This window comes from Phalacrocorax carbo, chromosome 5, assembly GCF_963921805.1.
Source record: "Phalacrocorax carbo chromosome 5, bPhaCar2.1, whole genome shotgun sequence".
In the NCBI taxonomy this organism is placed as follows: domain Eukaryota; kingdom Metazoa; phylum Chordata; class Aves; order Suliformes; family Phalacrocoracidae; genus Phalacrocorax; species Phalacrocorax carbo.
The window spans coordinates 19007447-19063566 of record NC_087517.1 but is presented as its reverse complement, the minus strand read 5'-3'; the positions used below and the strand labels follow the sequence as shown (position 1 = coordinate 19063566).

The 56120-nt window shown below is 40.3% G+C and overlaps 1 protein-coding gene across 2 annotated transcripts; it reads left to right on the top strand.

Annotated features, from left to right (window-relative positions):
• Nucleotides 1–8365: 8365 nt before the first annotated feature.
• Nucleotides 8366–54625, top strand: LY75 (lymphocyte antigen 75). 2 transcript variants are annotated; one of them, XM_064451440.1, is made up of 35 exons: nucleotides 8366–8584; nucleotides 10836–11210; nucleotides 12202–12375; nucleotides 12653–12817; nucleotides 13418–13528; nucleotides 15195–15335; nucleotides 17129–17317; nucleotides 17981–18138; nucleotides 19076–19186; nucleotides 20439–20527; nucleotides 20871–21043; nucleotides 21213–21409; nucleotides 22817–22959; nucleotides 28469–28550; nucleotides 29115–29186; nucleotides 30597–30720; nucleotides 31602–31637; nucleotides 31903–32078; nucleotides 33128–33192; nucleotides 34417–34493; nucleotides 35588–35724; nucleotides 36741–36846; nucleotides 38813–38973; nucleotides 39645–39774; nucleotides 42259–42485; nucleotides 44226–44394; nucleotides 45618–45779; nucleotides 46718–46840; nucleotides 47270–47464; nucleotides 47861–48081; nucleotides 49142–49316; nucleotides 49819–49986; nucleotides 51250–51372; nucleotides 51830–51997; nucleotides 53008–54625. In XM_064451440.1, the coding sequence occupies exons 1-35, from the start codon at nucleotides 8482–8484 to the stop codon at nucleotides 53190–53192; spliced, it is 5211 nt and encodes a 1736-aa protein (XP_064307510.1). In that variant the 5' UTR covers nucleotides 8366–8481; the 3' UTR covers nucleotides 53193–54625. The 2 variants fall into 2 exon arrangements, with proteins under 2 accessions (XP_064307510.1, XP_064307512.1); XM_064451442.1 differs by lacking the exon at nucleotides 8366–8584 and adding an exon at nucleotides 9028–9255.
• Nucleotides 54626–56120: the final 1495 nt, after the last annotated feature.

Genomic DNA, 56120 nt, shown 5'->3' with positions numbered 1-56120 from the left:
CAAGAAGTGATAATAGTACTGTTTAGTTATTTTAGCGATTATATAGTATTGCTATCTTTTTCCTTTTTTTTCCATTTAAAAATATAACTAGAGGTGCACATGCAGTGTGGTAAAGTCTTCCATAAGTATCATAAAGAGCAGGCTTACTCCTTGACAGCCTCAGCAAAGAAAAGAGAGTGGGCTCAAAATCAAAGCCAGGAACAGGTTCAGCTTGGACATGACTGACAATCTCTACAATGGGAGTACATCATACACAGAGGTAATCTCTGAAGTGGCCAAATCCTCAACGCTTTATAGCTTAAAATCTACTCTGAAGTTTTCTCTAGAAGCTTATTAATGGTTAGTGCATGTGTGGAGCACTGTAGATCTGAGTCATAAGGGATCTATGCTGTTCTGTACTATCTTCATCTTCCACATTCTCATATATTTTGTGTAAAGCACATAAAACCAGCTCAGCAGCAGTACTTGTGCAGTGATGAAGAGCTGATAGCAATGCTCTCATAGTCTCTCCCTGATTTACCCATGGTGTCAAGCACAGAGAGAAGTTCTATAAACTCATTTGTATGCACTGTCCACCCACAAACTTTATCTCAAGTTGTGTGAGTGTTGAGTCACAGGCAGGTAGTTCTTGTTCAAATCCCAGCTTCATGTAAGCTGTGGGTGATAACAAAAGCTATTTCAGTCTCACGCTCAGAACTAATGAGAGTAAGGTACAAATAATTTCTTTACAACAAAACCCCCTAAAATCAATAGAAAAATGTGAACAGCAAGTTCCCGTTAAGAGTGCCTGCTGTTTTGTTCACCCAGTAGGAGCTTTCATCCAGATCAAGAAATCACCAGTTGACCATATCAGCCAGATCACTCTTGTCCACATGCTTGCTGACCTCATAAAAAAACTATCTAGAGGCCTAGATGGTAAATACTACGTTTAGAGAAGGTGTGTTGGTGCTACCCAGAAAGATCATATTTATCCAGGTGTAGACTAATGCTATCCTTTATCACAGTTTTTACTGCCTTGCCTGGCACTGATGTTAGGCTTGCCCCCTTTTAGTGTCATCCATCCTGTCCCCTCATTTTCCCTGTGGAAGCTTTTTTAGAGATTGGTGTTGCATTGCCTCCCTCCAATCTCCAGGCACAGAACAAGCTTGAAGAGAAAGGTAGGTCCATTAGTAGTTCTGCTATTTCTTACCCGCACTGCTTTAGAAAGCTCAGGTGCCCATCAGACAGTCCTGCCAATTTGTTACTCTGCATATTTGGGATTACAGCCTTTCCAAAGTATGGGGATCATCTGCTTATTCCAGTGAACACATGCAAATATATCATTTACCTTCTCTGCAAATGTTTTGGCCTATCCTCATTTTACTTTGCAGTTTTAATTTGATCTGGCAGACTTGGGTGGACTTCAGGGTCTTGATGTGTCTAAAGAAGGATTTAATATCAGCTTGGCTTCCTTATGCTAGCTAGTGTTCGCACTTTTCTATTGCCATTTCACTGTGTTTTCCTTCAACATGCTGCTTTACGATCATTTCTGTGTTTTTAATTTGGAGATGACTTAAACTTCTTGTTTCTTATCATCTACCCGGTGGTGAGATTACCTGTGCCCACTTCTTTTTACCAGTTCTCAAGACTTTAGTAGATGGCATACGCCGATGCTGTGCTCTACATCCTTCAGGGAATTTGGCTCCACCTCTAAGAATTCACTGTTTCTAGCTGCTCTTCTTTGTTCCCCCTTTACAAGCTTTCTCACTTACATGTCTCTGTCCCTTTTGGAACTGGGTGCAGCCGCTGTGAATGCTTGGCCTTTGTCAAGCCTGTGGGAATGTTGAATATAACACAGGAAGAGCAACTGTAAGCTGAAGATGTGGACAAGATCTTGCACGCTAATGAGGACCAAATGAAGGGCTGTGTCTCTTCTGTGGCTTCCTGGTCCAACTGCCCTGTGAAGCAGAATTGGTGGAGTCTAGTGTAGTGTGTGTTATATTCCAATGCTGCAGTGTCCAGACAACACAGGGGTTGCCTGAAATACAGTTTTGGTTGTATTTCCTGCCCATCTGACCTCTCATGGCATACCCTCTCTCCTCTCTGCTTGGGCAGGCAGTCTGCAGACTCAGTACTACACATGCTTAAAGCTGGCGTTACGGTCCATACAGATTCTGTGTCACTTGCTGGATCTTTACTTTGTTCATTTGATTTGGTTACAAGCTCTCACTCATAAATTTCACTACCCCATTGCCAGCAGAGGTGACTCTCAGCTTTCAGTATATTTTATGTTCTGGACTATGGTGTCCTACATGTGTCTAGCGTGTCATAGTCTTTGCGTAAGACGAGGCATTTGATATCCCTCAATTTATTCACTGGATTTTTAGCATTTGTGTAAAAGTATGTATTGTTGCAGTATTTGTTTCCTTCTTCATCTCCCATTTGAAAGGCACTCTGTTTGTTTTCCATTCCTTATTTCTGCTCTCTGGCCTCTCCTGCACTCAAGAAGGCACAACTTCTAAACCTTTTGCTGGTGGCATACTGAACTGTGTGTTCCCCACACCTGCTGCGCTTCACTTCATATCTCAATCAATCACAGCCTTTAAATGCCAGCAGTTTAGCCCCCAATGACTCCACCCTTCCCACACAGACTCTTTTTATCCCAAGTGCGGATCAATCTGAAATTTTGGTCTTTATACCATCCTCTTAGCTGCACGTTGAAAGTTTGCCGCTTCCTGGTCACATGTAAGGCAGTGGGGGCATTTTGGAGAGTGCTGTTAGAGAGGGTCTTATTGTCATCTTCCCTTCAACAAGCTGAATTTTGCTTCCATCATGTGAGACTCAAAACCACAGGATCTTCCCCAGGACTTTCAGGGAACTGTTCTGCTTTGCATGTTTAAAGAAGAAAAAGAAAAGCTTTTTCATTTAATTTTAAAAGCTCTTCCACCTAAATTAGTTTTTATTTCCATAAAAACATGTCCCAAATTATAACTGATGTTCTTTTAAACCATTCCTCCAAACCAAATTTTTTGCAACAAATGTAATGTGGTAATATGATCTGAGTTGCCAGCTCCCACAGTCATAATTTGAGTAATAATCCCACACTGGCACAGTAATAACAGAAAACAGCTTTGGAGGAGATTGAGCATATTGACACTGCCAGTAGAACTACTACACTGAGGCACGATTCCCATTAAAATCGCACAGTGCAGGTGTCAGAGACCCTTTTTTAAAGTGCTGCAGAAGAGTATAATTTACCACTTGCTTTATGATTTAAGCGGTTCTCTCAATGTTGAAGTACTGCTTGCATTATTTTGTTGTTCCAGGAGCACGTAGAGATCCCAGCAGGAGTCAAAGCCAAACGAACACACAAAGACAGGCATTCCCTGCTATAAACAGACAAAGATGCAGAGTGGGTATGTCCACACTCCTTTCTTTGTCTTACTTCTCAAGCCTGTTTCTAGTATTTCAGTAGGCCTCATCTAATCTGAGTTTGATTACGCAGCAGGACAGAGCCAGAGGCAGCACTACAGAAATTGGTGCTGTCACGTTTGAGTAAAAAAGGAAGTTGGTATTAGAATAACTATAATAACATCTAGCCTATTTATTATGAATTATGGCACTTCAAGAGGGTCAAATGTGAGAATCCCTAACAATAATAAAACCTTCAAATGCAATGAAAATCTCAAAATCTTGGAACTCATGCCAAAGCTTCATACAGAGGGTGTTAGAGAGATGTCAGAAATACATGAAAATTCAGCTGAGAGAGCGTGTGATTTCATCTTAAGTTTACTGTGCAATATGAGAGTTTCATAATATGCTAAAAGGTTAGGCTGCTGCCACTGAAACAGGAAATCTAAAGCAACAACAGAGAGAAGCCATTTTTCCTTTGTGTTCCCTTTTTGCTAAAAGCAAAATATTGTTTAAAATAATGAAGTCCTCGACATCCAGTTAAAAAAGCAAGCCAGCCAATAAAGTGTCCATGAATAAAAGACCATCCAGGTGGAGTTAGTGCAAAACCAAGTCAAAGCTATTACTTAAAGAACTCTCTGGATATGATCTTGCTGTATCCAGCTCAGTTGCTGGATGCTTGTCCCCTCCCCTTTGAATTTTAACTTTTTTTCTTTTCTTGGCCATGTATGGGATTAACTCAATCAAACCAAACTTGTGTATATGTCATAAAAGGATCATGTTTACGCTTATGGTAAAAGTTGCAATTGTCCTTTTTGCTTTTCCATTAAACTACCTTTAAACATGTCGAGGACTGATATTTTAAATGGTTAGCAGGCACTTGACTCAAACCAGAGCCATGTTCTAATACTAAACTTAACAGCAGAGTCTAGGTAGGACTGAAATCTTTGCTGGCTGCTTTGTGGGCACCACGATTTTCTCAGAGAAAGTCCTCTAACTCAGGAAATAACTCCGCTCCTGCAACTCTCATAAACCCTTATTGTTTGGTAGGGTTTTTTTCTTGTCTGGTTGCTTAGTTTGGGTTGGGGGTTTTTTGGTGTTTTTTTTTTTTTTTCCTGTAAGGGCCTGGGTATTGCAAGCACCAATGTTGCAAGGTGGAAAAAGTAATAAACAACTAGTGTTCCCTGTTCAGATGTCACAGTTTCAAAGTCACTACTGGGAGGAGCAGAGAAAAGCAGAAATTACCATCTCCAGAGCCTCTTCCCACTCTTTGGAGGCGCTGGAAGTAGCAAATCCTTTTCCAGCATTCCCTTTGCGCTCACTGGCATGTGGATGCACTCAACCTAGCCAGAAAAACTGGATTACAAAGTGTTGACTGTAAAAGATGGAGGAAGGTTGCTGATGCAAAGTGTGTATTTCATGTGGTGAACAGAAGAGAGATGGGGTGGAGATTTATGGATAGACAGGTGTTGACACTTTCTGCAGCTAATGCTACTGTTATAAACATATGGGCATAAAAGCAAATAAATTATGTGTTGATGAGCAAGAAAGACTCCTGCTAGAAACACAAGGCTCTTAGTCATGGTGTTGGCACCTCGAAAGGCCTTTTCTTGACTGGGGAGGCAAAGTAATCTGCTTGGAAGCAAGAGAACAGGCTGCTGTGCATTACTGTCAGCTCTGTGCTTGGGTCCCTCCGGTATCTGAAATTCTGTATTTGGTTATGTCTGCAGGCATGGTTGAAGTTTGCTCTGCTCTTAGGGCTGCTTTGCAATGAGCTGTAGGTATTCATGGGGATGTGGTAACGCTTGTGATTTGCAATACAGAAATTGTTCACTGATGATGCTGTGAGTAACGCTGCTGTGCAGCTCGCATTAAATGCAGAAGCCTCACTGATAAAGCTAGGACAAATCCTTTGGGAAGTAGTTATGCAGAACTAGTACCAGAAACAGATACCAGTTGTATAAATGTTGACATGGACCAGCTCTTTAGTGAAATAGAAGCACGTGGACTCGACTCAGCTGAAGAGCTGGCAGCCTAGAAGTCACTGGTGGCAACTGGTAGTCTTGTAATGGACGTGGGGGCTAGCTTTTCTGCATGGATTTCTGGTTGAGCTCTTGGGATACGAGATATCAAAGGACATTTTCCAGTGCCCAGATCCTTCTAATTCCCCTGTGCGTCAGTGGTCCTACAGAGATCAGTGTTGTCACGGTGGGTTTTGGCCTGCACAGGCTGCCAGGGAGACTGACAGTCTTTTGCCTTCGTGGGGGAATGTGTGGCATCAGTGTGCAAAATTTGGTTAGCCACAGAGACACTGTGCAAGCCCACTGAAGGGTTAACAACCACAGTTTGCATATTAGCTTTTAATTGATCATTTCCACAGACCACGAAACATTGTACCGCAACTTATTTTACCTTAGTAGAAGACAAAATAAAAAAAAATCAAACAAAAGGAAAGAAACAACAAACCGAAAAAAAGTGTTTGTGTTCAGGCTTTTTTTTTAAGTGCTCTTGATATAAAAAACCCAGTAAAACTACTGTTTGCATGTGATTTTCAATAACTTCCTTTTTTTCAAACTTCTGTCATCAAAATGCTGGCTTCTTATTTTGTGCATAAAACACTTTAACCAAACAGTTGTACAGGTGTGAGTCTATACAGTCTTATCTGCCTGCTGCTTGGCTGGGGGCAGAGGGAAGGGATGTGTTTTGGTGGCTCACAAGGGCGGTACACTGTGTATCTCCTCCTACATTAACGTGTGACAGGGTTTAATTGCGGGGCACACACATGCACACAAAACTGAAACTAAGAAGCACCAGCACACGGAGCGATCTTTCCTATCCTCGGGCATTCTTCAATTTTTGAGCCAGGATCAGAGTGTGATCCTGTGTTATCTAGCATGGTATTTTATAAACAGATAGATGAAAAATGACCTCAAATTGGAGGTGCATATTGGGCAGCATATGCAATACACATTAGGAAACCTTAAAAGCGCCTCCCCTCCAGTAATATACATATTTGGTGATACATGTTGGGTGAAAAGGATGCTGTTAATTTCAGAGTTGCTGGTGTATGTTCAGTAAATATGCACCGCACGCTGTTAGTTTCAAAGTTAATCACTCTACTATTCTCCATACCAAAAGTGGGACAGTCAGTTATTACATCAAAAATAGCATGCATTCGGAAAGGTTCATGGGGATGCAGGGTTCACACCTACTGCTTCGTGTCGTGATGTTTTATTTAAAAAGAGACACACTATCCCACCATGTATTTAATTTTAGTTTCAATAGCTTGCTTTTGTATCAGGCTCACCAGTGGGGAATTTCTGCCTCCCACTCTCTGTGTGGATACTTTAAAGCTTTGCTCTTCCAGAAAACAAACGCTTTCCAGTAGCACAGCTTCGATTTTGCTGCAGCTATGGAACCCTCTCTGCCTGGACCCGACTTCTGATTTTTCAAATAGCTTCTGCTTTGGCAGCCAGGTCTTGCTCTGTGGTTTCCAGCAGGAGAGAACATTTGCTCACTTGCAGATGCCTGGTTTTGTTAACTGTCTTTCCGCTCAATTCCCAGCCCGGCACACCCTCAACTCCTGTGTTCCCGGGTGTCCAGATTCCTACATGATGGGCACATTCGAGACACATAAAACAGATTGCATGCTGCACTTCCCACCTCTATGAAAATCTACGTTTCTTTCCCTGAAGGACTTCTCCTCCAAGTCTAATCAAGATTTTTCCTAGCCAAAACTTTTTTCCTCGCGACTTTGCAAGCGCTTTCTTGCACAGCTGGGGTTCAAGCTATACAGCCTTTCCAGGTCAGCACTGAATCACCCAACGCACAGCTATAAACAGACAACGATTTTACTTTCCATACTTTCCATCAGTTTCCCTGCTTTCTCTTTTCCTCCTTCAGGCCAACTGGTTCTCTGCATCTCTCTGTTTTTACTTTTGGTTTCTGTAACTTCCTGTAGCCAGCATCATAATTTTCTCAGCAACAGTTATTTCAACTGCTCCCCATCCCATCCCCTCCTCCCTCTTCCCTGGCAGAAATAGATCAGACAATTGCAGTTTTAGCTGCTAGCTACCAGAAAACTCTTAGAAAGTATGACAAGGCCCTTGTCCCACTTCCGTTCCCTCTCCAGCTTCTGAAAGTCCAGCTAGCCCCTATGGGCAAATATGCAGAGGCAGCTCTGTAACAGGAGGGAGGGGAAGCCTTGGAGCATTGCCCGTGGGGGTCCCTGATGCTCCCCGTGGTGCTGAGGGCTGTGGCCCCCCGCCTTCTGTGTCATGAGGGACCCTGTGGTGACCCCCACATCCCCTTGGCTGCCTCCTGGCGGGGCAGCAACCCCCTGCCCATGCCCCATGGGGATGGCCACCTGCCCCATGGCCACCCACCCCACAGCCCCATGGACAGCGTCGAGGCCCCAACACCAGGCCCAGCCGGCACGCGGCCCCACAACCAGAGCAGGGTGAGGATTGCTGGGTAATACTTAGAAATTTATTGTTTGATCCATTTTTATGTATTTTACTTCAGTATCTGCTATTATTTTGGGTTTATATTCTCCTAACTTTTTGCCTTTTCTTCACTTTGAGCACTTATGCTTTCCCTTTCTTCGGCAATTAACCTCCTAAAAACTTTTTTTTTTAGTTTTAACTTTAACTACCACGTGATAATTAGGTCTGCTTTCCCATTTTTTTCTTAATTTCTCCTCCGGTTTTTCCTCTTTTCCCCCCCCTCCTCTTCTCTCCGTCTCCCCCGTGTTCTCCTCATCTTCACTTTCACACTTCCACTCGCGGTTCCCCTCTTCCGCGTCCCCCTCCCCTCCGCGGTAGCGCCGGGCCCGCCGGGGTCGGCCCTTCCCCGCCGCCCCGACCCCTCACGCCCGGCCACCGCCCCGGCCCCGCCCCGCCCCGCCCCCCGGCCCACGCCTCCCCGCAAACCCAGGACCGCTTTTCTCCTGGCAACAAGTGACGCTCCCCGGTGCGGGCCAATCCGCTCGCCCCGCTCGCCGTCCCGGCCAGCTGGCGGCGGCGGGCGCGTCGCTCCGGCAGAGCGAGCCCGGCAGCGCGCCCGCTCCGCGCAGCCTGCGCGCCGCGGAGGATGGCGCGGGCGGCGGGGCTCCGCCTGCCCGCCTGCGGCCTCGCCTCCCTCCTCCTCGTCGTCTTCCTCCTCCGCTGCTGCGCGGCCCGCCGGGACCCCTCAGGTAATCTGGGCGCCCACCTTGGGAGAGGGGGAGAGGCGCAGCGCGGGTGCGCAGCGGGCGCGGAAGGTCCCTTTCCGCCCCGGCGGGAGGCTGAGGGGGGAAGGCGGCGCGGCGGCGGGCCTTCCGTCCCGGCCGTCCCCCGCACCCCCGGGCGTTGCCCTGGGTGGGCAAAGTCCGGCTGCGTGGAAACAACGTGGGAAACTTACAAGGAGAAGCGAAAAAACCCCCAGACCCGAGACCGCCCTCCCGGAGCGTGCGCGTCGCCTGGGGCGTCGGGAAAGCCGCCGCTGTCCCGGCGGCCCCGGGCGCCGCCGTCCCGGTGCCTGCGGGGGCCGCCCGGGCCGGGGAGCCGCGGGCGGGCGGGAGGGAGGGAGGCCGTGGCCGGTCACGTCGCGGGGAGGGGTGACCCCAACTCGGGCAGGTCCCTGCGGGGCGCCCGGCCCCCGGCTCGCTCGCCGCTTGTGCGCAGCGGGAGAGGAGGGGGCTCACGCCGGCCCTCAGGCAGGGAGCAGGTGGGAAGGTTCCGTGCTGAGCGAATTCTCCGAAGGCGCGGCGCTGGCTGGGTGAGAGCCGCCGGGAAGCGCGGCGAGCTCCTCCCCGGGTAGCTGCACCTCACATGTCTGTATATCCTTTGCTGGAAACAGGCCCGGGTTTGTAGCTAAAGATGTCAGGTAAGAGCTTCATGGCCACAGCGTTGGACTGGAGTAATTAAGCACCGGTATTAATAAATTGCTGTACAGAGAGATCTGGTGAGAGAACTTCAGCGGTTTTTCTGGGGAAACTTTGAAAAGCCAGTTTTCTTCTCAAAGTCAGAATGAGGATTGTACGGGAAGAAGTGAAAGAGGAACGGGAACATCTGAGAAGAGGCCGACAATGCATTACAAGAAAGTGAAAAGTAAAAGAGGGGAGAATAAAAACCAAAGAGCAGACGTAGTGCTGAGAAAGCACAGGGTAAAAAGATACCACAAAAGCAGGTTTGGTTGTTAAAATGTTATTTAGTTAATGGTATGAAAGAGGCGGTTGGTTGAAGTGTGCTGTTTAGAAAAAGTCACTCCGGTAGGTGGCTGACTTAGAGATTCTTCTTTACAGTTTGACCAGCTCAGTACTATTTAGATACTATTTGGCACTTACACAGTGGAAAATTCACGAGTATACTGGGAAGTAGTGGTAAAATTCATTGGATAACATCACTGAATATTTTCCTTGCTGTTCAGCCAAACCTATTATTAAGTCATATTAAAAAAACACAGTAGGAATGTGATTGACAGTGCATTACTATTAAATACAAAACACTGCTCAGCAGATTCCTTATTTAAACAGGAGAGTAATAGCCTTGTGGGTCTGAGACAGCCAAGGTCCATTTCAGCCTGGTTACTGGAAGTTTTATGCTGTGGGGCCATTGTTATTGTGGCATAGAAATAGTTTCGGGGCATTTTTTTCTTGATTGGTTAGCTTAAACCTACTGCCACTTGTCAGAGGTGTTCTTATACTGGCAGAGGCGTCAGCTTGCCTCACTAGGGTGATCCATATCTTTTTTAAATTGTACACTACGCTGTGTCAGCTCTTTTTTTCCTTTTTAATGGCAAGCTACATCACAGCTGAAAAAGAAACTAGGGTTCCTTTATAATTTAAAAAATGATACTCCTAATCTTTGTGTGGCGTATTTGGTGGGATATTCATTCTAAAATTCTCTCCCAAAAGCAGTGCCAGTTAGTTTAGTAATACCGCAGTTGCACCCGCAAACCGGTTCATGTGTGAGCCTGTCATTCTATGTATCATCTATGGTACACAGTTTAAAAAGAAAAGTGCTTAGTAAATGAAAACTTATTAATTATATTTTATAGTACCTGCAGTGTGTAACTGCATTTGCAGATAGGCATGAGGACAAGATTCTTTACCCAGTAAGCTTACAAATTAATCAGGGGTTGATGCAATCAGCATGTGTTAAAATTAAAGGCAGCGTTCTCATCGATAGGATTAGACTTAGAAAACAGCCTCATTTTGTCTCCCTGCATTTTTTAATGACTTTGAAAGAGATCTTTTCTTTTCCCCCAGGAATAAAGAATACTCACTGAAGAGCAGGAAAATGTCCTTAATGTGGCTTATACAAAAGAGATAGTATAGTGCAGAAACAGCAGTTGGTGTACTTCTCTGGTAGCGTGTCTCAGAATGTGATTACACTTTTAAAAATGAACTTGCTGTGAAAGTGATACTGAATCATACCTATATGTGGTTGTTTGTTCTTATACAGGCAGTGATGCTTTTACCATTCGCCATGACACACTGAATAAGTGCATACAAGTTAAAAACTCACGGATAGTGATAGATGACTGCAGGGAGACAAGTGAAGCTTTATGGAAATGGGTATCCCAGAATCGCCTCTTTCATTTGGGGTCCAAGCAGTGCCTGGGACTTGATATATTCACCAAATCACTGTCTCGCCTGAAAATGGTTGATTGTAACTCAAGACTAATGCTGTGGTGGCGGTGTGCTGATGCTTCCATCCTTGGTGCCTCTCAGTACAAAGTGACTATCAAGAGTACCTATGTAACTGCAAGCATAAACGCAACAGACCAGTGGAGAAGCAACAGTTCCTCCCATGATATATGTCAGTATCCTTACCATGGTAAGTTTGCCCAGGGGGTTGGAGGATTTATTTTTCTTTTGTTAAGGGCTTGTTGCTGTATGCCTATGCCAATAAATTCTTAAAATTAATCATATGAAAAGACTGATCAGTAAAGCAATAGAATGTTTTGCTGTAGAGAGATATTGGTATTCAAGTATGGAACTTTAACTTTTTAATAAAAAATAAATATGCACATCTGCAGAAGTTGTGTTATCGAGTGGCTTTCTTGGCATGTTTACATCCCTCTCCCCATATTTTAGTGAAAGCCTATTTAATTATGAAGTATCAACCACCTTCTATCAGAACTGACACTGTCCCCTTCACAGTGATGGGAATTTTGCTGTTAGCTCGAACAAGAGCAGGATTTGAGGATATTTTCTTTGCTGGTAGGCTGTACAATCAAATTTGGTGCGTGCTGCTGGCTCGCAGCCTGTTGGACTGTCAGGAACCATCCATTTGCTTTGGTCTGGTAATCTGTCCAACTGCCCTGGAAGCCAGTCTCATCTGAAGCCTCATGCGTGCCAGAAGAAGTGGTGAAAACTTGCTTTATCATATTTAAGAGCAGGATTTTCTTTGTATATGTGGTGTTGGAAATGGCCCATTAGAAGAGCCCAGTAGGCTACAGTTTGAAATGTTTTCCCCTGGTGTGTGGTGATTCCTAGAGCTTTGTTCTGTAATAGTCTGTGCAAACCACCTGGACTTCAACGGGACAATGTATTTATCCCTAACTTACCAGGAAGGGGGAAAGAAGTTTCTGCTTGTTTGCCCACTCAGAAGAAAAAGTGCAGAAAAATATTTTCCTCTCATTTCTTTCAGTTCTGGCATTGCTGTATATTATCTGTAACAACAAGGTATGGTGTTTTAAGACCACAAGTGTGATTTGCATGCTTTTAAGTTAACTATGTCTGTACAAGGAGTTACACTGATTTGCTGTCCTTTCCTCCCCTAGACAACTTGTATCTACTTCTTTAATTTTTTTTTTTTCCTGCAGAGGTTTATACCAAAGATGGGAACTCCTACGGAAAACCCTGTGAGTTCCCCTTTCTGTATAATGACACGTGGCATCATGACTGCATTCAGGATGAAATGCATACGGGCGGGAAATGGTGTGCTACATCTGAAGATTATACTCGCGATGCAAAATGGGGAATCTGCTTACAACCAGGCATGTTGGGTTTCTAAATAGACATCCTAAAAGCATTCTCTCACTTCATGTATGTATGGCTCCACCTTGGCGTAGCACGCTGCTGTTAAGTTGGGTAAAAGCAGGTGCCTTTTCTATTGCAGCATTGACAGGATGATCAGCACACACTTACCCTGCAATATATGTGATTACCAATATAAAAATCAATAGACCTTCAGTATTATAATTTTTCTTTTGAAACCTTCCTGGTGTTTCAGTACAGTTATAGTTACAAGAACCTTCTGCTTCCTTTCAACAGAGGATGGTTGTCATGATATCTGGGAACGTGATCCGGGGTCTGAAAGTTGCTACCAGTTTAATACACAGTCTGCTCTTTCTTGGAAGGAAGCTTATCTTTCATGTCAACAGCAAGGGGCAGATCTACTTAGCATCCAAGATGCATCTGAATTAAGTTACATACAAGGTAGGCGTAATTATTTAAATACGAATATCAGGAAATCTTGACTAATTAACAAAGTGAAGACAGCATTTTAGTTTCTGTCTTAAAATTCTGGTTAAAACTTGATTGTACTTAAAATGCATTGGTGCTTTTATTTGTGTAGCAAAAATAAGCTGCTTATCTCACTTTAGAGGTTTGTCTTTTTTTTATTATTTTTTCAGTGCAGTTTCATTGCAGTGGTTAACTGTTGCTCATATTTATGAGGAATGTCCCCAAAATCTCAAATATGGGCCAGAGTGGCAGTTGGTGTTTTAGCAGCATGTTACTACTCACTTGTTGTTATGAAATCATCCTCTCTAATGTCCAGGATTGGCCTGGAGGAGCTATCAGTGTGCCTTTGGGAATATAAAACCAAAGGACAAACATCTGAAGCCATTGGGAGGGAAGACTTATGTGGGTGAATTCCTCTTCAGTTCAAGAAAGGTTGCATGTCTGATTATAGTAGCAGTCTATCTGTCCTCAAATGCGTGCCCTTTCAGATCACACTTTTAATTTAAAGCAGACCAGTAAAAGATGACCATTTTCTGTTAATAGTTTTCTTTAAAAAATTTAAATTATCTTCAGCTAAGGATGACATCGCTGAGATCTTCTGGATTGGCTTAAATCAACTGGACGTTTCTGGAGGTTGGCAGTGGTCAGATCACAAACCTTTGAATTTTCTTAACTGGCATCCAGGTAATGATGTTTCTGGTGTTATTAACAATATTCACAACACAAACTAGTATTTTGCTTAGCTTCCCCCCCCCCCCCCCCCCCCGCCCTTTGGAAGCATCTTGTCCTCCTAGCCAGTGAATCTTCCTGCACTCATTCTGTGCTTATGGATGATTAGGTTAATAAATCTCTAAAAAGGTAAAAACTAAATAGTATCTTTGAGATCCATTTCAGTAAAGAATCTACAGCTTCCCTAGCTGCTAAATTTCTCCTTCCACTGACAGAGTGGCATTGACTCTCAAATATTACAATTATTGATGTATGTGCAAGAACTGACATTAATTAGAAGCCTGACTTTTGCTTTTAAACCTCAAGTTTGGTTAAATTTGTTTTGAGGTGAAGATGAAAGAAGTATAAAACCTTTGAAAAACATTTTTTAATTACTCCCAAGTTCCTAGTAGAATTGGTGAGAGTTTTGTTTGTTTGGAATTTTCAGTGTGTATTTGTAATAGTCTCACAAATAGGCCATGGGTATGTATATATGAGAATCCTGGGGGAATAATAATCAGGAACACTGAAGCTAATACTGTTCTGTCATTCAAGCTGAATTTGACCTTTTTTTGTTTCAGTTTCTAGAATAGTGCTGTAACATGAATTCTGTGAAAAGATAAGAAGTGGTTTCTGTTATTTCTCTGAAAACTTTACTAAGAAGTTTCTGTGAGATTTTCCAAATGTGGTCTTTCTTTTGGAAAGTTTAAGGACTTTGCTGCTTGTACTACTGGCTGCACCTTCTTCTGAAGCTGTGATGACTGTGATGTAGGGCTGTAATGCAGAGCTAGAGACTAGGCTATCCTGAGTTACAGTGGCATAATTTAGTCTGCAGTCATGGAAGACATACTAATGTCTACCTTTCTTGTGAAAAATACTTACTGGTATCTAACAGGAATTTTGCTAGCTGCAAGCTGTGCCCATTACTTCTTGTCCTTTCACTGTATACCTCTGAAAAGAGCCTGGCCCTTTCTCTGTTGCACTTGCCCATGAAGAGCTAAGATGCACCCTGAGCCTTTTCTGTGTGAGACCGAATGAACCCAAGGCAGGGGGAGCTGGGGTGTTCTGTGTAGGACACAGCTCGGGTGTGCTTTGGGGCTTAAAGAAAAAGCCAAAAAGTACCATTGGAAGGGGCTCCAAGGGGAGATGGGGACTGCAAAAAAATTAGTTGTCCTCTCTGATATTTTTAATCTGGGGCCTCGTCTCAGGTTTCTGTTAAGGTAGGTTAGTGTTAGTGTTGAGAGAAAGAGTGCAGAGCTGTGTCTGGAGTGGGGCTGGAAAGGGACTGCCAAAGGAAACTGAGGGCTGCAGAAAGGGTTCTCCCCTGAGATATTTCTAGTCTGGGAAAGTGCTCAGCCAAGGGTTTGTTGTATTGTAAATAGAACATTCCTCCTGGTTCTATGATTAAACATTGGAAATGAAGTCCAGATTCCTTGATTCTGTAACTTTCTCTCTTATAAAAAATTTTCTGTGGCATCTATGGTAGGACAGGTGCCTTCATTCAAAGCAAGTTCTTAAAAAACAAGGTGCTGTACTATGCAAAGTATATTCTTGTATTGAAAAGCAGTAGAAAAAAGAAGCAGTCAGTACGTTACGGTTTGATAACTTGTGCTCTTCTATTTTTATTTGTTCCTGTCTATAGATATGCAGAGTTTGTCCCCACTGGATGGGACTAGCTGTGTGGTGATGAATGCTGCCTCAGGTCAGTGGCAGAGTTACCATTGTGGGACTCCACTTCCATATATCTGCAAGAAGTCACTCAAGGAAGTTTCAAGCCTCCCAGGTAGGACAACTTGCATTTTTGGTTTTGTATGTTAATATGAATGTAACGTTCACTTAGAGTCTTTTTTTCGCTCCCCAAGCCTTCTTGGACGTCTCTGCCAAAACACTTTCACAACAGCTTTGGGTTTTTTAGCAGAGCAGAAGCAAACTCTGTATCTTCAGGGTCAAGATGATGCCTCACAAACAGCTTTCATTTTTTGCAGCTTTCTCATTCATATGTAAAGCATTTCCCAGCACAGTCCTGCCCTTTTCATCACATTTTCCTCCATGGCTTGTGCCTTCTTACATGTGGTGCTGAAAGTCTGGAACAGGCAGTTGCACCTCAAACCTTTCCATCTCTGGTTTAAGCCCATTCCTTTCACTCTTGGTGTGTATTGGCATAAAATGGGACCTACCTGGGGCTTAGATCAAACTCTGAGTTCAAACAGAAGTAGTTAAATGACCTTACTATCCTTTGAAACCAGGCCCAGCACTGGAAATCAGAGTGCAAGAGTTGGTAGCTTGCCCAGTGTATAATCTTTATTGGATCCATAACAGCTCTTACAAGATGAAAGTAAATAATACAATAGGAAAACAAGAACAGTTTAAAGCTTGATTCTCTGCTCCCTACACACACACACACATATTCAGTCCTTCAGTTTTTACAGTGTCCAGCTGTGACATATTACTGCTTCCATGGTTTTGGCCATTTACCTACACCTGGGTGTCCAACCCTTCCCATGCCCATGGCCTGTTCTTCCATGTGTGCTTTGGCCTTACCCAGTTTCCAGGGCTCATGCTTCTGGGGCTGTCATGGGACAGCTTTTACTGGAAGATGATTGTCCTTGGTCAAGGGGGAGTACTAGGGGATAAGCGGGATGAAGCAGTGTCCTGGAGGTGGAAAGTGTCATGAAGTGTCACTGGCTAAGGCATGTTCTCTCTGGCTCCCCCAGGGGAGGTGTGACCCTTTGGGGAAAAAAAAAATAATGAGTAAGCAGTTTAAATTTAACTAAACTGGTTCAAATTTTTAAATGATCCCTTGAGAATTTGGTGTTAGTTAACCATCCTTATTTGTTCTCTGGCTCCTCAGTGGGGTCTAAGGAGTTATTACTGGTGTTTATAGAGTGCTTTATTAACTAAAAACCAAAACTCTTGTGATTGGAGTATTTTGTAGTGGATTTTGAGCCAGAAAGGCTATTAGTATATATCCTTTTCAGCATGCATTAAAACCAGTTTGAATTCTTTAATATGTCAGTTTTCAGAAGAAAGAAATATTTAAAACTAAGCCTTTGTTTCATTGTAAGCTATTCAAAACTGGTCTTACGCATGGTGCTGTATATAGGCAATAACGCCCTATAAAAGTGCAAACCCCTGCCAGAACAAAAGAAGAAACTCTTTGTGGAAGCTGCTGTCCTGCGATGAAGTAACCTGTTTTGCCTTTAATTGCGTTTGAAATCTAGTGTACTGTTACTTCTGAACCTTTCGCTTACACTAAAACCAGCTTAGCATAATGCATTCCAGCTTTTCACTTTCACTCTCACTGTTTTCTTCCTTCTGCCTGCCTCATGGCCCCAAAACTTTACTAATCCACATAACGCTGCTCAGTCAGGTCTATTTGCTTGACTAAATTGTGACCATTTTGTAAAGTATTAGGTCCAAAGAGATGTGAACACATTCTGATCGCTGCTTTTGGGCTGTTTTCAAGGTGCTGCCGGATATAAAACATGAAGAAAATGCCAACCCATTGCACTGTGTAATTTTGTTTACAGCCAGTGTAAAACAAAAGCCTCTCATTCCGTTTCTCTTCACTGTTAGAGTTTTGGAGACACTTGGATACTCGCTGTGACTTGGGCTGGTTTCCCCACAACGGTTTTTGCTACATGCTGATAAACAACCAGGCGCCTTGGAGTGCGGCAGATGAGTTGTGCAAAGCAAATAAGAGTAACCTCATCAGCATACACTCGTTAGCAGATGTAGAATTGGTTGTTACAAAGCTTCATAATGGTGAGTTGGGATACTTCTAAAGGTCAAGCACCAAGTGCTGTGCACCAGAAATTACAAACCGCTTTCCATGTTCTAGCATATGCTTGTCATAACCTCTGGCTACTAAATGAAGGTGCTAATGCTGAGCTTGAACCCAGGCTAGTGTTGAGTGTTGCTGTTCACGTCCAGTCCCTCTGTACTAGCTCTAGTTTTGGTTTGATCTATTTTATTTATTTATTATTGGGCTAACCTACTTCTGGTTGCCTAATACCTTGTGCTTGATTTTTCTTATTCAAAGAGAATCGTAGATAGTTGCGTCAATATTTGACTACTGGGCCACTGACCTAATAAATTTTATCTGTAGTCTGTGATCTTTTTGTGTACACTCTAAAAATTAAATTTGTTTGAGCTTTTTTTTTTGCTTGAGTGTTCATTATTACTGTTTTTTTTCCTGTTTGTTACCTCCTCTGTGAAACTTACATTCATGAATGTGTTGTGAAACCAGATAGTGAAAATCTACTGTACTTGTCTCAAATTCTCTTTCTCACTGTAAGAAAAAAAAAAAGTTCCATTTATGCAGTGCAGTATAGTGATAAAAGATTATTTTGTTGATTTCACATTCCTTTCCAACTAGTTTTGAGTATTATTTTGAAACTACAGTGTTGTCCTAATTTTAAATTACAGATGCTAAAGAAGAAATGTGGATGGGTCTCAGGAATGAAGATGTACCAACCTTGTTCAAATGGTCAGATCGCTCAGATGTGGTTTTTACATATTGGGATCAGAATGAACCAAAAGTTCCTTTTAACAGCACTCCTAACTGCGTGTCCTATTCAGGCGAGGTAGGAGTACAGTGTTGAGGATTTTTAGGTTTTTTCCATCATAGTAGAGGCAACACTGATGTATGTGAAAGTCACGGGGAGGGTAAAGCAGATAACTGATTTTATGTCTGGAATAATCTTTAAAATACAGATAATCATTTTTCTACAAGCAAATTTCTTAAAATTGTTTAGCCGACACTTTGTAGCTGTGTACTGCAAAGAATGGAAGAAATTGCTCGCAGCTCTGAGACTGCCTCTGCTGCTGGCCAGCCAGTTGTCCGTGTCACTCTGCATTTTGGGTTACCATATTCTTGCATGTCTGTGGCAGAGAGCTAGGAAGGACAAGGGCCAAACTATTGAAAGGAAGAGCTGGGTTCAGTCGTCTCCAGGACCAGTTTGGGGGACGCCATCTGAGGATGGGTAGTGAGATACCTCGGGAAGAGAAGAGGAGAGGAGAGGACAGACACTGGGGGGATACAGCACAGAAGAAGCAAGGGGTGAGCAGGGGAAGGAGGTTACAAAGATGACTGGAGAGGGAAGCAGGCTGTATCCCGTCTCCCATACTCAGTAGAAAACTGGGGAAAGCATCTGCCTGCTGTGCTGTCAGGGTGGCAGTGGAGCTCATGTGCCCAGCTGCTCCCAGCTGCCCCTTCCCCACCTCTGCAGAAAGCCGAACACACCCCCTGCACCCATTCCCTCCCTGATCAGAGGGAATTGGCACCACCATACCTTTTCTTACCTTTTCAGAGGTGACCGAGAATCCTCCCATCTCCACGTTTGCCAGCTTTCTCTCTTGCTTCCAAACATGCATCTATGCATATAATCCAGGGCATCCTGACCCCAGTATTTTTGCTAGAGGCATTTTGGCTTTCCCCCTTATGAAAACTCAGCCTCTGCACTATGGAAATTGAAAAATTTTAGAATTTCAAATAACGTTTTTTCCCTTTCCTTCTCACAGTTGGGACAGTGGAGAGTCAAGTCCTGTGAAGAAAAACTTAAATACGTGTGCAAGAAAAAGGGAGAGATTTTGAATGAAACAAAGTCAGATAAAAGTTGTTCACTGGAAGAGGTAATAGGAAGTCTGTATTTCTTTTGCTTCGTTCAGAAACCTGCATCAAATTACTTATTTCCTCTAATTCCTCTGTCCTCCTTGCCTCCTTGCCCTCACAGTAGAGTCTATGGAACGTTTTAGCTCAAAAAGGACATTATGTAGCACGAGCCAAATTTCAGATTCTCCTAAGCAGGCTTTAGATGTGTTACCACTCTGTTTATTGATGAAAGTATTATGAGCTTGGACCCAGGAGGTGTTGTGTTTTATTTACTTGTTTGAAAAACAAAACTTGTTTGAAAAACAAAAAAAATAGCTCTTACTATATGTGTTATCACTAATGCCATTTGTCCTGTGGTTTTTGCTTGAAGTGTTTTTTATAAATTAGGATAAGCGTGTAGCAACATAAAGACACGCAGAGGTTGATAAATGAGATTAGGTTTCTGTTACGCTTCACTTGTCTCTCATTTTGTTCTTTGACTTGAATAAAGGTGGGGGTGTTTTTGTTTTGTTTGTTTTTCTTTTTATGCTGTAACATGTTATACTAAAATAAGAGAAGTCTTTTCTGTTTTCAACAATCTTGGGATGGTATTACTAGCTATTGCAGAGTTCTGTGGTTCAGTATTGTGTGGCATATTGCCTGCAACAGGAAACATGTTTACCCCTTATCTTTCTGCACAACCTCGGGGTGTTTTTACTCTGTCTCTTCAGAGACTGCCAGCATGTAGAAGTTACACCTTTCTGTGTTGTTGAGACACCACTGGCATTGGTAGGCTAGCGAAGAGGTAACACATTAATGTTCCTTGAAATTTCAGTGTAAATATAAGGGAAAAGATTTGAATAATAGAGAAATTTTGTAAGTTCACACACTTCCAGTATAAATTATTTTTTTCAGAAGTAAAGAAACAGTGGTAATGCCCTCTTATTATTCCTCTGTTTGAATCCTGGCATTGGTGGAACAGCATGAAAACTCCTATTGTTTTGGATAGGACTAGGCTGTTGCCCTTGTGTTTCTCTAAATGCACATAGCAGTCAGAAGACTCTACACAGTCAAGCTGAAACAGTGGTGTATTTTATTCCTGTGGTTGCATTATTTCTTAGAATCTGAGAGTTGATGATACTGGACCTTGTACGTGATGCACTGAATTTCCTTCTTGTATATGCTGTGCTGGCTTGTGGGCACCAACCAATGTTAGCAATGATTTATTTTCTCCTGTAGATAATGGCTGAATTAGCCTGTTACGTATAAACCTGTTTTTTGTTCTCTAACCAGGGATTGGAGAGACATGGAAACTACTGTTACAAGATTTATAAAACAGAAGTTTCATTTGGAACACAGTGCAATCTTACAGTGATGAACAGGTGAAGCACATCTCTAATTCATGGGCATGTTTTACAGTGTGATCCTGGAGATACAGTCAGAGGTTAAAACCTCTGTATGCTAATTAGCGGTTATAAAGAAAAAATAGAGATAGAATTGCTTTTGCAGGGAAGTAGAAAACCATGTTTTCCATGGCATGGCAATGGTAAACCTACAATGTAAAACCTTGGAAGTATGTGAATTCCCAGCCTGCTGACCCCATGTTGAATATGGGACTGTCTGGACAACCACTTCAACTAACTCATGTATAATATGCCTCATTTTCAGATTGACTCAGTAAGATATCTTTCAAATATTGACACAAATTCATCTGTGAATTTTCAGATTTGAGCAAGAATTTATAAACAGTCTAATTAGAAAATACACCAAAGTTGAAAAAAAGTACTTCTGGACCGGTTTGCAGGATATTAGCCAGTCGGGAATATATTCCTGGGGTACAGTGGACGGGGAAAAAACTGAAGCTGTGACATACACTAACTGGAATTCCTTGCAACCAGGTAAATTTAACAAAAAAACCCCCCAACTATCATTTTACATTGACCAAGCATTGGAGTGCCATGTTACAGAACTCCAAGGATTAAATAAAATAGTAATTCAGAAATCTATGGATTTATTTGGAAAACCAGCTAATAGTGTTAAATATGTTTCTGGTGGTTTAAATCTTAGAGTTTTCAGGAGGATGTGTGGCCATGGCCAGTGGAAGCTCTCTTGGAAAGTGGGAAACTAAGGACTGTAAAACCACTAAAGCGTCTTCCATCTGCAAAACATATATCGGGCTGCCGAAGGAGCCTGAAGTGCTCCCAAAGCCAACTGATCCCTGTCCCCCTGGGTGGCACAATGGATCCGGCCTTGCCTGCTACAAGGTAAAATGTTATTCCTATTAGATGTTAATTGTTCTTTACTGTCTTGCAGCAAGTGTGTGATTAGCCATTTTGTGGCTTATAGGTGCTCTGAAGGGTATTTCAAAGATGTTTTACAGGAGGAATTCACGTTGATTCAGGTTGACTGCCTCCAGATGTTCTCATGCATCATCCTCTGCCAATTCCTGAAAGATGCAGTGTGCCTCTCCTTGCTCTTTCTGTGGCCAGCTCTGTACGTCAGAGCTGAGTGGGGCAGCAGCTTCTGCGCGTGCTGCTGCCGCAGGAGCCTGGTGCTGACGGAGGGTGCCGTGCCTGTATCCTAGCCCACCTGCCGTCATGTGGCATGCAGGGACACCTGAATAGGGAAGGAAAGTGCTTTGCATTGCTTTCCCTTGCCCTTTTCCTTTCTATACCCTGAGTATAGATAGGAGAGGTGGGACTTTCTCTGGTTTGTATATGGATATCAAACTTTATCAAAATAAAGCAGTATCAATTGTATTTTACTGATTTTTGAAGTAAATAGTGGAAGAAAGCAGCCGTGCTGTTAGTTAGAATGGCTTAAACAAGTTTGTGTTTAGGAATGCAGGGTTCCCCCTCCTGTTAACAATCAAATTGAGTGAAAACTGAGGCTGTTTATCAGATTGTTTATTCATTATTTCTGGACTCAGTGTCTGCAATGAACTCTGTCTTGTAAACAGCTCATGTAGCAAAGTGGGGAAACCCAGCTTGAACAACAAGGCTGTGGGCAAGGATCCCAAAGGGATGGGTCTAGCTGATGTGCAGCATAGCTGTCCCGTAGCTGATGGGATGTGACAACTGGCCCTGGCAGTTTCTTCAAAACTCTTGTTGACCAAGTGCAGCATGTCTGTGCAGAGATCCAGCTGATGGGAATCGGCTTGGCTGAAGTCAAGGGGATCAAGTGGACATGTTTGCTGAGGTGTGTGAGCCAAGTATGCAACACTGATACGTGCAGGTAGCAAAGGGCGTGCCAAAGAACTTTCTTCACCTGCAGCACCCAAGTGGGCCTGGTTTCAGTGAAAATTGGGCTTTGCAGTTCACCATAAACTTGAAAGAACATCATCCCTTAAAACCTATAATTTGGCTTACAGTTTTGGAGTGAGTTGAGTGTTGTTTTGTAAAATATTTATGGTAAAGAAAAACAGAGAAAGCCTGCCATATGGAGTATGTTGCATTTGAAACAAATTTCGTCAGCTAAACGTCAGAGTCTGGCTGTTGTCAAACAAACTGAAATAAAAATAAAATAATTGTTAAGAAACCAAGCTCTCTCCCTATAGAAATACCAATTATTCATGCCTACCTAGGGTGGCCGTATTTGGGTAGCACAGGAGTGTTTTAAAAAGAATCTGTCACTGATGTCATTTTCTACTCTGATATTTGGCTGTTATGAAGTTCTTCCACAGTGAAAGAGTGTTGCGAACCAGGACCTGGGAAGAGGCAGAAAGGTTCTGTGAAGCCCTCGGAGGCCATCTGCCTAGTTTTAGTCACTCAGAAGAAATCAAGGCGCTTCATTCTATCCTGAGAAAAATAATCAGGTAACAAACTAGCCATGGGCTAAAATTTTTATTTCAGTTGCTTTTTGCAGTAGATCACAAATGCTGCTGCTGACCCCAAATGGCAAGTATGAGCTAGTGTGTGGGGACTGTGTTTCCCACAGTGAAAATGGCTAGTTGTGGCATTTGAACCGCTGGTCATTCCACTGCCTTCCTGGAAAATGCCAGCGGAGTATGTCTTGGGCAAATGTTTCACATTGCTAGAGGGAGCACATGAAAAGAGAGATTTACTTTGAGCATCTTCCATTACATGAATTTAAGTCTGTGTTTTTATAAGTGTTTACGCTGAATTTTGGCACAACCGGGTGATAGTTGTTCCTATTCTTTACTGATACATTCTTTAGAGATGAGTTGTTATTTCAGTTTTTTCAGATAGGCCTTATCTTTATTCATGAAATGCTTCCTGACTAAACCGGGTGCTATCTTTTGGAAACGTGAATAACGTAGTGTCCAGCAATCTGGTTGGCACGGATCCCATTTGGCATAACTGCAATAACACTATGTGGGCATTAGATGGGTGTGTTGAGTTTTCTAGTATCAACAAATTAAATGCTACATAATTTATGAATCGACGGCTCTATTTTTAATCAAAGGAACTGTCACTGCAAAGCTTTATTAGGCACTGGTGTGATGTCAGACCCGTGTGTAATATGGTGTTTTCTTCTGATTGGCAGCCTGGTTTTTCAGAACTTTTGCCAGCTTAAACTCAAATGCTGCCAGCTATATGATCTAAATTTTTTCATCCACAAACTAAATTGGGATTATTTCAGAAGCTGCCAATGTACAACACTGTGATTAAATTTTAAAACTTGATGACTGAAGAGATGCCTTCTTGAAAACCTAGTGGACTTGTTTTAGAAGTGCACAGATCATGAAAATTACTCAGTATTTATGTTAATAAGAGACAAACCAAACTTGTATACTCTATATATAGAAGGTTTAGCTCGTATAAAAGCCACTTGTGACTCCTTTACTAAAGTGGCTAAAGTCCCTGAAATGAAAATTAGTGCACAAATTATTTTTAGCTATAGATCTGATTGTACTGTTTTGCAATTACCAATCTTATGTTAGTGTACCTAATCTACTATGAAACATTAATAAAGAAGCAACTTCTTTTATTTTCCTACAAATACTTGGAACTGCTTTTCAGCTTGCAGACTACCTGAGGTTTTAATTATTGTTAATGGCCATTTTTTATTAGCAGTTTAAGGGTGGAGACTTTTCCTGTCTTTCCAGAAAGTCAGGTGACACAGGATGCTACTGCAGTTCCCATATTTCAGAAAACTCCGACTTACCCTGGAAGACAGAAAGTCTCAGCACTTCAATATTATTCTACCAGAATTTAAATAAGGGGGAGTATATTGAGCCCGGTATGTAAATATGGAGTAATATATTGAGCCCAGTATAAATTGACTTTGCAGTCAGTGTTGCAGTAACTGCATGTATCAATTACAACCCGAAACACAGTATTTTCATCTGGGTTAACCCCTTTTCCAGCATTGCAGAACTTCCTGAACAGAAATAACTACATATTTGATATTGCCCGAAGCCTTTTACATAATATTTGTTCGTTTAGATAATGTAATGAAGTGTTTAAGTTGGTTATGCTTTTAAGTTACTCAGAGGTGGTGGTTATGTAAGGTATTTTGGGGATCAAGAGTGAAGGGTGGCTTGTCTGAAAATAAACTCGGTTCCTCTCTCCTTTCTCAAACAAGTGAATTATTTCACCAAGAACAAATGATTTAGGTAACTGGGAGAAATCATGCTAAGGTAATGTTAGATGTGATCAGCTGCCGGAGTGCGCTGGCATGCGGTTTGCCTGTGTTCCCTGCATTCACACAGTGCAAACTCTGACCTAAACTATTCATTCAGTGTGTTCATTTCAGCTTGGGGAAGGAGCCACACCTTGGCTTTTTTGGTTTCAGGTTTTTTTCCCCTTGCACAGTTCTCCGGTGACTCATTGAGAACTGTTTGTTTTCAAATGTTAGCGAAAGTCAGTTTGGTTCACCAGGAAGAGGGCAGCTTGCCTAGTCCATTCTGTTCTTTACTCGGATTCCACCTTAGAGGCAAATTAGAGTTAGAATTGCTCCAGCCAAGTTGGGTGATTGCCGTTGGAAAGGAAAATAAAATTTGCCTGCCAGCCTTCCCCTGTCCCCTGAAGGAAAAAGGAGATAAGCTCTTTTCACTTCGAGGGACATGATACAGGCAGAGCAGATCCGGTTCAGTTACTTCCATTCTTTTAGGATTGTTCTTGTGAGCATTCTGCAACTTACGGCTGGCAGCCATGCCGGACACAAGGAGCGTAACAGCTTGAATGTTAGAAATAACATTTCAATGAGGACACCTTATTGGAAAGAAGTCAGTTGCCTTTTATATGCATAGCTCTGCTGCTGTAATTGTTCTGAATCTAGAAAGCTTCATTAACACTTGAGTTTGCGACAAAGAAAATTATCTTATTCTCAACACGCTGGCCAAAGCAGCAATAAAGTTGAGATGCAATTTGTAGTAATTGCATTAATACAGGTTCTCTTCTCTTTCACTAAAGAGTAGGTGATTAGCAGGATGGGGATGCAGCTAGTGACAGTAGCCTGTGACAGAGGGAAGGGCAAGGGGTGAAATGGGCTTCATATACACTTTTAGGCCTTTTAATGCCTAAAATTCAATGCTGCCTTAAATTGCACCACTAGGGAGTTGGCCTAGATGTACATGTGTTATCTCTTGTCAAGAACTAAGTTGAACAAGCCACAGTACCTTCACTTAGGTTCTTAATCTTGTGTTGGAGTTGACATAAGGGACAGAAAAAAAATCCTTTTTCTCTTTCAGCAATTAGAATACGACAGTAGAAAAATTACTGGTTTATATTCCCTTCACTTTGATCTAAACTGAATTTATTACTCCTGCACAAGATTGAATTTTATGAAGTTTTAGTTCTGTGTGAGAGAAAAGCCACTGGTATTCTGGAGGGATTGCTGGAGATTAACAATGAAAGACCCTAAATCAGCATGGAGTCCATTCTAAAGCACAAATTGCACCTATTTTTTAGGTTACAGCTCAGGATAATCTAGGTTTTAGAGGTGGTTCCAGGAATGTAGATCAAAGACTACTCCGGCACTGATAAATCCATTTTGATACCAGTCCGTAAGATGAATTTTAAATGCTTTGCAAGGAGACTGATACCTAAAGCACAAGCAAATTCCTTGCTGCAAGCTTAGTTGCAATAGAGAGTCTTAATTCGTGTTTGTCTTAAATAGTTGGCGGAATTCTTTTCTGTTATGAGGTGATAGCATAATTTCAGAGGGCTATCAAAAGGCTTGACTTAAGCTTGATAGTGTAGCAGTTACCGAATTACTCACGGTCGTGTCTGAACAGTTCCAAAAGAAGCAAAAAATGTGCACTAATGTGTAAGTGCCCAGTCAGCTGGAAGACATTGTTATGGTTGCAGGCCAGTAATTGTAAATTGGGAGATAAGCTGGAGAAATTCTTGACCTGGCACACTTTTTTTTTATTTTTTATTTATAACATAAAAGCCAAATACAAGTTGAAAGACACTGACAAATTGCTCTAGTTCCTCGGGTAATTACTGCAGATCCTTTTGAAGTTAGTGTCTCAAATTCTCTTTTTAGTAGATATTCCTTTGTGATGATCAGTTGCTTAAACTGCACTAAGCCTGTAGGTGACTGTTAGGAGGGGAGGGTTAAGCAATGTCTGATTCATAATTGGAAAGAGCAGTCACAGAAAAATAAAATCCTAAAGGCAGATTGCCAAAAGCCACATAGCTGCTTGACAGCTGTGAATGTTTCGCTCACAGTTTTCCCTCTGGGGTGATGTGGGGTATTTAGGTTCTTCAGATGCTCCTTAGTGATATCATTAAAAGACTAAAGACAATTCAGTATGGTAAGATTGCACTAGTGTGATCACATTATCATGCCAATATGAGAAAGCTAATACTGGCATTGGGGGTGCGGGTAGGGGGTGGGTGGGGAAGAGATTTGTTGGTGGCTGGTGCTTTTCTTCCTCATGGGAACCCTACCAAATAAAATGTTATCGCCCTTCTTGGATTTCATGTACTTAGCTCACGTACTCTGGGCTAAGCTGCTGTTTCTTGGTGCTGCACTGTCAGCCGTTTCAGGCTCATCTTTATGGTGATATGTGCGGAAAGGTAGCGGCGCAGTCTTACCAAAGCATTTCTTAACATTGACCCGTCATTTCATAACATGGCTTATGCAGGTAAGCCTGGGTCTGAGTCCATCCCTCCATGTAATAGAGTTATTTTCAAAAACTTTCCAAGTTCTGTCTTAAAATCACTTTAAGTTTGTCAGCACAACTTTTTTGGGAGCCTTTTCCAAACTTTGACCTCTGCTGGTCAGGCATCTTTTTCCAATTTTGAGCCTAAAATTATTTCTGAGTTGTGGTTCCTTCCTTCCTTTTTGCTCAAATAGCTCCTTTTCTTGGGAGTTTGTTTCCTAATATATTGTTAAGAATAGTTATATCCTTTCCCTCTCTTCCTTTTGTCAAGACTAGTAAAGAAAATCCTTAATTCTTGTTAATAACCTAAACTCTCATTCCCTCAAATATCCTGTATTCCTTCTCTGTATTTGGTACAACATGAATTTATGGAATAGTACTCCTGATACAGTTTTACATGAGCCCTCTACTGTGGCATCAATACTTTACTATCACTGTCAGACACCTTGATGGGAGTGCCTTTTCCATAGCTCTGTTGCAGTACGGTTTCACATAGCCTGTGATTTCATAGAAAACTCCTGGACTTTCCTCTGCTGCTTCCAACCGATACCATCCTTCAGAAAAGCGTCTGTGGCCTTTCTTGGGCAGGGTAGTGGATTGGAGTGAATTATCATAAACTTCAGTACCTAGCACGAAATGGATACTTTGAGAAGTAGAGGTTGCAGTACAAAATTGCTAGCGCTGGAGTCAGTGGTGTTATGTGCTTATTTATGTCTGTGCCTCTTCTATGAAGGTGCATAAGTGAAATATGTGCCCATGCTTGGTTTGTTTGTATCACTGACAAACTTAAGGGAAATATGAAGCCAGTTATTTTGTATGAGTAGAAGTTTTTGTACGGTTTGAGGATGAGTATATTTGAGCTGATGGTGTAGAGAGAGACGACCTGAGATGGACAAGAGAATCAAGCCAAATAAACACTGTGTGTGTGATTCTGGAAGAAAAGTGTAGAAAAGAGACCATTATATCAAGTGACAATTGATGAAGTGGTGATGCAGCAAACAAAGGAATTATCTGACTTAGTTCGTTTTCTCTGTGGTCAGGGAAGGACAGGCTACAGATTCTTAAAGGAAAGTGCAGAAGAGGTCCTAGCCCTTACACACATTTCTCTTTAAACTGCCACAGCTTGCAGCAGTAAACCTTTGGGTTTGCTGCTTGATCCTAAATAATGCTGTGACATAGGTCAGCTTTTCTATTAAAGGAGCTGAACCATATACTTGGCTTAATATTTTATCTTGTTTATTTGCAGCAATGACAGATGGGTATGGATTGGTATGAATAAGAGGAGTCCAGATTCTTTGGGAACCTGGCAATGGAGTGATGATAAACCCGTAAGTTAACTTTTAACCAGAAAATGTCATGTCCTGATTTGTTTCAGCTTGGACTGGATTGAAAGTAAATTGATAAATATTTTAATTAAAATATGACAGATCCTTCAACAGATTAATAATTCAGAAGAAGGTTGTGCACTTCAGAGCTGCCATCCAGGCAGATTTCCAGTTAAAAACATATCTTTAATAAGGTTAACCTGATTTCTGTCTCTACTGCATTAAAATGTTTTAACAGAAATATAGTAGTAAACATCAAAGAGCTGGGGGAGAAAATGAGATGTCTTCATGCCACAACAGAGTGGAGGGTTTATCAGGTCATCTCCTTGATATGTCAGACTTATCCTCACAGTAATCGATTTATTAGCCTGAATTTGGGAGTTCTTTCCCTCTTCCCCCAATAATAACAGGTATGCAGGTCCAAAACTGATCCAGTAACTGCCATTTAACACATGTATTAATAGTGATGTCCATAATGGGATCCCAGGTTTGTGTGGTTATTTCTGTGGATTACTGTAGCAAAAGTAGTTGTAAAGTAATGGTTCTTTCGTCCTGTCCATCCTGTAGGTAACGAGTGTTGTTATGCCACTTGATTATCTGGAAGATGAATATGATACAAGAGACTGTGCTGCATTAAAGGTTAGTTTCAAGGTTTTTAACAACAGCATGCATGTTTTTTCTATGGAAGCACTTGGAAAAAATACTTTTGCCAGCCATGTATTGAATTTAGGTTGACTGCTGAGGTGTTTTCTTTGCATAGTGAAAAAGTTGCTAGTGTTCCCTTTATCAGTCTACACCTATTATCCATTTTCCCTTATTCAAGCAGTGTTTTATGAACCGAGCACTGTGCTAGTGACAGTTTTTCATAAGACTTCTTTTGAGCTACAAAATAATTTAGTAGCAACACTGTTCTCTATTGCGTAGTGCCATACTATCTCTTGTGTATTACACATAACACCTAAGGGTGTACTGTGGGGTCTAAAACAAAAAAGCAAACAGAGCACTACCAATAACTTTTTAAATCTAGATTAGTTTTTCTGAACTGCAAATTAAGAAAATGCTTGAAACAAAAAGTAGGGGAATGCAGTAACCAGGATAGTGTGTGTTTTTGTTTATTGTGTGTATTTCCATGTTTACTTGTGAAATAGACTGTATCAGATAGTGCTGTATCAGTTTCTAATTTGAAATGTCAGGTCTCTGCCTAATTCCTAATTGTGTTCTTTATTGCTTAATTTAGTCTTGATGGCATGAGTTTTAAAATGACCTTTAACTTTTCTGAAGCATCACGTGACTTCTTGTAAGGTCGTTCCAATACCATCCCTTCTTTTAAACTAGTTAGAACCACATCTGCTTTTAGGATTTACTGAAGGAGAGGATAGTGGCATCCCTTTGTGTCTGTTGACAGCCATTTCCCCCCATTCCCTTCTCCTCTGATCATGACCCCAGGCTGAGAAGCTGTTGGCATTAAGCTATTAAAAGTTCTAGACAAGAAGGGAGTGGTTAGAAGGGGACACTGTAAATACAGTAACCTCCCTCCCCTGCCTGCTAGGCGTAGATGTTTTCTTTCACTAAATGACAAAAAATTATCCTTATTGGAGCGATCAGCAAGGGTGAAGTCAGATTTTAAGCTTCATTGCAAGAAATATTCTTAAATAAGAAAGATTATTTCTGCACCAGTTCAGATAGTTGAATCTTTTGAGCAGAAATGAAAATCATTTCAGGGCAACAAGTTGCAACAGATAATTCAATAATAAGCGTCGATGAGATCCTGTGCGCTACAAAAACGCAAAGAAACAACAGTGCAAGAAGAGGCTTTTGTGTGTAGACTGACGTTAAGCCCTTTACCTTATTGCTTCGCAAACTGGGCTAGCATGGAGAGTTACAGTTGTAGAGTTACAGTTGTATCTGCTAATTTTTTGCAAAATAAGTTGTGGGACTAAAACCCCAGGAAAATACACTGACTTTGCAAAAGTACCATTTTAATACAGTTTCATTTCAGGTTTCAGAGGCCTATGCCATACTCAGTTCTCTGTTTCTACTTTTATACAGACCTCTCAGTTTTCACGGAGATCGTTTTGGAGATTTTATTTCCATGAAGGCAGAGACCTGGAATTTTACTTCAAGCCTTTTGATTGTGAAGCTAAACTTGAGTGGGTCTGCCAGATAACAAAAGGTAAACTGCAGTTACATACATTTATTCCTATAAAAAAGTTGATTGATTATTACTGCTGAGTTGTCATTATTGCTCAGTAACAGAAACTTTGCCAACACTATTTTATCATTTCCTTTCTGAACTGTTAAGAGGTCAGTACATGAGATGTCTCGCCGGTGCCACATACAAACAGACATGGACTTAAAATATTCAAAGATATATCAGAAAATGATCATGAGTAGGATGCAGTATCACTGCTCCCATATTCTTTCTTGTCCTGTGAAGTGAGAAGCAGCTTCTTATTAGGTGAGGTGATATAAGCCACTGAGGCAACTTTGTGGACTTTACTTAATTTTCCTTAGTGATACTTGTAACTAAATGACCACAGATATCTTGGGTGTACAGTTTGGTTCAACCTTAGGTGAATTAGCTTTTTTCTGGTAAAACTGGTATACTAGCTCCTCATTGTAGTGAGACAGAGGAGTGGGAATAGTAAAGAATGTCATGGCATATCTGCACAGATTCAGGTTTTTCCATGCAGTATGAAAAGTGCTGTAATCCAGTAGGCTTTTATGTTTTGGTTGTTCATTAAAGGGCATTTATGGGGATGATACTTTTTTGTTGTGAGAAGATCCGGGTAGATATACTACTTTGATGCTTGTATTTTGTTTGGGAGCAAAAAAACCCACAGTTGTTTACAACTCAGGTATGCAAAACTCCCATTAGTTTTATGTCAGCATATTTTAAACTATTAAATTTGTGTATTATTTCCTTCTCCTTTGTATTTTTTACATTGTGCATACTAAGAAGCATGAGTACAATACATCACTTCCATTATTGGTGACCACAGTCTTGTTGAAGGTGAACTTGAAGTGACTATTCCTTTTTTTCCCTATGGACAGGTACCACTCCAAAGACGCCTGAGTGGTACATACCAGGTAAATGAACTTTTTGTGTATTCTTCCACTGTGTGTATATAGTTGTTAATACTCTATATCTTTTATTAGCTTTATTACTACTGTAATACCTGTTTGATAGCAGCAAAAGTCATGACTGATAGAACTTCATTCTGAGAGAGGTCAGAATGCAAGGAGTGTTGGCTCTTCCCAGTGTCAAACTGAAATTTCTTATTACATTCAGGAAAAGAAAGGATGAGTTTTTCAGATTTCTTTTTCTTCTGTGTGTGATATTTCTTCTGCACAGATGAAATTGGAATTCATGGAGCCCCACTTGTTGTTGATGGAGCAGAGCTGTGGTTTGTACCAGATAAAAACCTGAGCTTCCAGGAAGCTATTTTCTACTGTCAAAAAAATGATAGTGACTTAGCCTCTGTGGAGTCTTACCCAAAACTCAGGACAATACTATCTCAAATAGAAAAGGTAAGGAGGTATAATCTGTCTAACAGATAATTTTCACTATAGAGAAATTTTCTTGCCAGTTTTTCCAATATAAGAAAATGCTAATCCTTCATTTCTTTTTTTTCCTGTGGCCTTAATAGTTTTCAATTGTACTTAAAAGGAAAAGATGAGTTGAAAGAGAGTTATTTTAATGTCAGTCATGTACAAGAATTTTTTAAATTTAAAAGTAGCCTTAGGATGGGAAAAAAATCCACCTTGCAATGGAGAGAAAGTGTCGTAACAGGGCCACCATGTAAGCATCCCATTGTCTGCAAATAATTCACTAACAATTGTGCCAGTTCTTAATTTTATGCATGGGACAGCCCATCGTTTTTCACCTGATGAGAGAATTTAATTTGAAATGCATGATGGTCTGATAAGCCTTCACTGAAAGGGGTTTTTGGTGTTCATAGCATGAAAGCATATTCTTTTAAGGATTCTCAGCAAAACATTTCAAGTTTCAGCACCTCTGTTGCTACCTTTTTTCAGTGCTACTGCTTGTGAGACAGCAGTACTTTCTGAAATTAGAAGCTCGAAGCTGTCTTCATGAAATTTCTCCTGACAAGAAGTTACTTGGAAGGAGAAATTACAAGGCAGGAGAAATCGAGTATTTTACCTGATAAATCTCTAGCCCTTTTATGAACTTTTCGTTGTTAGGCTATCTGCTGGAAGAATGGTTATTTTGAGGAAGGGAGGAAGGTTCTGTGGAACAACATCAGCTTCAGGCAGCTTGCAGCTATGACCTGGTTATCTGGCAGAGCTCTTGCTATGAATTTTGTGGGAACGATGTATCTAGCACCCACTTAAATGTGGGCCTTTTTCTTCTAGTAGGTGCAGGGGTCCGTCTACTTGGCGTATCGGTCTTGTCATATCAGTCTTGAACTGTATCCTTTCCTATTGCTGAAGAATTCCTGCACATTTTATAAACATTTTAAATCAAAATTAATTTTGTCACTGTTTTATTCTTGGTAGAGTCTGGAGCTCTTTCTCTGAGTTGTAAAATACTGCATTTTTTTGTTCTTTATTTGCAGTTATCAAACAGTGAACAGAAGTGGTGGCTGAAGTTTATTGATTATGGCTACAGCTATCATTCACCGTATGTAGAATAATTACAGGATGCTTTATTGCAAGCTTTTTTTTATGTGCTTTTTAGGAATATAGGTAACTAGAATAGTTCCAAAGGAAAATATTTCATCCCCAAATTTGTAAAAGGTTACTTCTTCAGTATTATCCCAAAGAAGTAAGATAAATAATTTGAACTAAGCTAGAAAACAGTACAGCACTATTCAGTGACCACTGTTCTCTGCTTTTGGTCATATGTACCCACACCTATTCTTGCCATTGAGTACCTAAAACAGAGAGGGTAGTACTGTGTAGTGCTCAGAGCAAAGAGTGGTTAAGACAATGTGCGTGTAGAATTAGGAAGTGGGTATATTTCAAAATACTGTTGAAATATTTTAATTATCTGCCAAATTCCGAGTTATGTTCCCATTACAAGCATTATCGACATTAAAAATTTAATTCATAATAACTTGGTTTAGAGTTCATAAACTATCTGCCTATCGGAGCCTCTAGATTTCAGGTTGTTGGGCTTTGACATCTTAGTCTTGTCATGTGAATCCTTGAAATCTGTGGTCCTGATAGCTAATGTGTTCCATTGATCTTTAAAATGCCTTTATTGGATTTTTAAGCCTACTTCTATGTTCTGTTAATAATTGGGGAACAGAAAAAAAAAAAAAAGATCTGAAAAAAATCCTGTCTGGCTCTGAGGATATCTGAGAAATACCTGAGAACAGGGAACAGGAAGTTGGTTTAAGACATCTCTCTGGCAGTGAGGTAATGCCAAAGTCTTGGAGGGCTTCTAGCATAGCCCCGTAGAGCTGAGATGACTCAGAGAGGGCCTTGCATCATGCCATTCATGCCTGCGGCAAAGGATGGTGGGCTTCTTACAAAGAAAAATCTTCACTTTCCAAACTACTGTAGCAATATACTGCTTTGAAAATAAAACAGGGGCTATTGCTCATTCTCCGCACTTGTCCTGACAATGTGCCAGGGATTGCAGCATGGTGATAAGTTACATCCTACCCTCGTTCTGCTCATCCCCTCAACACAGTTAATTTGGGCTTGGTACATAACTACTGAACCTGCCATATATTTGTTCCTAGTCTAGTTTTTCCCCCTCTGTCCTTTCCAATATGGTAGGGCGTCTCCTAGAAACAGATACCAGCCCAAATTTTTGCTTGTGCTGGCTCTGTTGCTATCAGTTTCCACTTGAAGATCACATTGGATTGGAGATTGACTCTGAACTGTTTGTACCCAGTTTACAGTTATTTTCACGCTTCCATGATCGATTCCTGAGGGATTGCTGGTATGTTTCTAGAAAGAACTGGTATAGAGGTAAGGTTGTTTCTATTTTTTTCACCCCCTCTCTGTCATTATTATATTTAAAAACTTTTTAAAAAGTAACTGCTGTTCCGCTCAAACTCTTACATTGAATGTAAATTGATACTGAATTAGTAGTGAATGGCTGCTTGACGATAATGTAATTTAATTTTGAATAATTTATTGCTTCTGTATGGTAGAAGCCATGATAATATTTCCTGATAACCAGAGGCAAACCTGAATTCAGATGCCAAACTTTTATGATTGATTGTCACTCTTCTTGCGACATAAAATAGTTGGGTAAAATCTTGTTTTGGTGGTTACTTTTTTGTGTTTATGCTACATACTTTGAGCTCTGGAAATTAAGTCTTAGAGTTGTGTTAGTTAGAGGAGCTTGTCTGAGTACTTGCAACCACATATGCGCCTGGAGATGCAAATTTCACTAAGCAGTGGAGTCATACTGGAAGTAACAGAAATGCCACCTGTGGTACTTGAAGCTTCTTATTTCCTTTTTTTCAACACTATTTTATATTGGGGAAAATGTATAACCCATGGAGAACAAATAGTTTCTCCTGTCTACTACCATTTCCACTTTTAAAGCACGTTTTCTCCGTTATTCTGTTGTATGCTGCTGACCTCTTTTCATCCCTATTAGGCAAAACCTGCTCTTGACTAGGAAGCCAGTTCAGTTACTGTAGGAATCATGTAAAGCAGTACAGGCCAGACTCGCTCCATATGGGTGTTAAAGGATCCTTCTGGCTTTAATGACCTTTAGGTCACACATCCTCTATGCCAGAATACGAGATTAGTCCTTATATTCATAATCTTATTTCAGGATTTTTCTGTTTGAAGTTGTTTCTGCCTATATGAAGTGTTACTACTGGAAGTAAGGGATCAGACTCTGGATCTTTAGGAATGTTATGTTACTGACTGATATAAATAATTTACGTTTGTCTTTTGCTCTGCTGTTACTTTTAATGCTTTAGATTGCATAGCACTTCACTGTGGTTGCACTGAAAAGGACTTCGCTTCAGGTCATAAAGTATGGATGGCAATTGGAGTGTGACAGGCATTACCATAACTGTTTTTTAAAACTTATATTTCTGCAGACTACCCAGTTAACTGTAATGTGAAACTGCCCTTCATCTGTGAAAAAAATAATGCCTCCTTACTAGAGAAACATGATCCCAGTTACCGCCCAGTCAGAGGAGGTTGCCCTAAAGATTGGCATCAGTTCCGGAATAAGGTATAGAGATACTACAGAACAATCCTCCTTACCTGTTTTTCATAGTCCAGTAAGCTGGAGTGCCCTGCTGAAAGAGGGGACGAAGTAGCCCCGGTGTTCAGGAATGGACTGGGAGGTAGCTTTTGAAAACTATGTGCAGTGATTAAAATCATCTCCCCTACTTCTCTCTCTGTCCCTTATTCAGGATTGATGGTTTCTTAATTTCAAAGCAGTAATTTTCAGGTTTTTTGCTTTGCCATCACCACGTGTTCAGGTCTGAGAACATTGGTTGTACTGTCTAATCTTGGGCTCTGCTGTGAAGGAAGAGAAGGATTAGAAAGGAAGAGGATGAGGTTTCTGTGGCAGAAGTGTCTTGATTCTCTTGCTGAGTAATCGTAGGCAGGCAGCAAGCTGGCACTCTACTTCCTAAATTGCCTTAAGAACTTAATTCACGTAAGAATTAGAAGCAGCTTTTAAGAGTGAACCAACATAGGTCAGAAGCCATAGTATAGTATGTTTCAGTACTATGTTTTAAGGCAGTCATCTAAAGTCTTAGTGAGATTGATTCCTGTTATTTGGCCCGCAGTTATTCTGTACGTAAGAAGGAGAATGCATCAGATCTACACATAGCATTGTGCCAAGGTTTGCAAACTTACTTCATATCATTGCAGAATATATCTTTTGAGTTCCCATGTAGTTTCCCCCTGCAATACAGGTTCCTGGCCCAATGCTGTCTGACTTTAGACTTCATGTGTGAACCTGATGTAGCCAATTAAAAATTACTGAATTCTGATCCTCCGTAAATGAGGAGTTAGTCAGTGGGATTATTCATCATTTTATATTTAGCTGTTCTGTTGAATCTAATAAGAAATGCATGCAGGTAGTATAAGTTCCCTTGCTTTCTGAGAAAAATAATTATGTTATTGCAGGAAATGAGAAGTGAGTTTTTAGGGTTAGTTTAAGAACACTTTCTTATGAATTATTTCTTAGGAAGCAATTGTATGATGAAAATCAGTTTCATTATGTTTATTTTGCAGTGTTTTCGAAAGATGAAATCAGAATATTTAACATTTAATGCAGCTAATGAAAAGTGTGTAACTTTTGGAGGCTCTCTTCCATCTATCTCCAATCAAGCTGAGCAAGGTACGATGGTGAACTGGGGGCACTTTTAGTATGCAGCTTCTCTTCCAAATTCAGTATAGTTCTGCTTAAGAAATTGAGCATAGAATCACTTGGTTATCTGCAGGCATACTGGGGGCATTCTAAAAATCCAAGACCATTTAAAAATGTGTTGTCTGTTGTTGTTTGCATCATGTGGAAATGCAGTCAGCAAACATTTGAGCCAGTTTGAAGAGCAGCTTCTCTGTATGATCTTAACCTGTTATAAAAAGTTGTAAAACCTTGCATTAAGGAATGAGGATAGAAGGGTCATGACTGAAGGAAGAATTCCCATGTTTGCTTTGCAAGTTAAAACATAACTGAGACTGTAGACTTTGCACTGTGAGAACCATCTTAGGAGTTGCTTCCAGGACAAGCTCAGCTGTCTGTGTGGGAATGAGACGGGAAACACAATGCCCACTGGAGCACGTAGGATCATCTGGGTATAAGTGTGCTGAGCAGCTTAATATGGCAGCGTGTCTAAACTGACCACCTGCAAGCTCTCCAGGGTGCTGCTAGGAGGGTGGAAGGCAGGGGCACTGCAAAGTAGAGGTGTGCCACCTTTGGGACGTGCCTCTCAACGGTCGTATAAACTAGAGTCAGAGGTAAATGCAGTGAGGAAGAACTGTGTTTGCATTGGCTGCAAGTAGTGTTCAGCAATAAACTGCTGAATGAGACAGCTATATTTGCATCTGTATTCTTCTAGATAACTAACAGTTCTTTGCAGGTATATCTGAAGTAGCTCAGTGGAGTTCTGCAGTGTGCACAGTGCATATTTTCTTTGTAAGCAAATAATCTCTTGCCAAATAGAACATGTAAAGTGGACTAGGGAGGCCACTACTGTACCTATGGGCAGCAGCTGAATGGTAATTTTTGTTTTTTACTGCTGTTACTGGGGAGGAATAGGGTTGTAACCATACAGGAGCATACATGTCTGAGACCTGTGTGTTTTCCGATGCTTTTAAGATTGCAGAAGCATAGCCATTCGGAAATGTTACATCTTCTGTCTGGTTTGGTGCATATGGAAATGTTTCTTATTGTTTCTTGTTTGTTTTTCTTTACCCCCTGTAGTGGAGGCTACCTATATGGAAAGAAGGCATAGTCCTCTTAAAGAAGCATGCCTTTTTCTGTGAGCTGCTTCCACTCTTCCCAGTGGCATTAGGAGGCTGGCTAGCTCTGACATGTAAATCTTCAATGGCTTTGTTTAGCTCAGAAAAGAGGCTAAGGCTAGTCTGGCACGTGGCCAATAGTTAAGACATGTCAGCAGTACTTAATTACATAGCTTCAATTTGTCTTCCTAATCTAGACAAGCTCAGTGAATGCCTTTGGTGCCTGGGGAGTTACCGAACCCCATTGTTTTGCGCCAGAATGCTCACTAAGAGGGGTCTGATTTAAGGTTTTCCTGGCTGCAATTTTTTTCCAATTAAACCTGAGTTCCTCTGTCCTGTCCTGCTTTCTCTGATGGTGGGGTGGGCAAGCTCTGCCAGAATCCAAGAAATGTTTCTGGTCTACGGCATACGGCAGTAGGAGAGAAAGATAGGAGAATTCAGAGAGGGCAGGAGGGAGTTCGTCTATTATCTCTGCAGGGAGACAATAGAAGATGTTGCAAACCCGTGGAAAAACAGCTTCTGAAATTTGGATGTAAGTGCAAGAATGCAAAGTAGTGGGCAGCGACAGGTTAAATCCACTACCTGCTCCTCAGCTAAGAATTTGGAGGACAAATACAAATACTCTGCTCCTTTCAGATAAAATCGACATGAAAGGTGTTATCTTATGGAAGGAAGGGATGATAAGTGTTTGGCAATCATAAAGGTCATTTAGGAATCGTAAAGGAAAATTAAGTTAATACAAATGGGGGTTGCATTATCTTACTTACGTGAGGTGGGTTTTTTCAGATGTTTATTGTTGTTGTCTGAACCACAATATATACGTTTACTGTTCTGCCCAACAGATTATATAACATCCTTGCTTCCTGGTATGCCAAAAGATATTTGGATTGGTTTGCAGTTTCTGTTTAGCACAAGGGAAAACAAATGGATAGATGAGAGTAGACTGCTGTATAGTAACTTCCACCCACTCCTGTCAGGACGATTAAGGAAAATTCCACTGGACGTAAGTTCTGACTTTTGACTTCTCTTGACTATTGAGTAATAAAATTTGGAATAGTGACTGTATTTTTAAAAAAAAAAAAAAAAGCCAAAACGTATGTAACAGACCAAATCGCCCAGTTAGTGGTTTTAATTGGCAAACAGTAATGGAGTTCTGTTTACCTTTATTGGATGACAACTTCTGAACTGAGATACAAAACACTGAAGGGTGAAGGAAAAAAAGCTGAAACAACTGTTCAGTGACTTTTCTGGAACTTCTATTTGCAATTTAAAGACTACATGAAAACAGTCATCAGAGAATTCATCATCAGTAATTCTTGGTTCAGATACACTTAGAATGCATCTGTAAACCATTATAGGTTGGTATTTTGCTCACTGCTCTATCCAAGGTGAAGTATAATAAATGTAATCGAATCACACCCACAGACAAGATTTATTTTAAGGATTAAATCTTTTCATTTAATATTCTCTCCTGTATTTAACTTATTAATTCTTTTTGAGCTCAGACACCTGGTAGCATTTGTAAAATAGGTAAGCTGTATTGCACCACTCCTTTGAAACTTCTTAAACAAGTTCAGACAGCTCAGATTCTCCTAGCCTACTGTTACTTTACCTTCTCTACACAAATATGTTTATCCCTTATTTGAGTCTGATAAGCCTATTTCTGGGTTTCAGCTTTTTGATGAAGAATTTAACAATCAGTGTGGTGTAATCCTCAATGATCCCAAATCACAGTATGCTGGAACATGGAATTTCACTGCTTGTGCTGACAAGCACTTCTTGGGTATATGCCAGCGGCCTATAGGTAAGTCTGAAGAGTCAAAATAAATTAGAGCCAAAGTTCGCAGTTAAGATGCATGTGCCAGGGGACCTTTTAATGCGTGTAAATTGTTGCACTTGAAGAGTGAGATTCTTATAGAGACTGAGTAGGTAAATTTTGGAAAAGCAGAATGTGGAGGATGATCTAGGACCTATTATCAGCCATTCAGACTTTTCCCTTTCTTTTTTCATAGCCCAGTTCAAAGGAAATCTGTTTTCCTGAGAAGGCTGTGTGGTTTCAGTGGAACCATACTTCAGCAGACGGGCCTTTAAGGCTCTGTGGGTATAGAGGTCATGTACATCAAGGGGTGGAACAAGTGACTCCTTTTTCCTCTTCAGAACTGTGGAAGCGAGAAGCCCTGGGAAGAAATCTCACAATATTTCCATCATCCTTAAACATATCCTGTGGGTTTTATCACTGTCAGAATATGAGGTATCAGGTACTTTTAACATTTAAATCAGTCTCCCCAGAGCAAACCTTGAGGGCATACATGGAGAGTGGTAATTTGGAGTGATGCAGCTTTTTCCCTAGCTTCATATAGATCTGTTGGTGTGAGTGGGTTTTCTTAATCTGAACTAAAAACAATATTCTGATATAGCCATGTGGGTTCATCAACGTCAATTACTGGAATCAGATCAAACGCATTTTAATTAAATTTACTGCTGTGGGCTAATGTTCAGCATACCCACTTCTGAGTATGTTCCTCTATGTAAATAGTCCTTTTAACTGACTAACATGTTGTCTTCTAAAAAAACCCATGTGTGCAAAACACCCAAGAATATACTCACCTTCTTAATTCTCAAATAGACAGAGAGATTGCCCCCCCGGCCCCCCAAAACCACAAAAAGATCATCTTTGTTTCAGTGCCAAGTACTTCAGAAATTCCAAGTGAGTAGATTAGAAGTCTGGATGGAAGAGATGTAGTTGTAAAAACTAGAAAAGGGGAATTTTATTAATAGGACGTTGACAGTATATCTGCATAGATCAGTATGTTATTAGTCTGGGCTGACTAAAATACTAAGCACTTCTTCCTAGCCACAGCTGTAGAAGGTGTAAAGGGAAGAGGTTTTGGACTGCCAGAGAACGTGTCTTGGTACAGCCTGGTCTCACATACCATCACTGTATTAGGGATCTAAGGATAATTCAGGTTGGAAGGGACCTCAGCAGGTTGCAGGGACATCTGTGAGAGAGTCCAGGTTGCCTAGGGCTCTATCCTAGGCAAAAAAGATGATGCAGGTTGCTTGGAAATCTTGGCAGAACTTGCAGAACTTCTTGAGACATTAATCATCAGCAGTTACTTCTTTCAGAAATGGACACCTTCCTTGCTACCTTGTTCCCAGTTTGGTACCCCTTGATGTGTGATGGCACCCTTGGTTCCATGGTTTTCTTTTGTAGCTGTTTACTAAATGAAAGGTTTTGGCAGCAGACACAAACCACTCAATCTGTTTCAGCCTTGTCACTTTTCTGATCTACTGAAAGCTGTGAATTGCATATAAATATCAAAATAATATTACGTTTCTGTCTTCTTGTGTTTTGGAAAATGGCCCTGGCAGCCTATCAATCAGCCATTTATGTCCTGTTATTTATAGAGTGAATTATTACCTCCCCATCCCCGTGAGCTTTTTCTGCTTGAGATATTTTAAATGTCAAGGATTTTCTCCCTTTTGGAGAGACCAGTTTATTTTTGGTTGTGTATAAAATTTTGGGGGTTACCAGGTTTGTGTGCTTTAATTTACCACCCATGGGAATGTTTGCATCTCTTATTAACTGCACTTGCTATGCATCGCTGAGCTGTATGCCTTCCGTATGATGCTGATCGCTGTGATAACAGTCAGAGCTCAGAGCAAAAATAGTGAATTATACCCCTCCCTAGGCAAGGTGGATTTTCTGCAATTAGTTAAGTACATGTGGAGGCAAAACAATTCCTACTATACCCATAGATGACAGTAAGGAATTCTGGGATTGTACTGTACACTGTAAAATCTGCATAGACAAGTTTGTGGCCCATTAGGTTCGCATAAGCATAAATCTACAGGCTCCACAGAGATCAGTGAGTCAAGTTTAGCTGTTGTTATGTTGCAGCAGAGAGCAGTTGCTCTCTCCCATTCTAGTATTTAATTAAAGTTATAGAATATGTTTTTAATTCAATAAATAGAACTCTTAACATTATTTAGCAGTTAGTTAAAAATAGAAAAATAGAAAAAAATGTGAAGCTAAGTCGAAAGAGATACATAAAAATAGATGGGCTGAAAATAATCTTTTTTTCCTTCTATGTATTTTATAACTAAAGTGTCGAAGAGATTTGCTTTTAACTGTAATCACTAGCATAATCTACTGTCTAAGAAAATAATTTTTTTTCCCCCAGGGGACCTTCAGACAGGTTTTTCTGTTTGTTACAGAGAAATTGGGAGTTTAAAATGTATTCCAGTGATTAACCACCTAATAACCGGATTTCTTTCTTACTTATAGGAAGTGGTGGTAACCAGACAGAGCAAGTCCTTAATGAAACATTGAGCTATCAAAATGTTCAATACCTAGTAATTCCAAAGAATTTGTCCTGGAGTGATGCAATGGCTGCATGCATAAGCAACAACATGCAGTTGGTTAGTATCACAGATCAGTTCCAGCAGGCTTTTCTCGCTGTTCAGGCTGCCCTTCGTAATTACCCACTGTGGATTGGACTCTTCAGCAGAGACGTAAGTTTTATTTTCCCCTCAGACTATGGCTTAAGGTAATTTTTAGAGTTGTGTGAAATGGAAACTAGGATAAAGAGTTGCAATGAAAAATTAATTTCTGGGGTAACTGTTTTCATTTAGGGCTAACCATCTGGAGTCTCCCAAGATTAATGTTCTAAATCTTCAGTTCTCTAAGTTACATAGTTGTTGAACTCCACTGGACAGATTGATGATGATGAGACAATTTTAAAAGATAATAGGATGAAGGGATATGTTGTAGGGTAGCAGCAACACAGGCCATTCAATTATATTTGTCTCTTTGGTTATTGAATGAGTGATTAGTGTTGTCATTTAATATCACTGCCACTGTTCACAGTACCACTCTAGAAAGACAACCCAAAATACGTTTTATAAGGGAGAAACTAGAAGTAGCAAATAAAATCCAAACCAAATCATTGAACACTTCTGCAGAAACATTCCTAAAGCTTAACTTAAGACTCTTTTGTTACTTCATGTTATTTGCGCCTGTGTTTGAGTTAGAGGGAGACATCCCTGAGACAGGTTAGTGGGTTTTTATTTTTACTTCTGTTTGTTTTGTCTTTGGAAAAGTCAATGCTGGAGATATGACTTTCCCTTTATTAGCCAGGGCACCTCTTGCAGATCTTCACTGTGGACTGAGAGCTTTCTCAGCTCTTAATGAAATGGCTTGGGCTTGCTTGCAGGGTTTATCTTTTTTGTCAAGCATGTGAGTGTTGAGATAATTGCAAGAAAAAAGTTAAAATTTGAGAAGTGCCTTACAAAGGCTGGTGGTGCTCACTCAGCATCTCTAGTGTTATGATCTTCCTATGTCAGTAATGGGCTACTGAGTATTCTAGGCAAAGTATGGGGGGGAAGATAGAAATTTGCGTATATACTTCATGGAGAATGTTTTTTAAAAGGAAGCAGGCATTTAATCTTAGTGAAGATGGGGAAGCCAGAACAACCTATTTTTTTCCTCTTTTGAATCTTCAGCTGTAAGTGAAGATCAAATGATTCATTTTGCTGCATACAACTCAGGCATGCGCTAGCTTTTCACTATTGCAACACTTCATTATTTGGGCACAATTAAAAAGTCATATGAAAGGAAATTATAATGAAACTGGTCAACAGAACTTGTTACTCCAGTGCTGGAATCATAGACACAAAAAGATACAAGATAAATTAAATTACAAAGTGGCAGGGGGATTTCCTGAAGACGACTTTTAAATGTAAGATTCTTAAAGGATGGCATGCTTGATGCATGTTGGTTTTTCTTATTCCTCCTGCATCCCCCAGGGCAGGAATGCATCTGATTTAATAAACCAGTTAAGTATTTAATAGATTACTTTCATCTCAGTGTGGATTAACTGACACTGGGCCTTATTCTCAGATATTATCCTTTTTCCAAGACCAGATAATTATATCCACCATTGATTTGCAGGTGCAAATGACATAATTTGGAGATCTCATTGCCAGGCCTTCATAAACATAGTAGTTAAACATCAGCATGTGATAATTTGCTGTCTGCTTTAGCTAATTCATATTTTTGCAACTGCAAAACTTAAAATAACGAAGCCTGTTATATTATGAGCAGCAGATCAGATTCTGAGGGCAGTGGAACAGTTACAGTTCTTAGCAGAGACACTGTAAATGTCTAGCCAGTGTAAATGTATTATTGTGTCATTTTCTGTACCTAATGTTTTTTACTGTGTAAGCTCATCCCTTTTACTTATACAATGCTAGGGTGGAAAACACTATGGCTGGCTGGATGGGAAACATGTTAGTTTTAGTCGCTGGTCTGAAGATGATCAGGAAACAAGTGAAGAATGTGTGTTTTTGGATACTGATGGCTTCTGGAAAACTTCTCTCTGTTCCTCTGAAAACCGAGGTGCTATTTGCTATGCATCAGAAAGTATGTATCCTAGCATAATATTTATAAAAGGTGAACTTTGTTTCATTATGAGGCGTAATTGATAATTGCAGATTGTAAAATTCAAAATCACAACTTTTTAAAACTTATATTTCCTCAGATAAGCTGATTTGCATGCCAGGAAAAAAAGAAACAAACTTCAAACAGGGGTCATACACCTGTTAGTCTTTAATCCACATGTTCGTTACAAATGAATTTGGCATGGGTGCTTTGGGCCAGCCTGTGCTCTACGTATTGTCAACTGATTCTACCTTTGCACTGTTTCTCTGAGATTGTTGCATACTAACCTCTCTGACTTGCATGTGGAAGAAGATTGAGGTACCTCTGTGCTATTTACATCTTAATGTTTTGACCTCCTGAAATTCCTTGAGACATGTAAGTCTGTACAGGGAGGAGGTACGTGACTACATGGAGAAGAAAGATAGCAGGTAGACACCGAATTGCAAGGTGTAAGTTACAGTCACCTGCAGTTCACAAAACCCTTCTAAATATATACCAGTTATAGCAAGACAGGAACGTAGCAGGACATCTTTTGAGGGGGGTACCCGTGTAGCATGGCTCTTTTCTGAAAAATAAAAAAGATCTTTCTGGGATATTTCTTCCCTGTAAAGCCATTATAATTTGTGGGGGGTTTTCTGGGTTTGTTTTGGTTGTTTGGGTTTTTTTTGTGTTCTTTTTTGTTTTTGTGAGGGGACACAGTTAAGCCGTTGTTGTACATACTGAGTCACAGTACAGCGTGTCCTTGGCATTATGACACCCTTAACTATTTTGTGCTTGCTACCCGAGCAACTGCAGGAAGAGATCTTCTCACTTCTAAAGTATTAGATAAAGGCACAGAACTGAGGTGCCTTACCAGCTATGAAGCAGCTTATTTGTTAGGGTGATCTGCCTTTGTACAAGAGGCAGTAAGAGCCTTCAGTTATTAGTCCACACTTAGCACTTTTATGTAGGGATTTTATTCTTAAACCTCTATAACATAACAGCTATGAAAAGTGGTAAGCATCTGTATTCTTCAGTAATTCTTACTACTGGTTTTTTTACTTTAAAAAAAAATCACCATTATGAGGAAATGGAAAGCAACAGTGTATTACACATTTAGATGGTGGCACTTAATTTATCTTGCGTGTTTTTAAATGGTACCTGAAAATGGTGTGTAGTGTGTCAGGTGAAGTATTGGTCCTGAATGTCTTCTCTCCCTTCCTTAGAGAAGATTGAAAAAGAACAAGTTACACAAGTTAAGTGCCCACATAAGATTAAAAATACACCCTGGATATCATTTAGAAACAATTGTTACACTTTCATGATCACAAAAAACAGATGGAGAGAATGGAAGCCTCAAGAAACTCATCATTTATGCAAGAAAATGAGTAAGTACTGTCGTGTTACAGGTATTTATGGACTTATATCAGCTTGAGGGAGATGCGTTTTAGATCTGAGTCACTGTCTTACAATGACAGCAAAGTGAGTGTTGAGAAAGGTTGTAGCATTTGGAAACATGCTTTAGTGTTGCACAGGCTAATGCTGTTTGCCCTTGCACTACTCTGATAAAAAGTGCCAGAGCATGGGTAGGAGAGTTCGAGAGAGATGGCTAGGAACTATTGAGTTCTTAGATCACTGAAAAACTGGAGGTTGGGGTTTTTTTTTTTCTCTATATATTATGTGAATTTTAAATAGGTTGGGTAATTATCCCCTTGGCAACATTCTGGCTTTACAGTCACATTTACTTCGTGGGGGTGTTTTCCCCCCTTGCCGTGTGGAACAGTTAGGTGAACAAAGTAGACAGACTGAAAATAGTCAATTCAGAAAAGCACGTGGGCTTTTCCTCTCCATCCTGAGCAAAGTGTAGGCTTAGGAACAGCTTTCCTCTTATATTAAAACATTGCTCATGGCACTTCAGACATACATCTTTCCAGAAACTGTGTTTTTATGTTTCACTAATTGATTTCAATTCAGTCTTAATACTGAATACTCTACTAGGTAGTTAAAAAAAATCAGGAAAGATTGCTGATATTTTCATGTTCTATGCAGAGAATTTTTACTACATACAAATTGAAGTGACAGTAGAACCCACAAATATCTCTGGAGCTGATGTCTTTTGTTTATCCACAAAACCAGGGAGAGCACTGTTGATAATACTTTGAAAACTGTTTTTGCATTGTTTATTTAGTTATGATGTTATAAAGGTATATCCTTTACCCATTCCTGACCTACCTGTAATAATTATTAACAATAATAGCAAAAAAATATTTATTTAGTAACTGAAAAGTGAATTTGTAAGAAAGTTCTTTTAAAAAATTTTCAACAGACCCAGAAGCATTTGTTCTCAGTGTTCGAGATGAAGAAGAGAATAACTTTGTTACTGAGCAGCTTCGTTCATTCAGCGGTCTGGCTATGTGGGTCTGGCTGGGTGTGATTTATGACGACAGTGGTAAGATTTAAGGTGTTTTTTCTTCATAACTGGACTGGAGACAAAGTTTGCTGCATTTTAAGTGCATGCTTCTTGCGTGTTTCAGTATACAATTAGAGCCAAACTGAATGCAAACCTATAATATTGCTTTATATTTGTATTTATCTTCTAGAAGAGAATAACTGGACATGCTTTCTGTTTGAGTGATAATTAGATCCAGTATGTTGTTTAGTCTAGATTTGATTTTCCTGGAAAGCAGGACTTGAAAGGGCCTGGATGAGTAATGCTAACATATTTAACATTGTATATGGAACTGATTTACGGTAACTATGAGTATCACTGCATTTTTTCCAGAGTGAATATCTGTTAATGTCATCAATATATTCAAAGTTAAATGGTATTTGTACACATAATGCCAATGTTTTAATAAATATGCAATGTTTTCCACAGATAAAGTTCTCAAGTGGTATGATGAAACTCATCTGACTTACAATAACTGGAGGCTGGGAAGACCTAACATAAAGACCAACAGTTTTTTTGCTGGTGTAAATCTTGATGGTTTTTGGGATATTTATAATTATTCTCAAAGTTGGCATGCTCTTCACTATAATGTGTACAGTATTCTCGCCTGTAAAATCGAAAGGGGTAAGTAGTAGAGAAGACTTATGTATAGTATTGGAGTGTTGGAGGAGGGTCATAATCTAAGTCCTAGTTCTGAAGTACCTGCTGTATAAGGCTTTGGTTTACTGGTTCCCACTGAAACACACGGCACAGCTGTTGTGGGCTTCCGGGCTTACATGGTCAGTCTGTGCATCACTGCTTTAATAGTCTGATCCAGAGGAATGCATTTGCTGTACTCCTCCATCAACTGCTCACAGTGTTCAGAGTAGCAAAAGATAACTTACCTGATGTAAGAGGCTTGTCCTGAACACTTCAATGCTTGAATTACATTAATATAGATGGATTTTAATGCTTTCTGTATGCTCCTGTTAACATGAATGAAGTGCACAGAACTTGTTGTCGTCTTGTTCTTTGAAATAGGACCCCAGCAGCATAAGCCTCCATTGCCCGAGTCTATTCCGCATGGAAACAGAACATACCGGATCCTTCAGAAAAAGTTAACGTGGTATGAGGCATTGAGAGAATGCAAACACAACAGAAGTGATTTAGCAAGTGTACACAGTGAATCACAACAGTTATTTCTAGAAGATATTGTCAAGCAGGATGGCTATCCTCTGTGGCTTGGGTTGTCAATTCATGATGTAAGTATATAGTGTTGGTAACCTCAGTTAACAGAGCTTGTAAATAATTTTCTGCACAGGATAGGAAATATTTTCTGATGCTTTTTTTTTCCCAGTTTCTTGTAACATATGTTGAAGTATATTAAAGTTTAGGGTATGTAGCCACACTGAGATATTTTTCCAAATCCTTGACATTTTAAAATAATATAAAGGTCCCACATAATGCCTTGTGGCACAAGGAAGTGCAATTTGCAGCACTACCTTGAGAGGCTCCAGATTTATGGCCCCCTGTAGGATCAGATTCCATTAGTAAAAACAGTCAGACAAGTCTGTATGGAGTCTTTTTTAGTCCAGGTCAGGACTGGCTCTCTAGCAAGTTACGCACCCCTTCTCCCAGGAGGTGTAGTGAGAGACAGCTGCAGATCATCCTCTCTGCTTAACCTTGGAGCCAAAAGCCTGTGGCCCCAGCCCTGCTCCCCGCACTACTCCCCGGACGTGGCCATGGTTGTTAATTGGCAAGAATACCTCTCTGCAGAGAGAAGTGTGTGATTTCTATGCATACCTCTGCTGCCTCTGCCTATCCTTTGGTCTGAATGAGTCCCTCCACTTCTCACAACTGACTCTTCATTGTCAAGGGTTTCCAGCAGAGTATCTGAAGTAGGAGCTAGCACAGCAAACCATTCCTGAGCTGGCCAGCTTTACTCACTGAGGCCATCTCGACAGTTTAGCTATTTGCAACGGTCTAAGAACGTTCATAGCAAGGAAGGCAGGCTGCTGAAATGAAACAGTAGGGTGGAATTGAGTGAAATGTTCCCAATAGAAGGAAACAAGGCTTATGGCAGGTTTGAACTTAAACATGTGCCCATTTCTCAGTTCACACAATTTAGCAGGAATTCTATGTTAAGAGTTGATTGGAAAATGCAAACTATGTTGTATATTTATTCAGTATGGATTTAGAAAATGAGGCACTTGTAGAATGACAAATTCAAGTGCAAGTGATAAATATTCCTTCGTGACTAACAAGATTTAAACCACAACCATATGCAGTGGCTTAAAAGTTGTGGGTTTTTTCTTTAATTAGGGAAGTAAAGCTAACTTTGAATGGTCAGATGGAAGCGACTTTGACTACTATACTTGGGAATTGGAAAACTCAAATACTACTGAGAACTGTGTTCTATTGGATACTAAAGGATCTTGGTACCGTACAAAATGTACAAATGTTGCTGAAGGTGCCATTTGCTATAGCCCTCCAAACAGTAAGTGTTACTTTTAATGTTTTGTGTAGTTGTCCTATGTATTCTCTCTTTACATATTGTATTTAGAACTAGAAATGAAGGCTGAAATACTCCATGTGATTCCCTCTAGGAAGAGTTGTCTATCGGGAACAATAAAACACTTTTTAATACTTATGGGGAGATTAATTCTCTCCATTCCAGTGGTGAAAATCTAAATCAATCCTGGTCACTTTTTGATCATCTGTGATATGAATATCAAATTGTACCTATCCTTTCTGAATTGAAGTCCATATCAGAGACATACACCAAACTTCAAAACCCCCTAAAAGGCAAGAAAGAATGGTTCCCAAGTCTTTGGGATTTGTCCTATGCTCATTTTCGCACGTGAGGAAGCAATGTAAACTAATCGAGTCATGGCTGTTGGTAGGAGTAGTCCTCGTAAATACTTACTGTCCTGTTACTACAAAGGGCCTAAGCACAAACTCCTGCAGCAGAAATAATGTAAATTTCTTTGTCTTTGCAGAGAGACAATCACAGGCAAAGCACGTGAGCAGAGCCCCAGGATGCCCGCAGATTAGTGGTACCCTACAATGGATACAGTATAAGGATCACTGTTACGCATTTGATATGGCGTTCTACAATTTTTCAGTATATAATGTGGAAGATGCCAAGAAAGTCTGCCAGAAACTGAGTATGTTTAGACTCTCTATCACATTACAACTTGTAATTAATCCATTGGGTTGGTTTTTTTTCCTTTCCAAACAATCAAAAAATCTACACTTCTCAGCTTTTATGCTGCTTTAGTTTAGGAAAAGTAATAGCAAGCTTTATTTTTGACCATCTGATTAATGTTCCTGGTAGAACTCTGCAATGTGCTGACAGCTTGTTTGGCATGTGGATATCTGTGAGTAAAATGCAGATAGCAGTTGACAGAGGATTCAGAAATTTCAGGCTTACAGTTTGGAGGAAACCATTTTATTTGCATACAACTAACTTCATAATAATAAAGTTAGTGCTGTTAGCAGTGTTTTCTTATTATATCCTTGCATTAGGTGCTTGTTAACCTATCCAATGTTTCAAAGCAGGTACGTACTTCATAGATATTAAGGCACACAATATCACTAAAAACCTGAACTTTATGTCAAATTAAGTTATTTTCTCTCTTTGATAAGCTATGTGGAGAATGGTATTGTGGAAGATGATGATAAGCAGTCTCATGTACAGAATTTTTAATCACCTCCTTAGCTTAGAAGCTATTGACTGTCCTAGATTACTTTTATTGAATTATCTTAAGTTATGAAGTTGAACTCACCATGTAGGATGTAAAAGAAAAGGTGCAAGTAGTCCAAGTCCTGGATGCAGTTTTATATTCAATCCTACCCGGCCTAGTAGTTGAAAGAGAAAGTGATCTTTCTCTAAATTAAGCTTCTGGCTTATATTTGCATAGACTTGGAAAGAATGGATACGCTTTGAGCATCTCTCCAGTATACCCTTTCCTCCCTTTTATTCCTGAATTGCTATAACACTGTATAAAACCTGAGGCACAATGAGGGATTGATTTAGAAATTAATTTGACTCAGCAAAATGCTGAGCTTTTGTTCAACTGTATTTTTGGAAAGATCTTTTTACCTGGACAAGACTAGTAATTCTGAATGTGGCATACCTTTTGATATGTTCCATGTATGTAGTCCACAGCTGCAGTAAGTTTGCTACCATTTTATTTTGTATGACCTGCTTAAATAACCAGTCATCTGAAGCTGTCTTGTATAACATTATGCTGTATTTTAGGGAATGGGGGGTTATGTCTTTACTCTGCAGGTTCCTTCAAGCTGATTTTACAAACCCAGATCAGCAAATCTTTTCCCATAGTAATCGTTCCCACAGAAAACTCAGTGTACAAACACCATGAAAAATATCTGAAGTTGCAGTTCTGACCGGTTTCCTCTTCCCTTAGATCCTTCAGCAACCCTTCTGACTATAGCAGATGCTGAAGAAAATGCATTTGTGAGCACACACATAAAGGAAAACAATCTCATCACCAAGAATGTATGGCTTGGCCTGGCTCAGAGCTCTAAGGGTAAGAAATAGCAACCGTGCATGAGCGTTTCATATGGTAAATAAAAATGCATACGTCCTCAACTAAGAATGCAGCTTTGTAGTGTTGATAGTCTACAGTAACTTCTGCCTGAGGTTGGAATCCCTCATTTAGTATTATAAAGCCCTTTGGACTTCATTGTGGCTTAAGTCTCCTCCTGCTGCACACTTATGATAATCAGGAGACACTGAAATTCACTCTCCCTGACACTGCTGGTGGTGCCTAATGGTTAAACTGCAAATGCATCAAATGCTAAAAATCTGGAGAGGAGGTGTGGCTAAAAGCGGTGTGTTTGTATTCATTACTTTTCGTATATGGGGTAGATAGTCAGCCCTGTTTCTTCTAGCAACGTAAAGAAATCAGTAGATTGTGAATGACCCTGTGTAGCATTACAGCATGTTTTGGTGACCTAAACTAAGCAATGTTTTTTCCCCAACAGATAAATCCCTGAACTGGCTTGATGGCTCATCAGTTAATTATGTCAACTGGGAAAATAAAACTGCAGAAGTCGATGAAAAATGCAGTGTTATCCTGTCCACAACTGGCACATGGTCGAAAGTTGACTGCAGTCGTAGTCAAAGCAGGGTGGTTTGTAAAGCTCCTTTAGGTACGGAAGCACTGATTTTAGCAGAGGCTTAATTTTGTAGTGACTATAGTCAGGATTTTCTTTTTTTGGTGGGGAAAGTCTGTGTTGAAATAATGAAAGTCCAATTCACAAAAGAACCTATCAAGTACCTCTGCCTAAGCAGGAGTGTTCTGTTGCTGTTTTGCCATAAAATTGCTTTTTGGGGACAAACTCTCTAGGAATTTACTTCTTCTGGCTCCCACCTACCCACTTAAGGGGTAAGGGAGAGAACTGAAATTTCTGCTTAAAAGAGAGCATAGAGTAGTTGCTATCACTTCTTACCCCAGGGTATCTCATAGGTGAGTCTGTGTAGGTGGGAACAGAAAGACTTCTGCTTGTTAGAAATGCCAAGTAAGCAGGTACTGCAGATTGTTTTTTCAGTCTTGAGGAGGCTTCTGAAAATGGTGCCCTGCAGCTCCAGAAAAAGACTTGGGCCTCACGTTACTTGCTTATACCCTGCTCTGTCCAGGAAAGAAAGCAGTTGCCTGAGCATTAAGTAAGCAAGTTCCTGAGCAGCAGTGGAATCTTTCTGGTTTTGTATCTGTCTTCACTGAAGTGGAAATGCAGGAATAGATTTAACTTCATGCTGCTAAGGAAGACCTCAACAAGATCTTTTCAGTCCAAGGGAAGCATAACTCCCTTCCGCCCCAAGAGAGTCTGGGAACTCATTAGACGTCTGAAGTATACAAACCTTGAACTAAGTGCAGCATTTACTAACAGGTTTTTTGGACCCCTGGGGTCCCTTCTAACCTAACCGTGATTAGGACACTAACAACAGAATGATCAAAAATAAGCTAATAGATGCTGATTCGCAAAGGAACCTAACCTCCCACGTGATGAAGTGAAAGCTATTAATGTCATGAAGCAGTTTGCCTTAACCTCAACTAAATGCATACAGTATTAGTGTATAGGTACCTAAGCATCAACCCCATGACAAAATATTCTTACCAAAACTCTTACAGAATAACTGTTTGTGTTCTGTTCTCTTGCAGGTTCTAATCATACTGGGGTGGCTGTAGCACTTGTCCTGCTAATTACCTTGGTCTTCATTGTTGCATTAGTGTGGTATCTCTATAAAAAGAAACATCTTCACTGGAGTGCCTTCTCTTCAGTACGCTATCAAAGAGGGATCAATGATGATGAAACTGATGATGTGTTCACAAAAGATAGCTATTGAGAAACTCTTCTTTCTGGGCAATTTAGCATGAACTTCACTGTGTGAAGCCATCAGGAATGAACTACTTGATGTTTATTACTTCTTTTTGGAAAAGTAATAAGAAGGTTATTAATGGGGGCTAGATTTTGCTCTTTTTTTACAAGTGCAATTTTTATTCAAGTCCATGGTGATTATTTACATTTGGCCTCAGCCATTTAAGGTGGAAGGTTTCTAGAGTTGTGATACTTTTTGATTTATGGTATTTTCTCTCTTTCCAGTAAAGAGTTTTTAATGGAACAGTGAATGCCAACAGTACTTCATGTAACAACACCTTAACAAATGCACTTAAAATTGCTACATGAATTCTGTAACTTTGTACAATTATCCGTCAACAGCTTCTTGCCAAATGATGTACCATTTTGATACGTTGTAAGGGTTTTGCTACTAGCATTGGGTTACCCTGTGGAAGCTAACACAGATGATAAATAGGAGACAAACTGTCTTTGTGTAGCAACTTTTGTAATGAGTGGTTATAAATTTTGATACAGCGGGGGAGAAGGGAGTTACCAGACAACTAAGTATTCAATTTTCTTGTTATAGTGGAGGAAGATGATATTGTGACTTCCCCTGCCCCCTCCAAAGACATACACACAAAAAAAATCATGTTCTAGTGGTGAGAGAAGAATCTTCCTTAGAATGTAGAAGGTACATAGATTTTTAATAAAGAGTTATGGGGAATACCCTGCACTAAAGCCATGCCATCTAGGAGTAAATTAAATAAACATAAGATATTTGAAGCCTGAGGCTGTGGCAAGCTGGCAAATCACTACCCTTACCCCCTGCAGGTGGTAGTGGGGCAAGCAAAAATACCCATTAAGGGCTAACTGCAAACGCAAGCAGAACTTGAGGTATAATAAAAGCAAAGCCATGAATGTTATGTTTTATCCTGTGCTATAACTGTACTTTAAGTAAATGGTTCCATTTCTTCTCACAGCTCCTTTCACAAAATTCTGAAAGCACAAACAGCAGGTATGTTTACAGTGAAACTCAGTGTCTAGACCTAAGCATTAATTAAACACGACTAAAAACCCTGCACGTAGAGTAGTATTTAGAGAAAGATATATGGCATTCTATCGTACATTTTCAAACTACTCTGAAATTAGACCAAAGTGATTTTCTTGTAGAACAAAACACAGGAAAGACCTGCTCCATTTTATGATCTGTTACACTGTGACACCCAAGGACAGGAGTGTTGCAGTGACAGTGTTCCTTGTTCTGTAACAAGATCCTCCTGACATTACTTCCCCCTAAGGTTTTTATTTATGCAGGTTTAATGCCTAACTTTATAGGTTAAATATGTAATCTGTCAAGAAACAAAGATATATCTAAGGAAAGAGGGTGAGGAAGAATGTATGGGAAATAAACTTGTGTACATAAATGCTAAAAAAAAAAAACTTGAGTATTTTACATAACTTAAACTTGATTTTTGTAAGCGATGTGTCACTGTGGCCTTTTCTATGCACTCCAAAGAAAGCTATAAAGGGAAAAAGGGAAAAGAGTTGCATCTATTAATTACTCGAATGATTTGATCAATTAATGTTTTGAAAAAGTGTGTAGACTTTTTTTAGCATGCAATACAAAGAACAGGCACATTTACTTTTATGAAAGAGGCTATGTAAAAGACCAGGTCCATCCCCCGTGTAATGGCAGTATGATGTGACGGATAGGCATGCGCTTGGTCTGTCGTGCCAACGAAAGTACTACTGATTTCTCTGAAGCAACAGTGCGAGGTCATGATGTTCAACTGCCTTTTCCCCCCTGCAGTTTACTTGCGTTGACAGCACTTTTCTTTGTTCCTGTTTGCACTATTTTGATAAGCGAGTGTTTATCATTTTTATTGAGAAATAGAGAACTTCTTGAAGATACCGCTTTAGGGCCTGTTAAAGCAGCGGCCTGAAGGGGCACACTAAAGGCGGTATTGTGTTAGTTTGCTGATCAAAGAAGTAAGCACTTTTGTTGGTTGTTCGGTACTTTGGGCACAATTGTGAACGTTTTCTTTCTTCTTTCTTGAGGTAACTTGTAGAAAAAGTAGGTATGATGCTAGTTACTTTGTAATGAAAATAACCCTCACCCACCTTAAACTTACCCTGGTATGAGAAGTGTTTGAAGCGTAACAAGGCCTGGTTCCTGTCGTTTTCTGGTACAGCTTATATGCCTAAGTGCTTTGCCAAATGACTCCTAATATAACAGACTAAAAAAAAAAAAAGTGTTGTTTATTGTCCTTTTCTAACAGCAGTAGTAAGTGGGGAAAATTATTTACAAATTGAGATTTACTAGTTTTATAGATGTTTATACTTTGAGCATTTTTAGGTGGGAATCTGAAATGGAAAAAGGAAAGTAGTAAAATCCTAATCCCCCCCCCGAATATATACTTTTTATAAAAAATTCATATATTCTTATGAATGATGTAAATAATTTTTAAGGCCCCATTTCTTATGCCTTATCATACCCAAGTTGTCTAATCACTGGTAATTCTTATTTGAGTAAGCACAACTGCCTTAGTGCAGGTGAGTAACTCACTTTATTTGAAATATAGAGATTCTTTAGCACTATTGTTATTGAAAGAATAAAGTTAAATAAAACACTAAACTGCTTACACTGGTTTTATTTCTGTGGAAGCAGTTATCACAGCTAAGGTACAGCTCATTAATCACTGGGTAAAAAAAGCACAGAGCACAGGGGCTGTGGTCACAATTAAAGCAGATAAGTAAGCATTACCGTGATAAGAAAACTTTAGAAGTAATAAATATCTTTGTCTTTAAAAAGAATGCCAGGAGCTTTCCTTTTTGCAGTTGAAAACATGCTTTATCATGGAACACAGTTCTACCTAGCTTTTGTCAACTGCTTCTGGGTTTGCACAGAAAGGGAACTTAATCTGTGCCTTTTTTT

Bases quoted from the DNA above. Each gene is read 5' to 3' on its own strand.
- LY75 (XM_064451440.1), top strand. From the start codon at position 8,482: ATGGCGCGGGCGGCGGGGCTCCGCCTGCCCGCCTGCGGCCTCGCCTCC. The intron at 18,139-19,075 runs GTAGGAGTACAG...TCCTTCTCACAG, and splicing joins GCGTGTCCTATTCAGGCGAG to TTGGGACAGTGGAGAGTCAA. The intron at 32,079-33,127 runs GTAAGGAGGTAT...CTTTATTTGCAG, and splicing joins TACTATCTCAAATAGAAAAG to TTATCAAACAGTGAACAGAA.